This window comes from Eptatretus burgeri, chromosome 2 (genome assembly GCF_056783735.1).
Source record: "Eptatretus burgeri isolate ZD-2024b chromosome 2, Ebu_testis_v1, whole genome shotgun sequence".
NCBI lineage: Eukaryota > Metazoa > Chordata > Myxini > Myxiniformes > Myxinidae > Eptatretus > Eptatretus burgeri.
This window is the reverse complement of record NC_140962.1, coordinates 42,216,420-42,288,508: the sequence shown is the minus strand read 5'-3', so window position 1 is coordinate 42,288,508 and position 72,089 is coordinate 42,216,420. Positions and strand designations below refer to the sequence as shown.

Genomic DNA, 72,089 nt, shown 5'->3' with positions numbered 1-72,089 from the left:
AGGTTGTGGTGAGGCAGTTGCCCTGAAACAAATTGCCTTTGCCTCATGGAAATCAAACCCAACTGAGGGTAATCTCAGTTCCTTCCATAAAGCCCGGAACAAGTGTGCATATACCCTCAGGAGAGCCAGAAAACAACATCTTTCTAAGCTCGTCTGAACTTTCAAACCTCTCTACCTCCTCCAAGTCCTGGTGGTGTCTCATCAAATCTGTTTCTGGTGTATGTTCCCCTCCATCCCCTCCCTCACCTCAAATGGCCGCACTGCTGATACCACACGTGAAAAGGCTGAATGCCAAAACTCGGTGTTTGCATCTCAATCTTGTGTCCAAAACCCATCGCTTTCTGTACCCACCTTACCCTGTCACACCCAACTGTCCCTGGACTCTGTGTCCTTTGCTCCTGACAAGGTGGAGAACTTGCTGTCAAACCTCGACTCAGATTCTGCAACCGGTCCAGACGGCATCAGCTCACGTGTCCTAAAAACCTGCTCCTTTGCTCTTGCTCACCTTCTCTCTGTTCTATTCACCCTCTCATTTGCTCAAGGTCATCTGCCATCTGGTTGGAAATCAGAAAACATTACTGCCCTGCATAAAAAGGTGCAAAAACAGATCCCTGCAACTACAGACCAATCAGCCTTCTCTCAATCATCAGCAAGGTTATAGAATCCATCATCGCTTCAGACATTAAATCCTTCCTCTTCTCCAATGGCCTGATTTCCGATCATCAATTTGGTTTCAGACGAGGTCACTCGAACCTGGATATGCTGCCTCTGCTCTCCCAACAATGGATGGAGGTCCTCAATGCTGGACATGAAATCAGAGCCATATCCCGAGACATATCACGTGCTTTTGACATGGTTTGGCACCCTGTCCTGCTCACCAACCTCTCTTCCTATGGTATCCAAGGCCATCATCACTCATGGCGAGCAGACTTCCTCTCCTGTCGCAGTCAACGTGTGGCCCTAAATGGAGTTATTTCATCCCCTCTTTCTGTCCAGGCTGGAGTTCCTCAAGGCAACGTTCTGGGCCCTGTTCTTTTTCTGCTTTTCATCAATGATCTCTTTGACTCTCTGAAAAATCCACTTTATCTCTTTGCTGACGATGCCACCCTCTGCCGTACCATCTGTCATTCCTCAGACTGGCATGCAGCAGCTTCTTCGCTCACTGCAGATCTGGGAAAAAAAAATCACAAACTGGTCCAATACGTGGAACATGTCTTTCAATCCGGACAAATCTCATACTCTCACTATATCACGCTGAAAGGACCATTTAGAAAACTCCCCCATCCACTTTCTCAACAATCCTCTGGAAGAAGTCCCTTCTTTCAAGCTTCTGAGTCTCACAATCTGCCATGATCTTTTCTGGGAAAGCCACATTTCCAACCTGGCCTCCAAAGCCAGTCGCTGACTGGGAATCCTCCATCGTGCAAAGTCCTTCCTCGGACCACATTAGCTCCTGACCACATACAGCCTGATGGAGTGCTGCTCTCCCCTCTGGGCTGGTGCTCCTGCCTCCCACATTTCTCGGCTTCACATTGTGGAAACCAAGGCATTTCGGATCATCGGCATCTCCCGGGATAAGGCTGAGTCTTTGGGCCTCTCACTCTCTCACTGTAGGCAGGTCCAGTGGTCTTTGTCTTCTCATGTCTCATCTCAGGTCTCGCCCCCCCCGGTCTGTCTGCGATTTGTCCCCACCATATATATTTCCGCAGGCTGCTCAAGGTCCGCCAACAACCCCATTCTCATAAATCTACCAAAATCATAAATCACCTTCGCTCAACTTTACTGTTTCATTCCTCTTTTTTCCACCTTGAGAATAAACTCTCTCACTGTTCAATCCCATTCTTCCCTCCAGGCCTTAAAAAACAGCTGTTCACCACCACCTCTTATCGTCCCCCATCCAAATCCTCGATCTTTTCTACCCCCATTATTCCACCCCAAACCTGCCTCCTTCAAATTCCCTGCTTTCCTTCCTGAAAGTCCCTGTAATGTCCATCTTGTATACCCCGTTTTCCCCGCCCCATCCCTCTCCCTTCCACAGATCCCCTAATGTCTCTGTTCCTCACTGTTTTGTTCTTCCCACTAACACCCCTCTTGTCTCATGCCCCCCTTGCTGTGCGTTGTGTGTTGGCTCTCATACGAGCCTCGACAAGGTATACAAAATAAACACAAAAAAGATGGTCAGAAACTGCAAGGAGCTGTCAGCAATGGTCAGGAACTGCAAGGAGCTGTCAGCAATGGTCAGGAACTGTCACCAACTGTCAGGACGACGGTCCTCCCGTCCTTTGTATAGGCGACTGGTGTGAGCAGAGGCAAAATCAGACTTAAGCCAAATCCAGCTTGCCTGTTGGCGCATCGTTGCATGTGACCTCCCACTGTCAATCTCGCGATCATCCCTTCCTTCCCAGAGTGAGACGTAACCCCCAATCAACACAGGCCCAGTCCACGACACCATGTATGGGGCGCTGGGCGGGGCCAAAGGGCGGCCATTTGCTGGAAGTGCCAAGTAAAAATGTGGGACACTCGCATGATGTCAATGGCAGCCATCGCTTCCCCGTTCAGCCTGACATGAGCAAGATCCAACTTGCGTCCTTGGAGCTGCCAAACTGTATGTCGGACGAAAAACCCATGATGTGTTCAATCAAATATTCTGCGAGTCCAAAGTGTCCTGATGGAAAGGTGTAGAATGAGTCTCCATTGGGCTAACGGCTGTCTCTTGAGTGCATGAACGTGTCGTAAAGAGAAAAAGGCCATCCCTTGAGAAAGGGAATCTGTTCTATCCCCTTCTCCAACACATCAAATAGTTAGAATCCCACCAGACAAGGGGATGAGTCTATTCTGGACATACATTTATGGAAATAACTGTCTGAGGACCAGAATGTTGTGTGCAGTAGTCGGATCCGATTCTGAAATCCAAAACAATATTCATGTCAAGAATAATGCCTTCAATGTTGTGGAGGAGATTTAAACGAGAAACCAAAGAGGAAGAAGGAAAGGATTATGTTGTTGATGATGTTGGTGTTTTTGACTTTGGTTGAAGCTTTGCTAATTTTTTTCCAAAATAAATGGAGACAGTGAGGGAATTTCGAAGGATAGTTAATTTAAAAAAAAATTAAGATGCAAATGCATATGTTGGAAGCAAAAAAGGTTTTCACACTCTCGGAAGTTTTCTCAGAAATAAATACAATGACGGTAATTTATGGTCTCAAGTGTTAAAACAAAACTGAGACTAAAAATATCTCACATGTGAAAAGTAAAAATGAAAGGGTGATACAAAAGAGGATATGTTTGATGTGTGGCATTAAAGGGAAAATTCATTCGTAAACGTGGAGGAGATACACAAAAGTTTTTGTCGGCGAGCAAATTTACAAAAATTGAATTTCAGGGAAAGTAAACCTTCCAGGATATTCTTTCTGTGGTCTGGGAACAAAGTTAAAAGAAGGAAGGTTAATTCCAAATGGATTGATTACACATGGTCTGCTCACTTAATTGAACTCGATCATGATGAAGGATACAAATATGCTTTTACTGTATAAGATTTGAGGAGTAGATACGCATGAGTTGTTCCTTTGAAAAACAAGAGGTAAGACTCTGATGTTCGCCTTCAGTGGAATATTTCCGAAAATTAGAAGAAAACCAAAGAAGTTATAGACTGATGAGGGAACACAGTTATACAACAAAACATTGATGAATTTTCTTTAAGATGATGGCATGGCATTATACAGCACCTTTAATGAAGGAAAGGCAGTTGTGAATGAGCATTTTAATCACACTTTAAAAGAGAGACTGCAGAAAAAAGTCATTGAACTCGGTCAATCTCAATTGGAATCTTTAATTCAGGATATTGGAGATAATTCCAAGTATGCAATTCACTCCTCCACAAAAGAAAAACCAAGAGAAACATTCAAGTGATGTAATTAACTTTTTTTAAATTGTTGATGTTTCAGACACAGTTCCTTGGATGGGTTGAACTCTTGGATGAGTTGAAGCAGCATGTGCAAGATAGATTGACCTGGTCTGACTTCAAATTGATGATCTGAGATGAGGCTGTTGGAGAAAAGGAATGATTTTATGTCAACTGTGATGATTGATTCCATGACCTTGCTGTTTTTAAGCCAGTGTGACCATTTGGCTTGGAGTTGTCGTAGTGGTCAAGGGCATGGGAAATAGTTGAATTTCATTTTAGGAAGGAATATTCGTGTTGGTATGGAGAAATATGATAATTCAGGAAGCCTGATGTTGGCTTAATGGTGAGGGTGGCGGCTTGGGATGTTATGGTCCAAAGATCAAATCCCGCTTTACCATTGAATTAATACCAGGTGGGGTTGACTCAGCCTGTCATCCTTCTGAGATCGGCAAAATGAGTAACAGCTTGCTGGGATGATTGATCCATTTGAGTATCCTGTGTTGGAGTGGTGACCTATCCAGGATTGTGCCAAATAGCCCAGGAGACTGCTTCAGCAACACTGACACTCTGTGCAGAGTCTGGTCCCAATGGATAGTTTGGCACATGGGAAGCATGCATGAAGGTATGTGCAACTGTCTCACCAAATTTCAGGTTCTTTGATTAAATAATAAGGCCACAATGGCGACCGGTATAAAATGAAGAGGCCACAGACCTCTAAAAGAAAAATAACAGTGGAGTGAAAGTCGAGTGGAAAATGCTGTAATTCAGAAAACAATGTTGTGGAAATGACTCTTTGGGATTCACACAAGGAAATCAGACAGGTGGAGGCCATTCGGCCCATCATGCTTGCGTGAACACCATACTAATTTATCAACACAAGATCCAAAGAAGAAAATGAAAATTTTTATTTTTTTATTTATTCTTTATTTATTTCTTGTTATTATTTTAATCTATTTTTAAGTTTTTGTAGTTTTTGTATTTTTTTCTTATTCCCCTCAAGGAAGGGGCATGGGCTTGGGGAAAGCACACAACATCAACCACACAACAACACTTGACGAGACCCCCACCAACAGCACTCCGCACACGTGCACACAATCACCATCAATGCTCAAACGACCGAAAAGTCCTGTCAGTATCCCAAAACCCCTCGATCTTCATGACTTCCAGGTACCTATCTAATTCTAATTTAAACTTATCTAATGTTTCCACTGCCACGACCTTTCCAGAGAGGACATTCCATGCATTAACTACTCTGAGTAAAAGACCCCTGCCTTACTACCATCTTAACTCTCCTCTTCTTCACTCTTAGGTGATGGCTCATGGTCCCTTCACTGTCGACTCTGTTGAATAATTGATCTGCACTTATTTTATCTACAGCTTTCATTATCTTAAACATCTCCGTCATATCTCCTCAAAACCACCTCTTTTCTGATAGATGAAGCCCTGTCTCCTTGAGCCGCTCCTCGTCGCTGAGTCCAGCCCGGCCCGGGATCAATTGAGTAGCCCTGTCTGTGGCATCTACGTCCTGCCTGAATTGTGGTGACCAAAACTACACACAATATTCTCGATGTGGCCTCATGAAATCCCCGTACAATGATAACAACACCTCTTTTGATTTACAAATGATCCCCTCCGAATAGAATCGAAAACCATATTTGCTTAACCTCTCGCTGCCTGGCATTGTGCTGTCTGCTTCCCTCCTTTATCTTTTACCACCCCCAGATCCTTCTCCTGTGTGACATGCTCCAAAATTACACCTTGCATCCTCCAATTTCTATTTTTATTGTTCTTTCCCATCCCCAACACTGTACACTTGCTCAGGTGAAATTGCATTTGCCAATCCTTTGACCAATCCATGCAAGTATCAATACTTTCATGAATCTGATCACCAACCCCAATGCTATCCTCCTTACCTTTGCATCCTCTGCAAATTTGGAAAGCTGACTCTTCACCCCATTACCCAAATAGTTGATGTGAATAATGAAGAGTTATGGTCCGAATAATGATCCCTGAGGGATCGCACAACTTCCCAGCAAGACATCCTCCCACTCACAGCCACTCTTTGCTTCCTATCACTAAGCCAGTTTACAGTCCAATTAGCTACCTGACCAGCCACTCAAGTCCTAACTTTGACAAAGAACCTCCGATATGGTACCTTTTCAAATGCCTTCTCAATGTCGAGAGAGACCATTTCCACTCCCTTTCCCTGTTTGTCAGAAGGAACTACCTTTGATAAACCCATGATGACGACCTTTAATTAGTTTGTCGAGATTTAAATGGTTCCTCATCTGGTCCTTAATTCATGTCTCCAACACCTTCCCTGGTCCTAACCTGTTATTTTCTTTTGATATACTTAAAGAATGCCTTGGTATTATGTTTAATATTCTTAACCATGTCCTTCTCATCCTCTCTTTTGGCTTGCCGAGTTATTTTCTTAACTTGACTCTGTTTACTCCGACAGTGATATAAATCTAACTCCAGTCTTGTTATTTTAAACCTAACAAATGCCTTCTGCTTCTCCTTCATAGCATGCCTTATCTCACTGCTCAACCACCCTGTTCTCTTTCTGTTTCTGGTTTTACACCTCATTGGAATGTACTTACTCTGCACTTTACACATTTGGTCCTGAAAGGTTTCCCATTTCTCTGATGCCGATTGTCCTGTTGTTCAAGTCTCCCAATCTACATCACCCAATTCTCTACTTATACCCTCAAAGTTTTACTTCCTGAAATCTAATAGCCTCACTCTACGATCGTGAACTCTCACCCTTTAGAGAATCTTTGCACACACAAAGTTATGGTAAAATGAAGTGAAAGTGGTTGACAGAGAAGGGGAAATGGATATGGTGGCTCATTACTTGTCATAATTCACAGCAAGGAATGTAAATAGTTTTATTCTGCTGTTGTATGTGAGAGGCTGGTTCTGCAGGACATCTATTTATGCAGGAATGACTAACACGCATGCTTTTATACACTGTAGCACGTAGAAGCCATTCAATAATATTGTTACGAATCTGGAACCCATCGCATACAACACCCAGAGTCCCCGTAGCTCAGTTATTTTGTTCGGTATATGTGTATAGTTAGAATCCATCACCTGTGTCTAATGGGAATGAAGTGTATGTGCGCTACAAAGTTATTTTATAGATAGGATTTTTACATCATCAACAACCTCGATAAGAACACCGACGCCATTGCCCATGTGCGTTCGACCACGTACATGGGTGAAGATTTTCATCGCCTCAGCTCCGACTCCACCCCTTGTCCGATCACGCACAGAGGGCGACTTTCCCACGACACCTCAGCCAAATGGGTAAAGCGCGAGCGACGTACGCCGCGTTCCCGCCAATCCGGAGGCACGTCGCCCGAGGAAGGAGGAATGCCCCTCAGGGGAATGGGACGCGAGGATGCTCGACACGCAACCCGGACGAATCACGAACGGCGATCGGATCGCCTGAGATGGCCCGGCCAATCGGGAAGTCGCCTGAGAACCAATCGTCCAATCGGGAGGCGAGCGGGCCAGAGAAAAGAAATCGCTCGGACCTGAAGGAAAAAGAAAGAGGAGAGGACGGAGACCGGGTGATCGTGGCGACGGCGGAGTGGTGGTCGACAAGGGTTCTGTAGGATCACGGCGATTGCGGTCTAAGGTCCTTTGTGGTGGCTCACCGTGGTGGTGGTGACCGAACGATGCGACGGCCGAGCAGCCAGGGACGAGGGCCATGGACTCTGGGTCGTGGGTTCGAGTCCCACCAGTGGGTTCGAAGTCGGTGTAACCGCAGGAAGTGGGAAGGTCCAAGACAGGCTCTTACCTCCAGCTCACCTTCCCTCCGAGTTGGGGGCATCAATAAAGGCCACGGCCTTTATTGATCATTTCTTTGGGTGTGTGTGTGTGTCTGTGTGTGGGCCCGTCTTCAAGTAGAATTGTGTCATTGCTTTCTTTTGCTCATTGTACATCACATTTCTCATTCGGATAACTCTGCTCTTTGTGTGTTCACTCCCCCCCCCATTGCAAATAAATCCCCTCTTGTTGAATGTCCCAGCTCGTCCTTGTCCGTTCTGTCATTGGTTTGCCGCGCTGCAAATGGGAATTAGGAGGCCTCATTGTTGCCGTAATTGTGCAATTGGCCCAGCAGGATTCTGGTACTCTCCGCTTGGGGTACAACTCAGATCCGGCTCGGTAACGGCCCGGATTGCGCAGATCCTGCCGAGGGTGAATTTCCCCAGGAGGTTGGATGACATGGGTATTTCGGTACATTGAAATTGGCAATTGCCCCAATCCCACGTGGTCGACCTATTGGCGATCTTCAATCCGATAAGGGACCCGTGATCTTTCGGATTTATCGGAAAGGTACAAGCTAAATTCCGGGTGTTCGGTGGAACAGACTCTACTGCTCCCTCTCGGGGTCGTGCTCACCACTGAGACCCGACCCCACAACAACATCATGTCATGTGTCGCAGTTCAGTGAATCTGTGTTGTTAGAAGCATAAAAGTTGTGCCAGATGGATGTGAGACTTGGACTCTGACCAGGGATCTAAGGCGGAGACTTAATTCCGTTGGTACCAGGACTCTTCGTGGAATGCTTGGATATCGCTGGTCGGACTTTGTGTCCAACAAGCGGTTGCTGAGAGACTCAAATGAGATTTGTGACCTGCATAGTCTGTGAGCGTCAGCTGCGGCTGTATGGACATGTGGCTCATTTTCCTGACGCTGATCCTGCTCACCAGATTCTGTCAGCAAGGGAGCCTTGTGAGTGGAGGAGGCTAATGGGCAGACCCCATGTCTCGTGGTTTCAGCAGGTCGATCAGCATCTCAAGGAGAGAGGGATGGGCCAGGCATCTGCCTGGTGGATGGCCAGACGGAGGCAATTGGAGTTCCGGCGGAAAGTGGACGCAGCAACGTGCTGCTCCAGCGCATGCTCCCATACCTGACCTGACCTGACCTGGCATCCTATGACAGTGCCACATTGAAAGTCACTGATCTCTTCAGTACGGTCCATTCCACTGCCAATGTTTGTCTATGGAGTGTGCATGGCTGTGTGCTTGATGATTATATACACCTGTCAGCAATGGGTGTGGCTAAAATAGCCGAATCCACTCATGAGAAGGGGTGTCCACACACTTTTAGCCATGTAGTGTAGATACTGTATTTGCATCTTTGTGCCCCTTTTTCAGTTTAAGTGTTCACTTCTTGGGAGAGAAGGACATGTTTAATTTCCAAGCATTCTTTCTGGATTTTGTGGCCTTTTTAGATCAACTTGGAGTTTTCAGTGTTCGTGATAGTCCTTGTGATTAATATTTTGTAGTTGGTTATTTTCCATCTATAATGCAAAGATGATTCAAAATAAACAATTATTTGATATTTAAGGCTGGATAGAACTCAATTCCACACATAATGTGGAAAATCAATGTTGTGTTTTGTGATGAATATGGATCATTTGATAAACCTCCAGAAAAGTTCAAAACAAGGTCCTTATCACACTTCCCTCCTTATTCAATCATCCCACCTTGATGTCTGAAACATCGAAACTTGAGCTTCTTCAATAACTTGTCCAAGCTCTCAGAAAGTCCTTTCAACTTCACGGGAATCTTCTACTGGAATTGAGGGTCCGGGCTGCGGTGAGAAAAATTCACACAAATTGTCTTTACATCACTATTGCTGTTCCTATCAGGAAACAATGCACTCAAACACACCTGGCACAGTGTCATCTATTACGGAAATGCAAAATTAAAAACCTGAAACAAGCGTGACGTGTCAACAAAAAGAGAAGCAAATGTTGGGCTGTGACTGATAAAATCAGTTTTAAAACAGAGAACTTCAAGAAAGAATAATTTGAAACTCCCCTCCCTGTTACAGGGAAAAAAAGAAAAAAGTTTAAACATTTCCACAGTAAAAACAACAACTTCTTTTTTTGCCATATAAATCCATTCATTCATTGACGGAAGGAGTGAGGGGGGAGAGGGAGGGGGGGAAGATAGGGGGGAGAGGGAATGGGGAGAGGGAAGGGGAGGAAGGGGGAGAGGGAGGGGGAGGGAATGGAAGTGAGGTAAGGGGGAGAGGGAAGGGGAGAGGGAGGGGAGAGGGAAGGGGAGAGGGAGGGGGAGAGGGAGGGGAGAGGGAGGGGGAGAGAGGGGGGAGAGGGAGGGGGAGAGGGAGATGGAAGGGGGAGAAGGAAGGGGGGAGAGGGAAGGGGGAGAGGGAGGGAGGAGAGGGAAGGGGGAAGGAATCTGTAATCTGGATTAAAAGAGAAACTCGACTGGGTTTTGGAATTCAGGAAAGGAAACTTGTTAACAACAATTAATATTAAAAACACTGAACGAACCATTTCGATGTCATGTGAAAAGTTTCGGAAGAGTCGAGGCTGCTATTCATCTGGCTCGCCTGTGTGGAGACAATAAGTAAATAAGTGTGATGACATATTGTGGAAAATCATGGTTTTATTTTGTGATGAAGAAGAACCTTTTCATACTCCTCCAGAGAAACTCGAGTCCAAATAACGTACTCATCAAATTCCCCTGATTATTCAATCCTCCCACCTTGACGTCTTAAACATCGAGGCTTGAGTCTCTTAAAGAATCTGCGCAGGCGTTGCCAAGTTCCTCTGCGCGTCACCTGAATCTCCTGTGAGGGTTTGGGTGTCTCCTGTAGTGGAAACAAAAATCACATGAATTATCTTGAAAAAACGAACACTGTACTCAGCAAGAACGATACAATCACACAGCTCCGGCATTCACATATTACCCTCGAGAGGGTATTGTATTTGGGTCCATTTGTTAGTTTGTTTGTCTGTCTGCACAGAATGTGCTCTTGTAGGCCACAAACACCACCTGGTGATCGCCATTGTTACATACATGTTATCTTTTTTTCTCTATAAAGTATGATAATTACAATGTGAGCACGTCGTTGAAGTTCGTACTTTGGGAATGCAAGTGTGTCTTTAAAGGATGTCCTATTAACATTGTGTGTACGTCTCCAAAGTCCACGTGATTGGAACGTGAATCCACACAATTAACCAGAAAAGGTCTGTTTCGCCGCTGTGTTAACATAATCATACGTCGGTCGTGAATACACCGTCTATAAACCACACAAACACACCAACACACCAACACACAAACACACAAACACCACACAAAACGAGTCTTGGTGAGAGCCTGCAATCTCTGATTGCTCTTTTAACTTCCATTGTAGAAATGCACAACAACAAAAAAACATCAAAACGATCATGAAGAAGAAATGAAAATGTTCTGTTGTTTTTGATCAATTCACTTTGAAATCTTCAGCAGAAAAATCGAAAATGCTTCACAACTTCACATCACAACACAACAAACATTAATTCACCATCATGAGGTACAAGGTGTTTACCTCTTCCAGGACAGGTAATGACACTGATTCTGATTCTGGATTGCCATGTACACAATCACTCCTGAAAATATGTATTGATTCAATGTTCTCATAATTTATTTCCATTCCAGCAACTCCTTCATGGACTCTTTTCTCTTCAACAACAACCTTGGGAGGGAGGGATTCTGAGAGGAGGTCGAATGAGAACAAAAACAAAATTACACGAGTGAGAATTCCTTCACATGTGATATTTTCGAAATCTTAAGGCCCTGTCACACCTTGACGTTTTAGCCAGCATATGGCAAGGTCTCAAAATGTAAGTGAAACGCTGGCGTACGCTTACCTATTGATGTTTTTTCAGTTTTGGGCGTATAATAACGTGTTGGATGTATGCATAACGTATTCGTAACGTACACAGAACGTTTTAATCACATATAGATAACTTAAACCAACGAATGCTGAGCGTGTTGTCGGCGTTCACAACCTATGCCCAACAACAGTCTAACTTATGCAAAGCGCGGCAGCGCATCGCCGACGATCACGTGGCGTAGGCTATTCATAGGCTGCGGCTCGACGTTTCAAATCATAACCACACTAGACATCGAAATGTGAAGCCGCTGTCACACCTTGACGTTTTAACCAGCGTATGCCGACGTATGAAAAATTTGTCGAACCAAGCTGGCACACGTCGAATTCCTTGTGGCTAAGTTGTGTATACGTTTAGAGCATGCTGAAGCACGCTGGCATACGTCGTGGGTTTCTGGCATACGTCGTGATACGACGAGTACGTCGAGAAATTTTCAGCATGTTGAAAATTTCTCGATGTACTAGACGAATGACACACGTTCCGCATACGCTGGCATAAGTTGTTGGCACGCTACGCGATCGTTGACACACGTTACTTGATTGTTAACACACGTCCACACACGTTACTTGTACGTTACTCATAAGTCGAAACACGTCGAGGTAATGGTTAGCGTCAGTGTTCCAGACTCCCTGGTTTTTATTATTATTATTATTATTATTTTCTTCGGTATGACGGTGATGTTGACACTTTGATTTCTAGTGCGGTAATGATTTAAATCGTTGAGCGGAAGCCTATTAATTATATTATATTATAACCGCACGAGAAATCGAAGTGTCAACATCACCATCATACCGAAGAAAAATAAAAAATAAAAAAACCAGGGAGTCTGGCACACTGACGCAAACCATTACCTTGATGTGTTTCGACTTATGAGTAACTTACAAGTAACGTGTGTGGACGTGTGTCAACGATCACGTAACGTGCCTTCAACTTATGGTCAGCGTTATGCAGAACGTGTGAGTCATACGCTGGCATACGTCGAAAAATTTCAAGCATGGAAACTTTGTCTATCACCTCAGCATATTAAGACGTATGCCAGCATACAAAGATGTATGCCAGCATACTACGACGTATGGCAGCGTACTATGACGTATGCCAGTGTGCTCTTAACGTATACAAACTTACCCATAACGTATTCGATGTGTCAGCGTTTTAGAAAAATTTTTGCATGCGTCAGGCATATGCTGGCTAAATCGTCAAGGTGTGACAGGGCCTTAAAATGGTAAAACTCTACAAAAAAAATTGATGAAACGCTGTGAAACTCGAACTTGTTCTGCAAGTTATCATAATAAAGCCGTGCACAAAGTTTCAGGTCAATATGTTAAAGGGTATGGGGAGAAAAGGCTGAAAAACCACAGGTGGGATGGACAGACGGAGCTCAAACGTGTTGTCCCCTCCGGTGAACGAGCATGGGGTTTTTATTTATTGTCATAAATTCTCATCGTGATGATTGCACACACTCAGGTGATGTGATCACATCATGATCATCGCTGAATTTCAAAAGAAGATTTCACTTCAAACACTCAATGTCTCCATAAAGTGGACATTTACAGCGATACCACCATGACACAGATGAAGAAACAGCATCATGACAATATCTCTGATGCGAGGACAAGGTTCACCAAAGAACTTGTTCCTCATGAATCGATCGACGAGCCACGCGGTGATCATAACTCCAACATCTTATGACCTGATCAGATGTATTATAAGATATCGATACCATCCCGGCTTTTAACACATATTTCTACAAGTTGATCAATTCTTATATTGAGAGCCTTGTTAAGTGTAACCGTTGTCGGTACACTCAACAAAAGCAAGTCGGTAGTTCAAGTCCTTTCAAAAGAAAAGATTTTCCTTAAATTTTGCTGAATACGTGAATGATGGAAGAAGAAAAAATTAATCAGGGGTAAAATTGGGATCCTCAATGGCAAATTAAACAAATGATGAGTGATGATGTTCACTCCTTCATGAAGAGAAGGCAAGCTATCGCCGGCACCATGGCGAAGTTACAAATTCCGACCAAAACGACTGCTCAGAAGGTGACGGAAAACCACCAAATATAACCCTTGCTCAAGAAGCTGCTTCGATGACACCGACGCTCTGTGATGAGTGTGGACCATCAGTGAAAGAGGGAGATAGAGAGACAGAGAGATCAGACGATGAAGTTCACAATTGGCATCCCATAACATTCAAGGCAACAGAGAGGGTGTGTCGTGAGAAAATAAATCAGGCATTTGCTGACAGAAAGCAAAAATCAGGCAGGAAGTGGGAAGGAGGTAGCATGGAGAAGATGTCAAATGTCAACAATGTGTTCGTGATCGGGTTGAGCAGTGAAGTGTAAAGGACGAGTCATTGAGAGTGAACAATGAAAAATAGCGGGTCTGTGGGTTGCAGATGATGACCTCTCCTCTGCCCTTGGGCTGTGTCATTGGGCTGGATGCTCATTACAAACTGGTGGGAATGGCTCTTTCCTTGGTCTTTTTCCTTGTCGGCCTTACACCTGCAGCTTTCAAACGACTGTCTCATCTCCGAGCCACACTTTGATCCTGTTTTTACCTAATTGACCATCTGGCTTATGCAATTATGAAAGTCTGTGAGGGTCAGACCAATGAAAGATCTTGGTTGGTCAGAATCCCAGGTGCCTTTAAGGTCTTGCGATGACTCGGGGACATTGTCGTCCATCCTGTTTATCAACACCTCTGAGGACACCAAAATTGAAATATATTGACTAGGGTTGGCATGTAACAGATTGAGATATTACTGACAACCTCTAACTATTTACAAAGACACCATCGAATCAGAAAACAACAGACCTGTTCAATTAACTCCATAAAGATGTTGGAGATGTTAATTTGGGATCAGATGGCGAAACATTTTGGTAAATTTCAACGATATGCATGCAGTCATTCATCATGGATTAAAGGGAGGTCATGTTCATTTTTTATTCGGGTTCCATGAAGCAGTTGCTGATTGGATAAAAGAGGGGTAATGGATGTGGTCTATCTCGATTTTCAGAAGGAACTTGATAAGGCACCACAAAGAAAGTTGTCAGACATAGTAAGGTGAGAGCCTGCGGAGTGGTTCGTCAGGTGACTGACTGGATTGAAAACCGCCATGGTGATCGGAACCATCAAATAATTATGACTGACAGGAGGTAAGTCCTGGGGTATCCCAGGGATCGGTATTTGGACCATTATTATTCAACATTTACATCGATGATTTGTACCATGGTGTTAGGTGTTGGATTATTAATTTGCAGATGACATAAAGCTTTGATGTCAGGTTGAGAGCAGAGAGGGAGCTGATGAGATTTTGAAAAGTCAAATTGTTTTCACACATTGAGCAAAAAATTTGGCAGATTCAGTTTCACCCTTTGAAGCCTGAGCTCCTTGGAATTTTGGCTTGCCCACCCTGGGCTCCCTGGAGAAAAATATGGCTGTTCAGGAATCTGGAGGTTTGAATCGCAGCAGGAAAAACGGCCGCTCGGGTTCAAAGGGTAAACGTAACAAATGTGAAGGGCTGGGGATGGGTAAGAATTATAAAAGTGTGGATTACATGTGATAAGGGGCAATCTTGGAACGTGTCGAAGAGGAGAGGGATCTGGGGGTGGTAATAGATATGGGGGCGGGGGTAAGCAGACTGCGCAGTGCCAAGTCGGGAGAGCAAATACGGTTTTTGTTTGTATTTACAAGGGGTTAAATTATTAATCAAAAGAGGTGGTTTGAACATTGTATCAGAGTTTAGTGAGGTCTCATGTACAATATTACGTGCACTTTTGGTCACCACATCTGAAGAAGGACTTGACTGCCTCAGAGAGGGGTCAGTGTACAATGACAATATTGATTCTGTGACTTGATAGACAAAGCTATGAACAGTGAATGAAGGAGACAGGACTTGAGACATTATAAAGGAGATTACAAAGGGATCTCATGGAGATTTTACTTTTTTTCTACACAGGAGTGGGTCAGATAAGAGCAAGGTCGGTTGAAGAGTAGGACAAAAATCAAGGCAGAAAATAAAGAGAACAAGAGGAACAGGAGGATGGGAGGACACACTGAAACGAGCAAGAAAAGATGGTTGGGGATCAGATAGGTCATTTATGCAGGAACAAAACTGTGCCCAAAACACTGCCATGGGGAACTCCAGCCTCCATTGGAAGAGGGCAGGAGAGGGTTCCATTGATTTCAACCTACTGACTACATGAAAGTCAAGAGTCCAGGAAGGAAGGCGGCCTCCGATACCAAAGCCAGAGAGCTGTGCAAACAATGCAGAATGACAGACTGCATCAAATGCCCGAGAAATGTCCAGAAAAACGGTCTGAATAACAGATTTAGCACCTCCACGTACTGCTCAGATGGGAGAAGAAGCATATCCGGAGTTGAGGGACCAGGACGGAATCCAAACTGATGGTTGGAGATCAAGTTGTTTGAAAGCAGGACGGACTGGACCACAGCAATAATGATGGATTCCATGACTTTGCTTGCAATTGTAAACAAGCTCACTGGCCTATCTTTGGTCGGGTCTGTTTTTATCCCTTTCTTGTGGATGGGAGTGATATTTGCTGACCTTGAAGCAGAGGGGAGGGTGCCAAAGGAGGACAGACTGAACAGTGCAGATAGAAAGGAAGCAACACCAGATTTGTAGGATTTGAGAACATGGCCACCGATGCCGAAGCAGGGTCAAGGCCAGAGAGCAATTTCTCTGCCTTCTCGGGTGAGTAGCGTACAAAGTCAAAGTGAGGGTTGGTATGTCGGGGTGCCACAGGGACAGAACAGGATGGGTTTGCGACCCAATATTTGGAGGCAGAGACAGAGTTTGGACATTCTGCCCTTCCTTCTGCAGTTACACCAGTTGAGTTGATTGGGGGGAGTGGAGGGGGAGGGGTGATAAAAGAGGAGCAAACACCAGAGAATACTTGACAAAGCACCACCATGACTTTGAGGAAAGAGATGAGCTTGAGAGTTCAGCCTTGAGATTTGTAACTTCATGATTTCAAGCTTGGCCCAGGATGGATACATATGTGTTGCAAGCCTTACGGAATAAATGAAAGTTACCCTTCATCAGATGAACTTTACAAACTGGGAAAGCAAGCTGTGAAGAGAGGGCAGATTGAAGTCCCATCGTTTGGCTCGTCTGAACAACCATATCCTGCATTGGTTGAGGTTGCTCCCTTATAATAGCCAGAAAATTATGAGCCTTGAAAAGAAAGTGAAGTTAAGTTGATAAACTGTTTGATTGAATAAATTGATGTGGTGCAGATGTTGTGCAGGCTGAATGGACTGAATTTCCTCCTTCTGCATCAAAGTTCCTTGTGTTTCTTTGTTGTATGTATCCCAGTGAACAAGATTCATTGCAAAGAGATTCCTCTTCCAGCAAGTCAATTCTCCCAAATATTTAGAAAATGTGATAAAACGATATCTTTATGACAATTGGAATGGAAAAGAAAATCCACCTTTGAAAGTACATGCTTTAAGAGAGTCACAGAAAGGATCAAATTATGATCAAATCATGCGTGCAACATCTTCTGAAAATTACTTCTCGATTGTGACTGAGTTTCCCTCTTCCTGCTTTCATGGAGAAAACACGGCTGTCACCGAAATTCACTCCAAAATGGATAGTGGGGGAAATAGCACCACCTCTGGTGGAAGCCGGTGTTACACATCCTGTTCATTTATCTGATGATTTTTTGTGCTCAATAAAAATTTCTTTCAAGAATGACAAAGTGCTTTTTCCAAGATTGTGACACAGTACATTACCCACCCAAGGTGGGCGAAGAAGGGTACTCTGGCTCAGAGGGCAGGAGTGCCCACCAGTATTTCCAATTATGCATCCATCGAAAAACCAAATGAGAGCACGACTTACCATTGTTTCTCCAAGGTGTTCCTGGAAAATTCTCAAACCATTTGTGGTCCATTATTTCCTGAAGACAAAACATTGTGCAATAAAGTTTCGGAATCACAGAAAAAACACCGCATAACATTTCAAAATATACCACAGCAATATATACTATAAAATATATACCACAGCAATAACACAACACAAGATCGGCGGCCCAGACCATACTGCAGAACTCGGTTGTGGATTCAAAATAAAATCTCCAAAACTGCCTCTCATTGTGGTCACCGACCTGCATGGAGATCCTCATTGCTGCATTCTCACAAATCATGGACGATAAGAGGGAAACACATGATTTGCTCAGCATTGCTGGAGGGTGGTATGGCGTTAACTCTTCGTAGGGTGACTCGATTTTCTGTGATGAGATGGAACAGGTACCAAATTATTGATCGTCATCCATTGGCAATGGTCACACTCACCTTGAGCAACAAAAAACACGACACAAGAAGCCACATTCCAATTATATCCAAGATTATTTTCAAAGGAAAAAATTTAATGTTCTATTTCTTAAAAATCTTGGCTCAAGAAAAAACTTCACTCAGATGGGAACAAATTGGGGAAATTAAAAAAATATATAATTGAGGAAATTAATCAAAAGGAAGGTGATAAGGGTTAAGGTTCATCCCACAGATCGGCAAGCAGCAGCCTCTTCACCCTCTGCAGATGTGGATAAAATCACAAGCTGGTCCAACACGTGGAACATGTCTTTCAAGCCTGAAAAATCTCACACTCTCACAATGTCTCTCTGAAAGGACCATCTGGAAGACCGCCCTCCCTCCCCATCCATTTTCTCAACAATGCTCTTGAACAAGTCCTTTCATTCAAGCTTCTGGGTCTCACGATCTGCCATGATCTTTCCTGGGAAAGCCACATTTCCAAACTGGCCTTCAAAGCCAGTCGCCGAATGGGCATCCTCCGTCGTGCAAGCTCCTTCCTTGACATACCTGAGCTCTTGACTCCAAACAAACCTTTTGTCTGCAACCTGAGAGAGGACTGCTCTCCTCTCTTGGCTGGTGCTCCTGCTTCTCACTTTTCTCGGCTTCACGCTGTGGAAACCAAGGCGTTTCGGATCATTGGTATCTCCGACGATGAGGCAGTCATTGGGTCTCTCACTCTCTCACCACAGGCAGGTCGGTGGTCTTTCTATCTTCTTCCGTCTCATCTCCAAACTCGCCTCCCGCCCCTGCTCTGTCAGAGATATGTCCTGCCCCCCAACCCTCATTTCTGCAGGGTGCTCAAGGTCTGCCAGCAACGCACTTCTGGTAAGACTACCAAAATCAAGAATCACTGCTCATATTCACTCTTTTATTCCTTTTTTCCTGCATTTGGAACAAACTCCCACACTCTCTTCAACCCGTCTCTTCCCTCCAGGTCTTCAAAATAGCTGTTCACCACCATCTCATATCTTCTCCCATCCAAAACCACGATTTTTTTCTCCCCCCGCTCATCCATCCCAAACCCACCTCCTTCAACTTCCCTGCTTTCCTTCCTGAAAGTCCCTGTCATGTGGGGACCTGAAAGTTCCTGTTGTGTCCATCTTGTTTGCCCTGTGTGCCCTGCCCCATCCCTCTCCCTTCCACAGATCTCCTCACATCTGTTCCCCACTGTGTTTTTCCTTCCCTCACCTGCCCCTCTTGTCTCCTGCTCCCCTTGTTGTATGTTCAGAGCATTTAGGGAAGGAAAGGGAATGTGGTGAAAATTTTGCCTAATTTTTGGAACAATTAAAACATTGGACAAGGATGTCTTGCAACACAATTTAATTCAGAACATTTAAACTTTAAATAAACAAAGCAGCAACAATACTGCTGTTTGCGAATGAAGATGTTTTTCATGTTAAATATTGTGACGGTTGGAAGCATGGGGGGAGGAGAGTTGGGAGGATTTGTTTACACTTCAGGACTTGTCTCCTTAATCCACCACCACTGATATGATTTCAGCCTGGGAATTCTTCAACAGAAAACTGCTCTCTCTCGTATGCACAGATTAATCCCATCTTGTCTTCAATTATCTTGCCATCCTCCCGCTTGTGCTTCTCTGAATCCTCTGGTGAGGCTGTTGCTTGATTTAAAACAACTTGCATTCTCCTTCTGGAAGGCAAATCCGACTGAATGCAACCTCAGATCAATCCACAAAGCCCCACAACAAGTGTGTGTATACCCTCAGGAGAGCTAGAAAACAACATGTGTCCAATCTCAAAAATGAACTTTCAACCTTGTTTTCCTCGAAAACCTGGTGGCACCTTGTCAAGTCTATCTCTGGTGTTTGCTCCCGTTCCATCCTTTTCCTCTCTTCAAATGGCACCACAGCCGATTCCACTCGTGAGAAGGCTGAATGCCTCAAAACCTTTCGTCCGGAACCTCTTCCTCTCTGAACCCAATGAAGATATAGCGTGTTAATGGGGATAGGTGTGCATAGCGAATGCGAGTCAGACCAAGTTCGTGTTCTTTCTTTCTTTGACACACTCATCTCGAACCATTTCCCACAAAAGGTGAACAAAGACACATCACGATATGCCAACATCCTTCCTTTCGTGGAGAATCCCGCACAATCGGCTCGAGTAAGGAAGGGAATATTAAGACTACGTGCCAGTTCCCCCCAAATGGAAGCGATCCATCCAATCTGACAGGTGAGCACATATCTCCTCACCCCTCCCATTTCCTGGAAAAAAAGCCTGTAATGTTCGCTTCACAAATCAGGCACTCTAAATGGGTCGAAAGACAGGAATCGCCCAATGACCATCTCGGAGGATCTTGACCACCCCCGCAAATCATGCACCAATGAAGAGTTGTGAAGCCGAGGAGTAAGGGAGGGGTGCGAAATGGAATAAAAAGGAAGGAATGCACAAAGCACAGAGAGAGAATTTTGGGTACAGCGTTGTACAGCTTTTCTCTCACCGACCCTCTTCCACACTCCAAAGAAAACTTTTGCTGACACTTCTTCATGTTTCGACTTTTCCAACTTTCATTTCTCGACATTCTTCCGACCTTTTTAACTTTCCATTCCCATCTTCCATACTTTGCATGGCTTTCACCCAGCCACTGACACACACTTCAAACCCGGCGCAGATTCACATCGTCCTGTTGTTGCCACGGGACCACCATATGAGATCGAAACACCGCACGAGTTTCCTGCCAACCATGCCGTCCATCGTGTTTGATTGAGGGAACATCCAGCCACCCCCACCTGACCGGGACCCTGATAGATTGGAGGAAATAGTCCAGGAGGGATTGTGCGGAAGGTGAGCCTGAACCCCTGAGCAGAGGTTCACCACAGCTTCAAAGAGGATTGCAGAAGGTGTGTAGAGGTGCGTAAAAGACCTCACACTCCTTCTTTCTCACCATCATTTCTCACCCGTTTCCTTGCATTATTTCCTTTCCTTGGGTGTCTGGATCCATTTCACGTAAAGGTGCAAAGTAATTATTTAAGGCATCGAAGGGTGGGTATATCGCACATTGGATAAGAGGTCATGTACAAGTTCCTCTAAATTTCTGAATTTTGCTTGCATTGCCTTTCCTGAAGTCTCCCACCATTTCCCCATTTGAATTCCCAAAACACCATTTCTCCCACCAATTTTCTGCTTGTGTAACAAGTTTATGAAAGACATGATATCGTGTCCTGACTTTTTGACTGCTGGGGTTTGATCTGAAATAGCGCTCCTGGGATCGGACCAAGTGAATAATTGGTCTGATACATGCGAGGGTGTGGCACATAACAATCATTCGCTTGGTCAATTAGTAGTCATTACACAGTCGCAGTCGCGGTTCCCCATCTGCTTCATTCATCTCACAAGTACGGTAAACCAGCCCTGAGCACAAAGATATAGCCGGAGGTGAGTGTTGGAGACGGTGTTCGTGGTCTTTTTATGGACACGTTGGGCTTTCAAAGTTTTCCGACCCATGGCCGTAACAACATAAAGGAGGAAGAAAATGGATCGGTGACCCATTTTGGCCGCTGTATCAACATAATCATACGTCGGTCGTGAATACACCGTCTATAAACCACACAAAGGGGGAGGAAGGGGGGGCAAGGGAATGCAGAGATGTCCAATTGAAGAAAATAAAAATTAATGAACGGAAGAAAGGGGTTTGGATGGATAAGTGAAAAATAAATCAAGGGAGGTGAGGGAGGGGAGATGTTTCAGAGGAGTTTTGAGGAAGAGAGAAGGAGAGAGGTCCGAAGCAACAAAAAAAATAATTTTCGTTATAACATTCATGATGGTAATGATAAAAATGATGATGAGAGGAAATGTATAAATACTCACTCGTAATTCGCTCTCTGAAAAGGGATATTTTTGGTGAACATGTAATGGAGCACGACTCCAGTTGCCCAGACGTCAATGGGAGGACCTTCATAATTTCTTCCTCTTAGGATTTCTGGAGCCATCAAAGTCAGTGTCCCTATTTTGCCTTGAAGCGGCTGACCTGGGACAAAACATCTGGCAAGACCGAAGTCAGCCACTTTTAATACTCCCACTGGGCTATAAAGGAGGTTTTGGGGCTGGAGAGAGAGGATAAAAACAGAGATGGCTTTGTTAAAGTGGAATGATAACAATTCGTAAAAATCATACCATAAAGATGAAGACATAACCAACCACAAACAGACATAACTCAGAGATTATCTTTCACTGAATGTTGCTGAAGCCGGCCAAAACCATGTCAGAAAATTGGAATTTATCCAACACTTTTCAAAAGGTTGTGTGGCATCTTTCACATCTATAAGTAAGAGTTGGCAGATGGTGCAGCTCGGTTGAGTTCTCCTCTGAAATCACAGCACCTCGGTGATGTAACACTCCTGGCAGAGAATTGGGTTGATAGTGTGAACGTGGATCCACTTCAGTCTGTGATCAAAGCTGCCTGGATGTCAGATCAATTGGATATATTGTTACCTCTGAGCTATGTTGTCAGTTCTTTAATTTAATAAATTTGTGCAGATTATTGTCCAAATTGCTGTAAACATGACACTTTGAAAAAAAATTTCACCATTCTGAAACTTGTTTGAGCTCGAGATCTATCCGATGAAGGATAAAAGGAGATATTACCCAGTTGGATTTACAAGCCGACAGGATGGTCTTGAGGTACGCACACTCGCCTCTACATTGCCGAGCCTGGGAAAGAAATCCTGACCCAGCTTTCAAATGTCATCCCAGTGTTTGACTGGCAGAGTGATTCACCAATGGATGTGCCATCCTTCGGATGGTCATTAAACATCAATTTCATCTGTCGGTCTTCGTTGGTGGACATTAAAGACCCACGGTGTCCTTCACAAAGAGTAGTTGAGCTATCGCTGCACCCTGAACAAATTTCAAATTCCTGCCCCAACCTACAGAGGGGAGGGATTCAATCAGTGGTACAGCCATGTCCTCAGACATGATGCTACCCTGCAGCCTTGTGCTGTATATGAAAGAAGAAGGTGGATTTACAGGGTATCTCACCGACGGCTGCATGCTTTAAAATGATTCTCACAAACTTTCATGTACATACCATGCTACTTCACTGTGGTGTCAGATTTTCATTCAATAATCAGCACACTTAATGTTCAAAACGTTCCTCGAGTTTTTCTAATCGACCCAGAAAATATGCTCAATTTCCCGAACTCGTCATACCAGGGAGTGAAATGTATGGTGTCATTGAATCATTTGCAGGACTGTGCCATGTCTACAGGTTAAAATTGCAAGTTCCAAAGTCGTGGAGAGGAAAGCAGACGTCTACGCATGTTTTTATCAACAAATATAAAAATACATTCAGAGAGTTGGTGAATTTTCATGTGAAATATGATAATTTTCACTTCCAAATAACATTACTGCAGGAAGTTTCATTCCTGATCGCCTGAATACTTCAAGTCATGAAATCCATCGAATCAAAACTCGAATTTTGAAATGATCGATCAACATGTGACAAACACTCAGAATTGGCCAGACTTGCAGAAGTGGATCTGGGTGGATGAACAATGCACCATATTCCTCAAGGAATTGCCCACTCTCCCTGAAGGACACCATAGGATCTTTAACGTCCACAAACTAATGGCAGCAGACGGGACCCCCAGTTTTACATGCATCTGAGGGATGGCCTGTACAATCATGAATCACCATGCTTGTGAAACACCACGATGAGAGTTTATACCTGGGTCAGGATTCAAACCCAGGCGAGATGACTCAGAGGCTAAGTGTCGGTCGGTCAATGGCACCCTGCCAGCCCCAAAGAATATTGGAGTTTATTTAATGAATTCCTGTTGAAACGCAGCACCACCAAATACAATGTTATATTACAAACTACAAAGATTTATATTACGAGTGAAAATGTTCCACTCAATCAGCAAAGAATAATGAAAATGAAATTTCAATGTTCAGGTGATATTGATGAATGGTGAACTTCCAGACGTTGCGGTTGTTTAAAGTAATGTTTGTATGTTCAACATATGAACGAAAGTTTTGTGAATTTCTGTGTGTTTCCTGCCAACCTTCCCTCATTTTTTATAGGTTTTATAGAATGAGAGATTTGAGAAAAAATCTGTGAATTATGTGATGAAAATACAATCATGAAATGAACCGAGAAAAAAAACATTTCGTTGTCTGGATTCTTACCTTTATGTCAGAATGAACAATGTTCTGATCATGGATGTGTGCAAGTGCAGAAACAGTCTGGAAAAGATCAAAAGCACATGATGAGATTCATTTTGAAATTAAACATCAAACTCGTTCACAATTATGTTGTTTCCTGTTCAATACAACATTTCAAACCGGACATGTGCATCACACTTGTGAACACGATTCACTCACCTGGTACATGATCGGCCACGCAAATTGTTCAGACAGAGGGTCATTTCGAGAGACGAAATCATGGAGCGTTTCTGCACACAAAACTCATCGTGAGACTCTTCACAGAAACAAATAAATACAAGGCATGTACAAGTGAAGTGATAAAATATTAAGTGATTCTTCACCATTGAGTGATACAATAAGGACAGAAATAACATATCCATAGAACGATGTCTCAACAAGTTTCGGACAAATTCGGACAAGACTTCGTGGATGAGTTGGGGAGGTGACAAGAACAAGCCGATTCAATTTTGGTTTAGTTCCGGATGTGGATCCGGCCGATCATTGGGATTCAAATTGTAAACGGTGCAGCCTGGCGTCGGCATGTCCTCTACAGAGTGCCGTTCTAGTTTCTTTGTGTCATCCAAAAAGTTATATCGTGAACTTTAGATACAATTGTGCAGAAATAACTAACCAAAACGAGTGAGTTCACAGAACATGATATCCCCTGTTGTGTTCAAGTCTTTTCTTAAATTTTAATAATATAATGATTTGAAAGATCGTTTAAAAATCCACAAGTTTATCACTCCGAAAGCAGTCTTACACATCACTCTTAAACACTGAAATAAGGTGACATTGAGTCAGTTTAGAAGATGGAGGCTTCATTCATCACCATAGATTGGAGCATCAATCGGCTTCGGACACAGCCATGTGACGGCCTCATCTTCACCTCCGATACTGCACCTCTCACATGCCGTGCCCTCATGCTGTGTATCATGTTTATAGAGCATGTTTCTTGGATGTATTATGAAGACAATTTGCATTCTACGGTGCTCAAACATACAATTCAATTCCAATAAAAGTTCAGAGATGTTTAAAGGTTTATAAAATGATTCATTCTGGATTATCCCACCATTTTACCGAGTATCGATTATATCATCCTGTCTGACATGTTATATCAGTGAGTTGACCTTTTGTTTGTGTCCTTCATCATGTCCTGAAAAACACTAAGTTTCCTGTTTGGAATGATTTTCAATTTTGTTTGAGTGCCAGGCAGGACGGCAGAGTAAAAAGATCATCTCACTCCTCTCTCCACATTTGTGATCGGAACAAATTCAGAGCCAACGTTCGGCAAAACGACAGACTTGTCTTCACATTGAGGTTCAGATTAGTGTTCAAAATAAAACGTTCAATTTAAATGAGTTGTTCCTCCTTCATAAATGATGATCATAAACTGATGAGGCAGACAGATGGACGGACATGAACCAAATGCTTCACCCTGCTTTTCACATTTTGTGTGCACGGGGTAATTATTACAGATTTTAAATTGATTACGATGTTAAAGTGTGAGAAAATGAACACAAACATCACCACAAAACAGAAGGAGAATTGAAAAAGCCTTACCCCCATCAACAAACTCCATTGTTAAGGCTGCGCAGTCACTCAAAACTTGAAAACGAAACACTTTCACTGCACGGGGACGGCGGGATGGAACAAATGAAAACAATGTTGAAACAGGTCATCAGAACACGAGACGAACTTGATCCATGTTACCCTCGGTGTGGTTTATTTAATTCCAGCAAATACAACCCGTCACGTTGCTGAGCGGGAGATCAAGTGGGAGGGAGTAAGGGGAGATGGAAGAGAGGAGATGGTGGAGAGGGAGTGGAAAAAAGAGGAGGGAGAGAAAAAGAGAGGAGAGACGGGGAAAGGGGAGGGAGGAGGGAGAGAGAAAGGAGGGAGGGAGAGGAGAGAGAGAGAGAGAGAGAGAGAGAGAGAGAGAGAGAGAGAGAGAGAGAGAGAGAGAGAGAGAGAGAGAGAGAGAGAGAGAGAGAGAGAGAGAGAGAGGGTGGGAGAGAAAGGGAAGGGAGGAAGCTGTGTTGAGGGAGGGTAAAGTAAGGAAAGGAAGGGGAGGGAGGGCGAGAAAGTGGGCTAGGGGAGGGATGCCTCAGCAAACGTCACAATACACTCCGAGTCAGGGGAGGCGAGCAGGATGGGAAAGAGAGGAGGGGGAGGAAGTGGGGAGGGGTTTGGGAGGAGATATGCGTGAGGGGAGTTCTCGAAATGCATTTGATAGTGAGATTTGTGGAGAAGGGGGGGGGTCGTCCAGAATTGATCAACATGGGATACGCCAAAACAACATGTGAACACAGCAAGCGGAAACTGCTGGGAGATGAAAGGGTAAAGGTGGGGGGTGGAGAGGAGAGGAGGTTTGGGACCAGGTAAGCATGAGGGTAGGGGAAGAGAAAGAAGCGTGAAGAGAGGGGAAGAAAGGCAGGGTGAGGGGAAGGGAAGGTGTCATGGGGGCAGAGAAGAGAACAAAACATGAGGGGAGGGGTAGGGAAGGGTGATAAAATGTGCCCAAACAGCAACATCTTCTTTTTAACCACCAGGTTTCATATAAAACCAGGTGGGAGCATTGAAATCCATACTATCTACCTGTGAAAGGTCTGCCTGAATGCATGAATACTGACACATGCAGCGACCTTTGCACCCCTCCGGTCGGCTCAGTCCTATTCTGATTTGTGCACGATACATGGTGTGTGTGCCATTTTAAATTTAAAACCAAACCGACAGTCCTTAACAGTCTCCTTAACAATGAAGGGGGTGGGGGAGCAGGGAGAGGGGTGAAAGTAGAGAAGGTTGAGAGTCGGGGAAGGGTAAGAGAGACAGAAAGAGGGGTAAGAGAGGGAGAGGGGGAAGAGAGGAAGAGGGGGAGTGAGAGGGAGAGAAAGGTGGGGAGGGGGAGAGGAGGGGATTATGGCAGATGTGTCGTCCAGTTTAACTTCCATCCGAGAGACGGTACACACATTGATGAATTACCTGACCTGTGATTTGAACCCAGGCGAGACAGCTTCGAGCGAGAGCATGGGTATCTCTCAGCTCTCCTGCCGTGATGTGGCAATTCACTGCTTTGTATAAAAACTAAAAACATTTTTCACTCATTGTAATCATCTCATTTATTTTGGCTTCCTCACTCCGGAAATGTCCCCAAACAGAACCGAGCCGACAGATCACCAACAAAGCTTGAAGAGCGCTCACCAAATGCCTAAACCACTCAAGCAACAAAACAGTTGAAGAAACTTTTAAAAACAAAACAGTGTTTTATAATTATTTATCTCTGCTGAAGTGAAGGGTCGTATAATGAAAGAAGATGGTACAATTCGGGGAAATGTGGTGTAAAATAAAATTTCACATTTTCAGCGAATGAATCACCACCCGACTCACCGCCGGAGCCAATGTACGGCCAAAACGCAGACGAATGAGCCCTTAACTGTGTTCAAGTTGATCGATATATTCAGTGACACTGCGAGTATTGCAGAGTGCTCCCCAAGTGGCTTAAGCACTCAATCAAGCACTCCAGCGAAACGGTTGATGAGTCATGGCTGACGAAGCAAGCGATTGCCGATCAGTTGTGTCATCACCATGCATCCGGAGACGACTGGAATGTCAAGCGATGTCCGAATTGGACAAGTGAACACTTTTTTTCGAAATCAAAACTGCTGTTGAAATCAATAGAAAAGTTTATATTTTGAAATTCGGCTGAGATTAAGAGATTTTGGAGCTTTTGGCATGTACATAAATTAAATAAACCCACGAACGTTTGCATCTCTGGGTGTTGACAAGCATTGCCATGTATCCATTGATTTGTAGGTTTGATGATCAGGCATTCAATATAATGTGAGTGAGGAAAGTGAAAAAAAAAAAAACTTTCCATTAACAAATTGTTGCAGCCTATTCCAAGTCGAGGCATTGTTGAGTAGGACAAAAAATATAGCGGCTTCAGACTCTTGTGAGCTGACAGAGGGCTGACAAAGATGGCACGCCACTATTTTTGTAAGGCTTATTTTGTTTTTTGTTGTTGTGATATTTAGTATTTACCCCATAAATTATCTTCAAAAGGGGTGTTTAAATTAACCCAAACACCCAATTTTCATTCATGTATTCCCTCCGAGATCCCTTCGTGTGCATGAAAAGTTTGGGGCCGCTGGGTTTCATGGTTTTGGAATTATGGAGGAGACGGGTCGACGAACTTACGGACACACACTGACATTTATTCTAATAGATTATGGGTCAATGGTTCCTCAAACTCTGTGAACATTTGCTCTGTCATTCATTGGGTTTCCAGTCTCGACGACTCAGCAAGACCTGTGCTGTGTTAAGAAACAATGAGAACAAACTGCACAAGTCAGAGCCATCACCAAAATCGATGTAAAAGCTCAAGGAAAGGATGCAATGCACACACTCACCAATGTTTGGATGATCAACCTGCAGTAACATTCTCCCTTCATCAGAGAGCTGAAAAACAAAAACAAATAGATTAAACTTGTCAATAATAGGCAATCATTTTTTCAATAATTTAATTTATCTCATATAAAGGAAGTGAACCAGTTAAAAATTTGCAGAAGGAAGTGCTGAGGAGCCTCGGGGAACAGGAATCCCGAATATCGAAACAGATGATCTTTCGTGGCAGAGACTCGGAAACATCCACCATTGTGCTGCCGTTTCCGTTACCTCTGTACATTCTCACATGATTACGTGTGGGTTTAAACGTCACAAACAGCCTGTATAGTCCCAATGGCCGGTGGGGTTCCATGGAAATGGTCCTACATTCACCACATTCCCATAAACTCACCATTTTCCAATTTTTTCTCTCCATGCACTTCACTGCAACCTGGGGAAGGAACAGAAAACATATGGAACAATTGCTTCACGAAAAAATATTTTCACGAAAAAAATAAGTGACTACTATATTCGTTATTGTTGTGTGTCTGTCTGTCCCGAGCATAGCTACGTGGGTTTTGATCCAATCGTGACAAAATTTTGGTGGGAGGTTTATATCATGATCGAGTTGTATTTTCCTGAAAATGGGCGTGGTGTGCCCATTATGGGTGGAGCCACGCCCAAAAAACATGTGCTTTAAGGGGGTAGCCGATTTCAATTTGCATCTTCTCCGAGGGGGTTTGTCGAATCCGGCAGGGGTTTCGGTATTTGGTTAGCCCCATGGCACCTGCATAGCCCCACGGAGCTCGATTTTTCATTTTCCTCCCAAAGTCAAAGTCACAAGGTCACGAACTTAGAAAATCGCGATTTTGACAGAAAAATCCATCTTCTCCGAATGGTTTGTCGAATCTGGCAGTGGTTTCGGTATTTGGTTCGCCCAGGGGCACCTGCATAGCCCCACGGAGCTCGATTTTTCATTTTCGTCCCAAGGTCAAGGTCACAAGGTCAAGGTCACAAGGTCACGAACTTAGAAAATTTCGAATTTTGACATAAAAATCATACGACTGCCCAAACTTTGAGAGCTTGGATGACAATATTTTTAATGCATAATCTTGACGTCATTCCCCACCTAAAGTCTTGAAACTATTTTGCTTTATCTCGAACACCTTGCCCGTGGCGCCCCCTTCAAGTTTCTTTTTATGCTGATTTCATCAAAGTATGGATAATCCGAGGAGTGTGAAATGCCATGTAGCCTATATGACGTTATATTGTTCCTGGAATGTTCCAGAGGAAGTTTTGCACCAAAGGTCATAATCCTTGACCTTTGACCTTTGAAGGTCACAAAGGTCAAATTTTCAAAGTTGTGGGAATCGAACCGGGTTTTCGACCTTCTTCGACAAACTAACTCCAGTAAGCTATAGCACATATCCTCTTTCCTTATTTTAATGTCCACAACATTGTTTTGTGACCTTTAAAGGTTATGCAAAGGTCAAATTTTGAAAGTTGTTGAACGAAACCGGGTTTTCGACATTTTGGAGCAAATAACCCGTCACTCATGATCGACATCATGTTGATCATTTTTTTCTAACTTGGTCAAAAATTGTCACATCGTCTCATCCTTGACTTCTGAAACAATCTACATCGTCAAATACCACTCGTGAACCATCGTCGTCGTCAGACTTGTCTCATGATATAACCTTTCAACAGAGCATGAAAAAGCAGGAAACGAGCACAATGTTGGTCTCTATTGATATACAATGATTGTAAATGTCCACCGTATGTTACGATGAATTGGATCAGATGATGTTATCCTTACGTTGTTTCATTGGTGTTGTTCAGTTTCAATCAGTGTGTGTTCCAGAAATAAGAAGTTTAACATTGCACACTCAAACATGCTCGAGTTGATGTAATCTTTCTTGCAACCATCGATTCGGACTCTGCTTTCGTGGAATGTCGAGTCGAGTGTCGTGGAATTTTGATGAAACACTTCTCTGTTATGATTGTGGAAACCAGTGTGATGTCACGAAGTTTGGATGAAAAATGCACATTAATGCTCCGCCCATGTCTTGACTCATGCATATTCATGTTTTGCTTCATGCACATTTACGCTCTGCTCATGTGTTGCTCATCGCTGCTGGGAGGAGCGTAGTGGTTGGCTCCTCCCAGTTTGGTGGAACGGTGGTTGTGTGTGTAGAAAGCACGATTTTTACCGTCACACTTGGAGGGTTTTAAAATAAAGTTAAAAGTTTTTTTAAACCTCTGAGTGTTGGAAAGCTGCCTGGAGCATTGTTTCTTCATATAATGTCGATACGGAGGCCGTTCCAGGATAACCAGAACGGCACCCGGTGGAGCGCATACCTCCGCCTGGCTGAACAGTTTAGGTGTTGTATCCCACTGATAGGACGGATCTGGATCTGGGCATGAATCAAAATCGAATCGGCTTCTTCTCGTCACCCAACCAACTCATTCACCAAGTTTTGTCACAATCCATTCACAACGTTTTGAGATATCGTGCTATATATCATTTTTGGTCGCATCTGTCAATGGTGAAGAATCGCTGGAAAAAAAAAAAATTCAAAAAAGAATTCTCGTGTCAGGATGTACAGTGCATCTCCGTAACACTCGGACAAACACCCCGAACACCCTACCACTCCGTAACACTTGGACACACACCCCCAACACCCTCCCTCTCGGTAACACTTGGACATACACCCCCAACACCCTCCCACTCCGTAACACTTGGACATACACCCCCAACACCCTCCCACTTGGACATACACCCCCAACACCCTCCCACTTGGACAAACACCCCCAACACCCTCCCACTCCGTAACACTTGGACATACACCCCCCTCTACCCGATGCACTATGTAATTTTTGAATGGCCCCTTTCCCCCGCTGTTCTGTCCATTTCGTTATTTTCCATCGGATGAGGATTATCTCTAATCTTCGTGGGGATCGTGTTGGCTTTCAATGTCTTCAATTTACTCTTCCCAAACTGTGAATACAGGAAGGAGTGGAACGAATCATCTTCAAACTGGGTGCTGCAAATTCCACTTCAACCAGTCTGGCCGTGCCACGTTCCTCTGCTCAGTTTCACCTCGGTGTCCAAATTCTCCTTTCAGTTGAATGTTTTGGTCAAACACGGATCCTCACAACATCTTTGATAGTTTTGCTACAACCAACAACAATACATCGTGCTGCCAATCTCAGGACTTTTTCACAGTTCAGAGCAGATGAACACCGCACATAAATGTCGGTCCCGCAGCAAAAGTATAACCGAGATGACGTGGCGGGTCACGTATGACGTCATCACATCATCGTTTTTTGGGGAGCAGGGCCAATCAGAATACAAACACATTAAAAAAAACGTTAAAATATCCGTTTCAAGATATTTATTCAAGAAAAAAAACGATTAAGTGTTAAGTGGAGACGTATTTATTTATTAAACCAAACTTGATTTTCTCATTCTGTGGACGGAACTTGAAGCACTCAAGTCAGCACTCCACTCAAAACCGTCCATATGGAACGGCAGGCTTGGCAAGCGCTCGCTGGGAACTGAACACACCGTGGTTGTCCAGCTTTGTTCATTCCATTGTGACGTAGATTGACTGATTGAAAGATATCTTGGACAATCAAAACTCAACAAAATTACAACACGTGATCATTTGTAAACCTGTTTCATTCATAAATATCCGAATATTTACAATTCAATGTTTGTTCTGTTCATTTGACCTTTACATGTGAATTTACACCAATAAACGTCGAGACTCTGAGAGACATTGGTTGGTTGACGACTCCTTGTATCTCGACCTCATGTCCTGTCAGTCATTGGAATGAATTACACCGAGGAACGAATGAATTTCACCGAGGAACGAATTATTTACACCGAGCAACGAATGAATTAAATCGAGGAACGAATGACTTACACCGAGGAACGAATGAATTACACCGAGCAACGAATGAATTACACCGAGCAACGAATGAATTAAACCGAGGAACGAATGAATTACACCGAGCAACGAATGAATTACACCGAGCAACGAATGAATTACACCGAGCAACGAATGAATTACACCGAGGAACAAATGAATGAGTGAAACCGAACAAACCGCTCACATTCTTACCTGTTTCCCGGATTCCAGGTGTGTCCCTTGGAACACCGTCCCAAAGGCTCCAGCTCCAAGTTTGTGGATAATTTCCAGGTTCGGAACCTGTAAGGAAACATAGAAACCTCATTCCACTCCGAGAGGACTTTCTTTCACAGGGAAGGAAACAATAAAATATAAAAATAATATTTCACATTCTGTCCGTGTGGAGGATGAACCTGGGGGTTGTACACAAGGTGAACATGAACACCTGGGGAAGAGAATCAAGAGGAAATGGAACATCTGGTTCACCTTGGGCATCTCGTGGGGATAACCCTCTTCACGTCTCCAAATATTCACCTCCTGCTTGTCAGGAGATTTCTCCTCGTTTTCAAACGGAGAATGAAAACTAATTCTCTGAGGTAAAACCTCAATTAGTCTCATTGTCAAAATGCACTCGAGGATATTGGAAAAGAGAGAGAACGTTGGAAACGTGTTATCACTACCAACGTCTTCACTCGAGTGAAACAAACACATACAGTGACGTCATTCCCTGGGAGCGAATGGGAACGCCCCTTCATTGTACGTCATCATGGGCCGTTAAAAATTGAATAACGGTTCTGGGGCGGGGCGGGGCGAGAGGGGGTGTGGGGCCGGGGCGAGACGGGGTGTGGGGGCGGGGCGAGACGTGGAGGGGGCGGGGCTAATGGCGGATATTTTAACTGGAAGTCGAGAAATCAAGGGAATGAAATCACCTTCATTCTGTGGGAGCGAAATTCTCGACTCCTCATGGTAATAATTACATTACCATGGAGAGTATTATGTTATTTCCCTCCTCTGCCATGAAATAAACTGCTGTGCGAACAATTTACATGATGTTAATCGCGGTAATGACGTCATGACGTAAATCAAAAGTCCATGTGGGTGAAATGAGGGAAGAATCGAATCCGCATATCGGAATAAGTGAATAACACCCCAATGTCCCACGGTTTGTGCTTCTGACGAAAATACGAAAACCTCCATATTTGTTGTTATTTAAAATAAAAAGGGTATTTCCGTGTTCATGTGGAAGAGTTTCACCCATGAGTGTGGTGAATCGAAGGTCGTGACGTGTGATCACATGTCGCGCGGCTCGAGCACGGAATAGATAAAGCCGAGCTCCGCACGAACGGGGTGATTGTCCCAGGGGCATTGTCATTTACGGCGGCGGTTCACTTGGTGCTCGTTGAATGGTGAGAATTGAGAGTATATCGGACTCCGTGCTTATACTGATTTATTTTGCGGTGATCGGTTGCGCGTGTATACCTTACTGCTTATGTACTCCTTGCTGCACCTGTATTCCCTGATGTGCCCGTAGAAGCGGCTTCAATCAAATGGAATAAAGCCTACACTCTGAAGGTTCTTCTCTCGCTTACATTTCAATTTATTCCATTTGGTTTTCTCGGCTCTCTCAACCAACGATGGACAAGATCTACAAACCAGAGAGGTTCGACGCTGACCCAAACGCGACTGACTCGGAAATGAAATGGTCGCATTGGTTCCGTTCCTTCTCACACTATCTGACCATCATCGAAGAGGGAGCCGACAAATTGGCCGCCCTTGTGAATCATGTCTCGCCCAGTGTATACAGGCTCTTCTCGGAGTGTGACACCTACGGAGCAGCGATCGACGTGCTGCAGGCTCTCTACGTGAAGCGCAAGAACGAGGTGTACATACGACATCTTCTCAACACACGCAAGCAAGCAGCCGGGGAGACAATCGATCAGTTCCTGCAAGCTCTGAGACAGTTGGGAAAAGACGGCAGCTTCCGGGCCGTAACCGCCGAGGAACACCGAGATGAAGCGACCCGAGAGGCATTCATCCAAGGGCTCAGGTCAGCCCACATACGGCAACGCTTACTGGAGAAAGTGCAACCCACTCTTGAAAAGGTAGTCGACCAGGCTCGAGCGATGGATACGGCTCAGCAGCAATCTGAGTCATTTGGGACACCGATGCTGCTAATGAACGCCGCTACGGTGGAAACTCAAGGAACCCCACAGGGCACCCCTGACACAGAGGATGGAGAAAAACCAGAGGAGTCGGATACCCAGACCTCGACAAACTCCTCAGCAACTACTTCGGTTGGTAAATGCTTCTTTTGTGGGTACAAAAGACACCCCGCCACAAATGCCCCGCCAATCTACTCTAAGGAAATCTACTCGAAGGAGAAATAAACCCACTTCTGCGGCTCTCTACTCACAAAATAAACTAACTGCAGCCTCACCCGGGAATCTATCCAAGGCTATCATCAACGTACGAATTAACGGGCATATGGCTGAGGCTCTGATTGATACCGGTCGCTCTGAAAGTTTCGTCAACAGCTCGCTAGTGAAGGGCAGGAAATGGAAGATCCACCCGACAGACAATACGGTATGCATGGCCGCCACATCACTACAGTCCCGCGTACGAGGGTACTGCAATGTTGAATTGGACGTAAAAGGGTACACGCATCGGGATGTAAGGGTACTGGTGCTTCGTGATTTATGCGCAGACGTAATTCTGGGTCATAATGTCCTCAAGCAGCACACGAGCGTCGAAATACCCTTTGGAGGAAGCAAACCTCGTCTAATTCTAAATGCTTTGACCACCGCAGAGGTAACGTCCCCCCAGCTGTTTGCTAACTTGTCGCCGGTCTGTAAACCGATAGCGATCAAATCGCGGCGATATACCACTGCCGATATGAACTTCATCGCTTCAGAGACCAAGCGATTACTGGAAGAAGGAATTATAGAACCGAGCGATTCGCCATGGCGCGCACAGGTGTTGGTCACCGCCAATCAGAAACATAAGAAACGAATGGTTGTCGATTATTCCCAAACGGTCAATCGTTTCACCCAACTCGATGCCTCCCCTTTGCCGCGCATAGACGAGATGATCGAACGCGTGGCCAATTATAAGATATTCAGCACCATCGATTTGCGAAGCGCCTATCATCAAATTCCCATCCGAGAGGAAGACAAACCTTACACCGCATTCCAGGCAGGTAGACGCCTCCACCAATTCAGGAGGATTCCGTTCGGTGTCACGAATGGAGTAGCTTGCTTCCAACGAGTTATGGACGACATCATCTCAGATGAAAACCTCAAAGACACTTTTGTTTACGTGGACAATGTCACGGTGTGCGGTAAGGATCAGGGGGAACATGATATGAATCTGGACAGATTCTTGAGCATTGCTAGAAAATATAATCTGACCCTCAACTACGTGAAATGCGTATTCTCGGCAAGGTCAATTGACCTTCTCGGCTACACGATAGCCGACGGCACGATTAAGCCTGATCCTGGACGATTGCGCCCACTTCGTGAGCTATCCCCACCTCAGGACCTGCAGACAATGCGCCGGGTGATAGGCATGTTCGCTTACTACGCAAGATGGATTTCCCAATACTCCGAGAAAATACATCCCCTAGTGCATTGCTAAAACTTCCCACCAGATGCCGCTGTTGTAAAAGCTTTCCACAGCCTCAAAGATGATATCAGTAATTCCGTGGTATTATCGATCGATAGCTCGGTGCCCTTCGTGGTGGAAACAGATGCTTCTGATCACGCGATAGCTGCGACGCTTAATCAGTCCGGGCGACCCGTCGCGTTCTTCTCGAGAACTCTCTCTGGAAGCGAGCAGAGACACTCAGCAATAGAGAAGGAAGCGTACGCTATTGTCGAAGCCCTACGTAAATGGAGACACTATTTACTGGGAAACCATTTCACGCTCGTCACGGACCAGCGATCCGTTGCATTCATGTTTGATGGGAAAAATAACGGGAAAATTAAGAATGAAAACATTATGAGATGGCGGATAGACCTTGCCTGCTATAGTTACGACATTGTTTACCGGCCCGGGAGGGAAAACCCTGCTGCAGACACCTTCTCTCGGGTCTACTGTTCGGCGACAATCAGTCAGGCTTTGCAAGACCTAGATGTGTCTCTTTGCCACCCAGGGGTAACCAGAATGGCACATTTCGTGCGCAGACAAAACCTTCCCTATTCTATAGAAGATATTAAACAAATGAATGCTTCATGCCCTGTTTGTGCTGAACTAAAACCCAGATTCTATGGCGCCGCTCCTGGCAGGTTGATCAAGGCCACTTCACCCTTCGAGAAACTAAATATCGACTTCAAAGGGCCCCTGCCGACCGAGACAGACAACAGATACATATTCACTGTTGTTGATGAATATTCAAGGTTCCCTTTCGCATTTCCGTGCTCGGATATGACCTCGGGCACTGTCGTGAAATGTCTCTCTGACCTCTTCGCTATGTTTGGGAAACCTTCGTACATACATTCAGACAGAGGGCCGCGTTTCATGTCGGCCGGGCTAAAACAGTTCCTATAAGAGCACGGCATAGCAACTAGTCGAACGACTGGTTACAACCCACAGGGTAATGGGCAGGTGGAACGGTATAACGGAATCATTTGGAAAGCCGTAACTCTGGCGTTGAAATCAAGAGGACTGGGCCCCGAGCGGTGGGAGGTTACCCTTCCCGACGCTCTGAATTCCATATGCTCTTTGCTCTGCACGTCCACCAATGCAACTCCTCACGAACGAATGTTTACTCACCAGCGACGTTATGTTGACGGCCAATCGGTGCCCAACTGGCTAACCCATCCCGGAACAGTGTTCATGAAACGCCCGGTACGACAAAGCAAGTATGAACCCATGGTGGAGGGTGTCAAACTCATCGATACTAATCCAGAGTATGCTCATGTTAGACTCCCGGATGGCAGGGAGACCATTGTGTCGGTTCCCCATTTAGCTTCCTCAGATACTCCTCCCGCAGGTACACCACCATCTGGCACTCCTCCCTCTGACATCCCCTCCCCAGGTGTTCCCCCCCCAGGAACTCCACCCGGGAACGGTGGCGACGGAGCTGCCGCGTTCCACCCGAGAGCGATCGTGGAGTCATCTCCGGCACGAGTCGAGGCTCACCAAGAGGATCGGAAGCCTCCCTCAAGTGAAACCGCCATTTACTCCCAGAGAGGTCGACGGATAATACCCCCTCGCCGACTCAATCTGTAAAGGGGATTACTGGCATCCTCGATGCTCATGCTCCTATATGCTCATTACATCATATATCGATGCTCATTACCATGCTCCTACAACTCAAAATAATCCTCACTGCTTGGCATGTATGCTTCTGTCGTTTAAATAGTTTACGTTGCTTGAAATGTATACTCCTATAGCGCTGAAGCAATCATGGTGCGTTAGTTGGGCCTCTAGTTACATTTTAAAGACGGGGAGAATGTGGTGAATCGAAGGACGTGACGTGTGATCACATGTCGCGCGGCTCGAGCACGGAATAGATAAAGCCAAGATTCCGCGCGAACGGGGTGATTGTCCCAGGGGCATTGTCATTTACGGCGGCGGTTCACTTGGTGCTCGTTGAATGGTGAGAATTGAGAGTATATCGGACTCCGTGCTTATACTGATTTATTTTGCGGTGATTAGTTGCACGTGTATACATTACTGCTTATGTACTCCTAGCTGCACCTGTATTCCCTGATGTGCCCGTAGAAGCGGCTTCAATCAAATGGAATAAAGCCTCCACTCTGAAGGTTCTTCTCTCACTTTCATTTCAATGAGCAAAGATTTCTGGTGATCTGCAGACGACGGCACTTCAGAGTTCTAACCAATGACAGGGGAAAATAATGTGACGTCAGATGAATTGATTCACCAATCCAAATACAGTACCGACTGTACACTGCACTGTACAGTGTGTACTGATGGTAACTTGTCACAAGTAAGCCATGTCTGCTTTTTACCAACACATGTCCGGTGCTCAGTAAAGCCATGAGAAGGAGCGGCGGGAAAAAGAAACACAGAAAGGCTCTCGTACTATGTTCCATGTCGGTGTTATTAAGAGCAGTATCTCTCGTTCAGTGACAGGAGACCTCGTGTTCCACAAGTGAGGGAAACAATTTGTGAGGAATCTCAAGGTGGTCCCGCGATTGATGATATAAAAGAACAATTACTTCGTGGAATTGAAAGTGAAGTTCAGAGAGATGGTGGATCACAATCACAAGGCCATCAACTCTCACAGAACATTGAGAGCCCCTCAAATTCCAATGTGTAAACTATGACGTCACCAAGTCTGAAATTCCAATGTGTAAACTATGACGTCTCCAAGTCTGAAATTCCAATGTGTAATCTATGACGTCACCAAGTCTGAAATTCCAATGTGTAAACTATGACGTCACCAAGTCTCTAAAATTCCAATGTGCAAACTATGACGTCACTCGGTCTCTGAAATTCCAACCCAGACAGAAGAAGAAACCTGTGAGAGAGAGAGAGAGAGAGAGAGAGAGAGAGAGAGAGAGAGAGAGAGAGAGAGAGAGAGAGAGAGAGAGAGAGAGACAGAGAGAGACAGAGAGAGGCCATCAGGAATATCCGAAAGAACTTCCTTCTGATGGACAGGGTCACAAATTTCACACAAATATCTTCAGTTCCAAAATGTCGAACGGTGAAACTGGCCCAGTCCTTGATGAATATTATATTAATAACCCATCACTCCGTCTGTCTGTCTCGTTGGGACGTTGTGTGGACGTTACTGTCATGGCTGATTGTTGCCTCGTCCTCCCTTGCGCTGGTTTGTGTTTCCACACTCCCCATTTCGTTCCTGTGTGTTCGGGTTTTTGTTTGTGAGGTTTTCCTGTGTTTCACCTCTGTCTTCGTGTGTTTTTGTTTGTGAGGTTTCCCCGTGTTTCCCCTCTGTGTTCGTGTGTTTTTGTTTGTGAGGTTTCCCCGTGTTTCCCCTCTGTGTTCGTGTGTTTTTGTTTGTGAGGTTTCCCCGTGTTTCGCCTCTGTGTTCGTGTGTTTTTGTTTGTGAGGTTTCCCCTCTGTGTTCGTGTGTTTTGTTTGAGTTTTCCCCTCTGTTCGTGTGTTTTTGTTTGAGGTTTCCCCTCTGTGTTCGTGTGTTTTTGTTTGAGGTTTCCCCTCTGTGTTCGTGTGTTTTTGTTTGAGGTTTCCCCTCTGTGTTCGTGTGTTTTTGTTTGAGGTTTCCCGTGTTTCCTCTGTGTTTGTGTGTTTTTGTTTGTGAGGTTTCCCGTGTTTCCCCTCTGTGTTGGTGTGTTTTTGTTTTGTGAGGTTTCCCGTGTTTCCCCTCTGTGTTTGTGTGTTTTTGTTTGTGAGGTTTCCCCGTGTTTCGCCTCTGTGTTCGTGTGTTTTTGTTTGTGAGGTTTCCCGTGTTTCGCCTCTGTGTTCGTGTGTTTTTGTTTGTGAGGTTTCCCGTGTTTCGCCTCTGTGTTCGTGTGTTTTTGTTTGTGAGGTTTTCCCCGTGTTTCGCCTCTGTGTTCGTGTGTTTTTGTTTGTGAGGTTTTCCCGTGTTTCCCTGTGTGTTCGTGTGTTTTTGTTTGTGAGGTTTTCCCGTGTTTACCCTCTGTGTTCGTGTGTTTTTGTTTGTGAGGTTTCCCGTGTTTCCTCTGTGTTCGTGTTTTTTTGTTTGTGAGGTTGCCCCGTATCCCCACCTGTGTGTTTGTGTTTTTGTTTGTGAGGTTGCCCCGTGTTTTCCCCTCTGTGTTTGTGTTTTTGTTTGTGAGGTTTTCCCGTGTTTCCTCTGTGTTCGTGTGTTTTTGTTTGTGAGGTTTTCCCGTGTTTCCCCTCTGTGTTCGTGTGTTTTTGTTAGTGAGGTTTTCCCGTGTTCCCCCTCTGTGTTCGTGTGTTTTTGTTTGTGAGGTTGCCCCGTGTTTCCCCTCTGTGTTCGTGTGTTTTTGTTTGTGAGGTTTTCCCCATGTTTCCCCCTCTGTGTTCGTGTGTTTTGTTTGTGAGGTTTCCCGTGTTCCCCCTCTGTGTTCGTGTGTTTTTGTTTGTGAGGTTTCCCCGTGTTGTTTTTGCCTCTGTGTTCGTGTGTGTTTTGTTTGAGGTTTCCCCTCTGTTCGTGTGTTTTTGTTTGAGGTTTCCCCTCTGTGTTCGTGTGTTTTTGTTTGAGGTTTCCCCTCGTGTTCGTGTGTTTTTGTTTGAGGTTTCCCCTCTGTGTTTGTGTGTTTTTGTTTTGAGTGTTTCCCCTCTGTGTTCGTGTGTTTTGTTTGAGGTTTCCCGTGTTTCCTCTGTGTTCGTGTGTTTTTGTTTGTTGTTTCCCCGTGTTTCCCCTCTGTGTTTGTGTGTTTTTGTTTGTGAGGTTTCCCGTGTTTCCCCTCTGTGTTCGTGTGTTTTTGTTTGTGAGGTTTCCCGTGTTTCCCCTCTGTGTTTGTGTGTTTTTGTTTGTGAGGTTTCCCGTGTTTCGCCTCTGTGTTCGTGTGTTTTTGTTTGTGAGGTTTTCCCGTGTTTCCCCCCTGTGGTCGTGTGTTTTTGTTTGTGAGGTTTCCCCGTGTTTCGCCTCTGTGTTCGTGTGTTTTTGTTTGTGAGGTTTCCCCGTGTTTCCTCTGTGTTCGTGTGTTTTTGTTTGTGAGGTTTTCCCGTGTTTCCCCTGTGTGTTCGTGTGTTTTTGTTTGCGAGGTTTTCCCGTGTTTACCCTCTGTGTTCGTGTGTTTTTGTTTGTGAGGTTTCCCGTGTTTCCCCTGTGTTCGTGTGTTTTTGTTTGTGAGGTTTTCCCGTGTTTCCCCTCTGTGTTCGTGTGTTTTTGTTAGTGAGGTTTTCCCGTGTTCCCCCTCTGTGTTTGTGTTTTTGTTTGTGAGGTTGCCCCGTGTTTTCCCCTCTGTGTTCGTGTGTTTTTGTTTGTGAGGTTGCCCCGTGTTTCCCCTCTGTGTTCGTGTTTTTGTTTGTGAGGTTTTCCCGTGTTCCCCCTCTGTGTTCGTGTGTTTTTGTTTGTGAGGTTGCCCCGTGTTTTCCCCTCTGTGTTCGTGTTTTTGTTTGTGAGGTTGCCCCGTGTTTCCCCTCTGTGTTCGTGTGTTTTTGTTTGTGAGGTTGCCCCGTGTTTCCCCTGTGTTCGTGTGTTTTTGTTTGTGAGGGTTTGTCATCTCGTGTCGCCTGCCTGCGAGCCGGAGGAGCGTGCCAACACCCGATGCTACCCTCCGTACCTGATGCTTGGACGGGCCTCGTGTTGCGGGTTCGAGTCCCGTCACCCCAAGATCGTCGAGAACCACACAAGGTGGACAGGTCCAAGCTTGCTTCTCTTCCCTCAGCCCGTATTCCCTCCGAGCTGACGGGGCAATAAAGACCTCGACTTCCATCTCTTTCTGGGCATTTGTGTGTGCGAGTGTGTGTCCTTGGGCCCCGTCAAAAGTAAATAAATAAGAACAGAGTTCAATTTGTTCGACCACTTTATTGGCGTGGAACGACAATAATCAAACAAGTATTGAACAGGTTGAAACGCCCACAACATCTCAGGCTCCGGCTCAGGCTGCGCATGCGCACTGGCACAGGGGACCGTCTTTATGTCGAAGTACCGTAAAGTACAATGTTCTCGAGTAACAACTGTGTCAGTGCTTTCTTTTCTCATTGTACTTAGCATTTCTTACAGTCATGATAACTCTGCTCTTTGTGTGCTTCCCCTCCCGATTATTGTAAAATAAATTCCCCTTTTGTTGAATGTCCCAGCGCGTCCTTGTCCTTTCTGCCATTGGTTTGCCACGGTGCGTATTGAGGATGAGGAAGGCCGTTGCTGCCGTAATTGTGCATTTGGACTGACGGACCTCGGTAACCATACACTCGGGTTTCGCACGGTCACGACTCGTTCCGCTCGAGGCCTGCCGAGGGTGTGGTTACCCTGGAGTTGGACTGCGTGGGTATTTCGGTATATTGAAGTTGCCAATGAACCATGCGACCCCATGCGGTCGACGTATTGGCAACCACGGGTCCTTTAATTGACCCGTCGGCTCCGGAGTAATCCGGGGTGACGACCTATAAATTCTGGGTGCTCGGAAGAGCCGACTCTACTGCTCCATCTTGCGGTCGTGCTCGCCACCGAGACCCGGCTCCACAACAATAATGCTCCTTTTGGGCTGTAAAGATGCACGTGCCAGTCACGTGATGGGTTTCCGGAGACAAGTATTAATGGTACTCAACAACAATTATCCCTCTCTGAACGTCATTTCAAAGTTCACTGTAAATAGTCATGACGACCAAGTAGATGTTAACACTGACTCCCGAAAGTGCTTTGGTTGTGGTTCAGTGGGACACGTGAAATAGTTTTGCCCTCTTCGACAAACGCAGCTTTCCAGCAACAACGACTCACATATAAATGTTTACGTTTCTCTTTCAACGAACGTACAGGATCAACCGGCTGAACAAGTGGACACGCCCCCTCCCAATGACGTACAGGATAAATTAACTGAACAAGTGGACACGCCCCCTCCCAATGACGGACAAGATAAATTAACTGAACAAGTGGACACGCCCCCTCCCAATGACGTACAGGATAAATTAACTGAACAAGTGGACACGCCCCCTCCCAATGACGTACGAGATATATTAACTGAACAAGTGGACACGCCCCCTCCCAATGAGCCAATGGACAGTGTCGGTGATTGGTTCATTCCCTTCTCAAAAGTTGATAAACGTCAACTCCTTGCACCACGTGTGTCACCTTCTGGTAAAAGAGAAATCAGTGAAAATGTAATTAATGGAATTCCATGTAATAACAGATTTCCCTTTCTGGAAGAATAAAGTTATCCAGAAACATCCGTTTGTACGAACATTAATTATCAATGAAACAATCGTATCGAACTTTCCAATCCCAATGAGTGTTTCCAACCCCACAGAAAGAGTCCTCTCGTACAAGGACGTTCCTTATGGAGACTGATCCAATATCCAACAGTCACAGGAGCAGGATAAACTTTTACAGACTCTCTCCAAAAAAAACAATTAATGAGACAAATAAGGACACCGAGGAAACAATGGAGGAGAGTTTAAATCCTCCAAAGGAGAGTGACACTCATGACCCGAGCCCCGTGGCCGTGTCACGGACAAGCTTGGGGAATCTCTTACATTCCCAAGAATCCCCAGACGTAACTCTGATATGTAAGGGGCCGAAGAAGATTCCTTCATTGAAACCGAACAATCACGTGATGCTCACATTGAAACTGAAACACCTCTGGATTCCCCATGTGAGGAATCTCATGGTGAAGGTCAAGATGAGTCCTCTCAGATCCTAAAGGCTGAAATCAGACCTTCGGATGACGAGCTTCGGGACTTCTTGAGGGATTCCTATCGTAAGAGAAATATTGATCTGAAAGATCATTTCCCTGATCTTCCGGTGTTAATTACGAAATTGAAAGAAATTGTGCGTAACCTTGTCACCCGAAACTTCACGGAGGCTCAGAAACACAGGTTAAAAAACATGATCCAGAAAACTCGACAGGACCTTCTCAAGTCAGGTCCTCATGGTGAATTTCTCTTATTTATTTGTTTTCCTTCTTTCCCTTTCTAAACACATGAATGTTTATTTCGAAGTCCAAACATTAATGGTGGTGCTTGAAAAGAACGCAAAGTTCAGGTAAAAGATCTGACACGGCGTTTACACCTGGACGTCTTGTTATTGCAAGAGACGCATGGAGATCTGACTGCGCAACCCAATGGAGAAGGATCATGAAGGGTCAGTGGTTCTTCAGTGATATCAATTCCTTCACTGCCAGGATTCCTTTCTTTGTCTCTCCTTCATTAACGCTCCAACAAGTTCATTATAATGAAATAATTCCTGGACGTCTGGCTTGTCTTCAGCTCATTGCCAACAATCAAATCTTTATTTTTTATAAACATCTATGCCCCCAATGAGAATGCTGAAAAGTATCTTCTTCCTTCTCCTTCTTCCTCCTTAAACTAGAGGCCTTTCTAAGCACAATTGACTTGAACTGTTCCTTTATAATGAGTGGTGACTTCAGCTGTTCCCTTGATCCTGCTTCAGACAGAAACAGTGTGGAGCCACATCCAAAATCTGCCAAAACTTTGGGAAAAATTATAAAAACTGTGGGACTCGTGGATGTTTGGCGTATCCAACACCCCAGACAACGTCAGTTCACTTGGTTAAGATGTGTGTCCCAGAGACACACTCCAGCTCGGTCAGACAGAATGTATGTCAATGCCACAATGTTTGATTAGATATTAAAATCTGATATCGTGCCTTCTCTTTTCTCTGATCATCTGGTTACAACATTCTCCTTTAAGCTTGCTCTGCAGTAACATGGCAATCCATATTGGAAGTTTAACGTCATGTTACTGGAGAGTGTTACTTTTTGTGAAGCCTTTGGACTCGCAGGAGTTCCCAAACTCGGGGTAATTACCACAACTACTGTAAAAACTGCATTTGGCTGGGGTAATATCAGTGGCACAGAGAGGGGGCCCACCGTGTCATGCCCCCCGCCCCTTGACGTCAGGTGAATCATCACGCTTCACGAAAGGGAGCGGGTCCCAAGTACAAAAAACAGCTAAGGCCCACACCAGTTATTCATCTACGTCATTTTCGCGCTTCATTCCACACTGTACCAGAAATACAAGGAACCAATAGGAAAGCGCGAAGCCATAAGCACCAGTCGAGGTGTGTAGCTGATGCTAATCCATTTTTAAAATCGAATTTGTGCTCAAAACGAGTGCTTTGGCATTCTACGAGAGGTCAGCTCAGCTCAGGTTCGGTTATGTTAGTTTAGTTTAGTTTAGATTGGATGAGTTCTTTGCCGTGCTGATTCAGGCCCCATTTCTCCCGTGCGACTGCAGACAAGTGCACATCTCCATCTCAGTGTCGGCATTCATTCCTGCGCGGTAAGTCGACATGTCGGGTTTGGTTTTTCACGCTTAGTATCCAGTCCCTCACGAAGATCATTGCGCCTTGGCAGTGGTTTTGCGCATGATGGTGCGGTGGTGTGGCCTCTATTAAAGTTAGGTTGTACATGACTTCGAGGCGTCAAGTTTGCCAAGTTTGGCAACACGTGAAGTATTCGCCACAAGTCACCACCAGTGAGAGATTTATTTAAATTGAGTCAGTTTACTGTCCGTATCACTCCAGAAGCCACAGTGAATGGGTGCGTGTTGTGCAGTGACTCTGTGATTGGAGGTAACGAAAGCTTGATCACATTGTAATTTTCATAACACCCAGAACTATATTGGTGAAAACAATGAGTTATGAGCTAATTTAATCTTCATTGAATTGATAAGTAATGTTTGTCAACAATGTTTGTTTATTTTTCAGCTGACAAGGAGATAATTTGTGTTTGCGTGTTTATTTTTCAGATAAGTAGGCCGAGTTGGTATTACCAAACACTTCAGCCCCAAGAATAAGACGGCATCGAATAAAATAAAGTACACACCACGTGACCGAAAGTATGTGGAAACATATCTGCAGTCTGGCTTCACTGACTTCAATGACAAGGAAGGGTGTGTGTGGCCACGGTGTGTGTTGTCTGGAAAGATCTTGTCAAATGAGAACATGAAGCCAGGGAAACGACGTGAACATCTTCGTAACGTTCACCATGCGCATGAGGGTACAGTCCACGCATCTTACGAAGTTGTATATCTCATAGCGATGCAGAAGAAGCCTCACACTGCACCGGAGGAGTTGATCATGCCTGGTGCTGAGATTCGTGTGTGAAACATGTGGCAAAAGCGAAGCAAAGAAGCTTTCAAGAGTTTCTGTTTCCAACAACACCTTTCGGTGCCGGATAGATGACATGGTGGAGGATGTTGAGATGCAAGTTGTTGTCGAAATCAAAGCATCGATGCACAAGTTTGCCATTCAGCTGGATGAGTCAACTGATGTGTCTAATTGTGCTCAGCTGATCTGCTTTGCTCGCTATATTGTTGATGATCAGCTGAAGGCTGAATACTTGTTCTGCCTTCCGCTTGAAACAACAACCACGGCACAAGATATTATTGATATGGTGTCAACCAACTTGGGAAAGCATGAAATACAGTGGGAAAAGCTGGGAGCTATTTGCACGGATGGGGCACCGGCAATGCTCAGAGTAAAATCCGGGTTTGTTGCATTGGCAAAGAAGAAAGCACCTTCGCTCACTAACGTGCATTGTGCCATTCACCGCCAAGCTCTCATGACCAAAACTCTTCCTGACTCGTTCAAAGACGTGATGACCTGTGTTATACGAGTGGTCAATTTTATAAAAGGTCGAGCACTTTACACTCGTTTGTTCAGAGTGCTGTGTGAAGAATTTGGTTCTGAAAACGTGCAACTGTTTTTGCACACTGCGGTGAGATGTCTGTCTCGCGCCAAGGTTTTGGATCGAGTTTTTGAACTGCGATCAGAAATAGCAGACTTTCTTGCTGCAAAAGCACACCCTGACAACACTGCCTTTCGTGACGACAAGTTCATCGCATGCCCAGCTTCACGATCAGACATCTTTGGAGAGATGAATGTGTTGAATTGCTCTCTACAAGGAAAAAATTCCTCCATCATCGATGTCCGAGAAAAGAAGAATGCCTTCTGTCAACAAATAGAACTATGGTGCAGGTGAGTCAATGTCAGCAACGTTGCTATGTTTACCAGACTCGACCAATTTCTTCAAAGTAGCGAGGTTCCGTGCCCGGCGACCGACATTGGTGAGCATCTGCCCAAACTGAAGACGTCAATGACAAAATATTTTCCCAAAAGCGAGGTTCTACAGAGGAACACTGCATGGAAAAGCAGCCATTTCTTGTCGCCGAAGATGTCATTTCTGACACCGACCCTGCAAAAGACGAATTCCTGAAGTTGAGAAATGATTCCGGGACCCGAAGCACATATGACACTGTCGAGGATATTGCATCTTTCTGGCTTCAGCAAGGAGCAATGGGATATCCAACTCTAATGACTCGGGCTATCAATGTACTTCTTCCATTTCCCACGACCGATATGTGTGAACTTGGGTTCTTGACAATGTACCACGTCAAATCCAAGACTAGAGACTGGCTTGTTCCAAGCTAAGATATGAGGCTGGTTCTGGAAAAGATGAAACCACGCATCCAAAATCTGTCTTCAACAAAACAACTTCATCCATCTTACAAAGTCTCAGTCTCGAACAGCACTGTGCAGTTAATGCTGAATTGTCCTAGAATTGTGCATTTGTTTTTTGTATTATACACAATTTTACATTGGGGTAATTCGAACCTATCAGACTTAAATAGGGGTAAAAAAAAGTTTGGGAACCACTGCATGTAGAGTGTTTTGGAATAGCCTCATAGAACGAAAAAACAGTTTAAGTAACCCAAGATTAATGTGGGACTACGCAAAGGCACAGATTGCCGTCTTTTGCCAACAGTTCAATCACTTCTCATCTTTTAGTGTAAAAAAGGAGAGGATTGTACTCGAAAAAGAAATAGTGAAATTACAATCTGATGTTGCAAACAACCCCAGAACAACAAATAACCATCTGCGAATGGAAAAAAAGGCCCTTCTAAATGATCTTGTTGACTACCAAGTGAAAGGTGCAATGATACGATTAGGATGGATCAGATTTATAATTTGGACTCGCCAACTAAATTTTTCTTTCATTTTGATAAAAGACCACCAGTCAAAGGCAAGTTGAAACCCGAAAGCTCTCAACTGGGGACATTGTGACATCACAAGATAGCATTAAGAGGGAGATCTATCACTTCTTCTCAGACGTGTTTATGGCAAATGATGTTGGCAATGATGCGATCTGATATTTCACGTCTGATCTACCCATGTTAAGTGCTGCTCAAAGGGATCAGCTTGATTCCTTACCTTCCTTGGAAGAACTTACACTCTCGCTTGCTTCTCTGCCGACTGGAAAATCTCCTGGACGAGACGGCCTCCCAGTCGAGTTTTACAAATCCTTTTGGTCTTTATTAGGTCCAGAGCTTTTGGAGGTCTTTACTAGTTCTTTCCAATGTGGAGAATTGCCAATGATCTGTCGTAGAGCAGTAATTACTTTATTACCTACAAAAGAGGACCCTCAGCTTATTGGCAACTGGAGCGCAATGTCTCTTTTAACTTCAAATGTAAAATATTTTCCAAAGCTTAAGCTCGATGCATCTCCCCCTTCTAGAATTTTTGTATCCCCTTCTAGAACAACACCTCCCACTTGGTTGTCTCAAACCTGGAAACATTACCTCTTCCACAACAACAAACTCAGCATCAGAAGATTCCCACTCAGATATGTCCTCCTGATGAACGGCAGGATGTTTCTTCCCTAGATTCTCCTGATGAACAGTACACCTTCTTGGTCCTGGGATAGGTCCTGCACAGGCCCTCAAGTTCACACGATGCACTCTTCGAACTGGCCCTCCACCCACAGATTCAACGGCATTGGTTGTACCCTGCATTTCATCCACCGAGTACACTGCAGGTCCCCAAGCATATTGAATTTTGTTCATCCTCAACAGTCTATCTATTTGATAGACAAACTGATGTCGATAAATTTTTATCATGATGGGTTTGGGGGTGATAAAATATATAAATTGATGATAATTAAAACTTGATATTAAAATAAAATATTAAATCTGAAATTGAAATGTAATCAAATATGATACGATTCTTTTAAGTATGTATCCATTTTGGAATTAATATAATTATATTTCTCCTTTGAACGGAAAGATCATCGGTATATTAAAAGTGTAAACAGGTTGAACTTTGCCAGCAAGATGAATATAAAGAAGAATTGCCTGTCATTTTAAAGCTATCTTGAGGGATTTTCTACAAAAGACAGTAGTTGGAATGTGGATTTAAGAACATGTCCAGATATTTTCGTGAAGCTTTACTCCTTCAATATTAAAAATCTTCCTGGTTTCGAAGAAGTAGACTGACCTTTTAACCTACATCGGATGGAAACTTGTTTTAATGGCCATTAGAGTTGGCATTTGACATCATTCGAGCATTCTGTGCGATGAATATGTCCAGATTTGAATTTGTGTTCCAACCATTTAAGCAGGAGCTGTCTACGACGACTGAAGATAAGGTTCACCTGGAAAACGTCAAGATCAGACGAACTGGCGCCAGTGCCAGAAAATGATAAAAACTGTGTCTTTCTGAAAACTATATAAAGACTGAGATTCTCCACTTGTATTTGAGTGATCTGGAGTGAGTTTGTTTGTCCAGAACCTCCTGTGCACGCACATTAAATCTGTCTGTTTGTTTGTTCAATAAATGTTCTAAATTGTACTGAAGTTCTGTATTTGTATCTCCACTGACCCACCTGTAAAGATGAGCAGTGCATCTTTTCCTTCTGAGCAGCAACCCTTTTAGCTGATTTCTTTTCAAAATACTCCCTTGCCTTGGTATGTGCTTCCCTCAAACGCTCCTGATGCCAAACTAGCCAGTCATGCCTCTCATTCACCGCTTCTTCCTGCCCAAACAAAGCATCAATAGGAAGATGGAGATTTACACCAAACAACAGAAGGTATGGTGAGCAACCAGTTGCGGCCTGGGGTGTCACGTTGTACGCATGTAGCCACTCAGGCAGATGTTCGGGCCAGTGTTTCCACCACCCCCACTCCCTTCCCCCAGTCGGGGGAAATGTGCAGAGAAGGTCGTGGAGCATTCGGTTGAAATGCTTGCACTGAGCGTTTCCCTCAGGATGATGGGGAGTGGTGCACGTTTTATTGACACCAGACAGCTTACACAGCTCAGCAACAACATCACTGTCAACATTCCTTCCCTGATCAGAGTGCAATATTTCAGGTACATCATACTTCATGAACCACTCCCTGAACAGGATCTGAGCTGTGGTGTCAGCCTTCTGATCTCTTGTAGGAAAAGCCTGAGTGAATTTCGAGAACACATCAGTTCCCACCAACGCATTCTCTCGGCCATCAGTACTTGGTTCCAAAACAGTGAAATGTATTGCTACCACCTCCAATGGTCGTGACGCAGACAGTGTGCCCATGGGTGCGCATATCTTCTTCGGCTGTGGCATGTTGGTCAAAATGCACCTTTGGCAGTTCTTAACTGGTGTTCTGCATTATTGCACATTCCCACCCAAAAACAACGGTGTATCAACAGATTCAATGTGCACTCTATGCCTTGGTGCCCCATGCGATCATGCATACTTTCAAGCACTTGATCCTTCAAACACTCAGGTTGCAACAGCTGTCAACATTCACAAACGTGAACATCATTAATAACCCGGTACAACTCATTCTTCTCTTGTACATGTTCCCATTCTTTCAGCAATTACACAGTAGATTTTGAAACACCCTGTCTTTCCTCTTCTGCAGGTTTTCCCTTCACATCCCAAAACTTCCAAAACACAATGAGTGTGAGATCAGCATCTTGTAACCTACGCAGTTCCTCTCTGATGTAACCCGGAAAAGTTGGCGTGTTTCCCATTGGGACAGAACCACCATCCTCTCTGATCTCTCTAGTTCATCCTCCCCTGCCAACGGCTGCCTCGAGAGGGCATCTGAGGCAGCATTACGAAACCCAGGGCGATATCTCATGTCAAAGTAAAAATTGCTTCATGTGCAACCCATCTTTGCTCTATTGCTCCCAACTTTTCAGTTTGAAGATGACAAAGCGGGTTACTGTCCAGAACCACTGTAAACTTAGAGCCGAAGAGGTACTCTCAAAACTTCTCTGATACAGCCCAATTCAGAGCGAGAAATTCAAGTTTCACAATGCTGTAATTTTTGCCATTCATCTCAACATTTCTCAACCTCCTACTGGCAGATGCTTGGACCCTCTTCTTGTCCCCTTATTTCTGATAAAGAACTGCCCCGAGACCCCGGTTGTTGGCATCAGTCTCAATGATGAATGAACGACCGAAGTCCGCAAAGCCCAACACCGGCGCAGTGATCAACTTCTCTTGTAATTCCTTAAATGAAGCATGACAATCTTCATTCCACCGGTCATCAAACACTTTTTTAAACTTTGCCGGATTTCCTTCTCTGAGACCCTGATTCACAAGATCATGAAGAGGACCAGCAATCGTGGAAAACCCCTGAAACAAATGCCTGAAGCAAGTACAGAATCCAAGAAAAGACCTCAGCTCCTTCAATGTACTGGGCACTTTCCACTTGCTAACAGGAGCAACATTTTGTGGATTATTCACAATACCCTTGCCAGAAATCTGATGTCCGAAGAACCGAACTTCCTTCTGTAGAAAATGAAGTTTTTCCAGCTTTCACTTCAGTCCTGCTTCCTTCAGTCACCTCAAGACAGTCTTCAGTCTTTCTAGGTAATCTTGAAACATATTTGAGCAAACGAATGTCATCCAGGTACACCAGCAAAAGTTGAAATGTCGTCATTCATTGTCACTTGCATGAGGCGCCGAAATGTGGCTGGTCTACTGCATAAGCCAAATGGCATGTGATGCGAGTATACTCAAAAAAACCAAATGGTGTGGGAAACGCCATCTTATGCTGGTCTCTCTCGTGTATAGCGACCTGATGGTACCCACTTGGTAAGTCAATTGTCGAGAAGAACTGTGCCCCGTGCAGTGCGTCAAAGGACTCGTTAATCTGTGGTAATGGAAAAGCATCCCGTCTCATTTTTGCATGCAGTCGACAGAAGTGCACACATAGACGCAAGCTCCCATCAGCCTTACGTACTAACACTTTAGGAGAAACAGAAGCGCTTGTGCTCTCCTTGATAACTCCTTTACTGAGCAGATTGAAAATGTGTTCTTTAACCTCCCTGTACTGAGTCGGGGGAATCCTACGATATGGCTGAGTCACCAGGATCTCGTCCACTGAAGGAATCTCATGACGCACCTTGTCAGTGTAACCTGGAACCTCGTCCTTCAGAGAGAAAAACCTCAGAATGTCTTACCAATAAATTTTTAAATTCGCTGTCTTGTTCAGGAGTGCCCCGACATTGGCTCCATCGAGAATCAACCTGTGCTCCCCATCACTCATTTGTCTTCTCAGGCTGTCGATGGTCACCTGCTCACACTGGCTGAGATGCGTTGAAACCGAACCTCACACAGGTGATCACACTCACACAGGTGTCGTGTAGCCCGAGACAGCACACCAAACTGTCTTCCTGGATGAAGCCAAACATCCTTCTGCAAAAACGTTTGGCAACCTGCACTGGGAACAAATATTGGTGAGTCCCTATGAGCATCAGAATCACTAACAGCCCTTCTGCCAGTGGTGTGCTCCCTGGCTCCATTAAACTCCTGTTATTGTCCCCTATCATATTTCCCAGTCCTCTTGCCATAACAAACACTATATTCTCTGTCGGTACATGCACAGTCTCCTTGCCTGCAACTCCAGCCACAGCACTCTTTTCAGCAAGCCCACACTTTTGTACCTACAGGAACACTTCTCTCAAATCAGGCCAGAGTTCCTCCACATTTGAAAACTAGGAAGGGTTTGAAACAGCAAAGGGCTTACCTTGGGTATCCTTTAATGGTTGCTTTATGCAACTTCTTCAGCAAGAAGAGCATGGGAGGAGTCGATTTATTTATATAATCCTAGCCACCTGGGTTTAATTGCTTCGTTGAGAGCAAATTGGTAATTCCTTCCATTTGCAGGTGAAAGATGTAGATCGGTCTTCGTTTTTCATATATATATATATATATATATATATATATATATATATATATATATATATATATATATATATATATATATATATATATATATATATATATATATATATACATACACATGTTTATGTTTTCATAAACATATATGTTTTCATATATGTTTCGGCGATACAAATCACATCAGCGGTCATCAAATTATTGTCACATTTCATATCAGCTATATGTTAAGCGTGAAGTAACCCATTGATATTTCAGCACATGATCTTAATGTCTTCACGTTCTTCGGAGTCATCATCATACGCGAAAACTTGGTCGGGAAGAAATTTCTTACATAATTTGTGCAAGTTGATGGGTTTCGATAAGCGGAGCAGCTCCTTCTCAACAGGTTTGGACAGCGTGATCAGGGATGTATCGAATGCTTTCAGATAAAGGTTAGTCAGTCTCTTGACACGCGTTACAGCGACGTAGAACCAACCTGGTTGTACATTGCTAGGTTTACCCTTCGCATCGGTGAAATCAATGATCACTTCATTTTGGGTCATCACTTGGCTTTTGTGACGAGTGATAGCGGATGCAAGTATAAGAGGAAACTGTCGACGCGTCACATTCCCGTTATTACTCTTATCGACCGTGAACATACCATTCCTTCTCACAATCGCATAGCACCTTTTACGCCTTTGCAACCATGTTTTTACATCCCCGAGCTGTTACGTAAGCTCCGACATTGTCCGCAAAGTTGACCCATATTATTTCTACCTTCTCCTGCTAAGGCGAGTATATTGAACAATAGGAACCCCACTCGACTACATATCCTCGTGCACCGTTGGTGAGCCCATCTGGTCTATTCAAATTCACAGGAAGCATTGCAGGACAATCAACCTTCACTTCAAGTTGATAGGGCAAATTGCCAGTCTTCGTATAATTACCGTGTAATTTCTTAGAAGGAATCTTACAGACATCTTTTTCAGGGTGCGTCAAATGAATACTTCAGATGGACCTTTGATCAATTTTAGTTTCTCATAATTTATTTTTTCACGTTTTTCATTGCTGTAAACAATTATTGCTAAATCGCCGGTGTTGTTGGCTTCGTTGTTATATTCGTTTGGACATGGTATAAGCCGTTCTTTCAAATGGTCAATATCCAAGTCTGACATCGTATTTGTACCAATTTTATCACACACAGTTGAGAAATCAGGATCTTCTAAAGAACGCATCTTCTCTGTCAACTCGTACTGTTTGAAATATATCTTCCAATTGTGTGGGGTGGTGAAACTCGCCTTTCCCTTCTGGACATATCTCTCATAGATGGCAGAATCTACGACTGGAGGAAGTTGAAGAAAATCTCCACAACATATCACCGGTAAGCCAACAAATGGTTTGTCTTTTTCGAATAGTCGTTGGCATTTTGTATGGATATCATGGAACTTCTTAGCACCGACCATCGATATTTCATCAATGAATAGACACTTTACTTGATCATATTTATACGACAATGTTGCGAACGAGGAATATTGTCGAATATTCTCAGTATTTTGGCCAGGTATTTATTCCAAACAGGCCTCTATAGTCTGACCATCAATGATATGAGCAGTTGTGGCCGTGGAAGCCAAAACGAGAACTGAAGGTTTGTCAAGATTATCACCAGATTTCATAAGAAGAAATTTCGCGACTTCGATCAGTGTATTCAATAGAAAGCTTTTTCCTGTACCAGCTCTCCCAGCTCTGTAAAGATGAAATTGTTCACCTGATTCGAAGCGTTCGATTACATCGTCTGTAATAAGTCTCCGATCTGGATTTAATTTACGAATCATCGCACACACACGTTATCTCTCTGGGACATTTATTTCTTCGTTGCCAGAGATTTTCTTTTGGATAGTTGTAAGAAATGATGTAGATCATCTTTTGATGTTGTCTCATCTTTTGAAGATGGCAAATCTAAATCTGATTTGTCGTCATTTTCACCATCGCAATTATCATTGTTTTCAAAATCATCCATATGTTTCTGAATACGTTCAAGGACATCTCTATTTTTCTCGAACTTGCTGCGAATATTGTCAATATGGACTTCTTTGTCCTTGAAAAGTTCTTCGATGGATTTGTTTGGGTGAGCGTGAATTTCCAGGGTCTCGTTGCGAAATGGGGTAAACAATAATCGTAAACCTCTCATCCTTTCAGTCTCTCTAAATCGATCAATACGATATCGAACGACACAATGCCTACGTCGTTTTCGTATCCGTCCTCGTTTTTGTCCTTCAACCACATGGTTGGGCTGATATGACCGGATTGCCTGTCATCTGGTATAGTTTCCAATTCTTCGACGACTTTATCTGATTTTGATCCGTGGACGTGGTCATAATCCCGAGCGAATTCTGCGAATGTCAGTTTGTTCAAACAGTCCGGACGGTTTACATAGTAATCGTAAATACTATTGAAGAACGGGATATCTTCATCTTCCATGTCAGCAATGTTCGGTCTTAGGAGACCATTCCAGTTTTTAGGTTCATTCACATTGATGAATTTGTTTGTGCGTGTACTAAAACACATCGGATGACCGAACATTCTATATAAACCTTCTGGTCTCGAGAATTCTCCACCGTTGTCTCGAGCTCTTCCTTGTGCCTTCAATTTTTCATGAGGGGCCATGCCATACTTTTTCGCCTCTTCGTCAATTTGTTTCAAGAATCTGCTGAGACCACTTTCACCCTTTGTAAGATAGCCAAGTATATAAGCCACACATGCATACTCATCTAGGATAAAAGACATGTCCATATTAGCGTGATGGATACCAAGAATGTGTGAGTTATAATTGTTGGTAAATATATCTTTACACTCTCGTTTGAAAAATACTTCAGATCCACCGCCTTTAGTCCCAACAGACGTACCAATAGCACGGTAATAGTCTTCTTCACTGAGACCAACTGCTTCTAGGAATTGGTCAAATGTAAGTTCGAACGAAGTGTTTCGTTCAGCGGTTTCTTGACCTCGCTTTTCAACGTGGCATTGTCGTATTAGATATTTTCTTATTTTCTGACAATCGGATTTCATTTTGTTCAACTGATTTCCACTTGCTTCTGGCGTTCGCACAATCATAGTTTTCCTCATGGGGAATTTGGGAAATTTGAATCGACAAGCTTCGACAACTAGTTTAGGACCAGATCGTTCATGGTCATATTTACCATGTCCTTCGTTGGGCTTTTCATAATGGATGTTTTCTTGTTGCCTTTTTTGCATGTGAATGTATGGTCATGTGTCTGATAGAATTTTACCTTTTCGTGGAGAGTTTCGGATGAATCTGGTAATTGACCGCTCATAAGCACATCAATGAATTAACAACCTTTTTTATTTGACTCCTCAGAACCATCGAATCGTGGATCTTTGTTACCGTTTTCATCTTCCAACGACAACAACGAATGAACGTGAAGTGCTCCTCTGTTGAAATTCAATTTGGTAGAAGTTTATCAATCAAATTCAATTCAACTCTAAATCTGGTAACTTGATAACTGGTATATTGAGTGACTTAGTAGTGTTACTGATCTGAGGCAGTCACCAGCCCTCGACTGATTTATTTGTTAATGTGTTGTGTAAAATAACTGAGGTTTCACAACCAGGAACCACCACCGATGATTGAATATTCGTTCAGTCGTCTTCCCAAATCAGGACCGTTGTATGTCGATATGATCTGAAGTGATGTTTGTCGCAGTAAAAGTACCTGCATCCATTTTCTGACAGAACGAACTTTATGTGTTTACACGTTAAGTGGACAGTTTTAATAATATCCTTGCTAAATTCACTTTGAAGCACAAGCAAATTTGTATAAATCACAAGTAATGAAAGTTCATCTGCGTTATTGTGACGACTTACGAATTGAAGAAGGTAATAATAATGAAAGTTCGTCTGACGATGACTTATTGATTATAGAGTTTGATTGTTGGGTAATCAACACAGTTCATCATCAGATAAGATAGGCACATTTCATCCTGAGAAAAATAGTGAAATACGATGTGGATATAAATACGATCATAGTAACAATACGATCGAAGTTACAACAAACAATAGATGGTGGTTATGTAGTTCTAAATGATGAGTAGAGTTTATTTATACACGTTTGTATGTTGTATCTTCAGCTCGTTTTTGTATATCTGAAAGTAGAAGAAATGAGGAAGTGTTATTAATAATTTCACGATTAAATAGCAAGTGGTGGTAGGTTTTGGCGAGTCACGGATAAGGGGAGTCGGGGAGCAAGTAATAAGTTATATTGACATAACTGCAAGATAAGACACAATCAGCACTCATTTATGTTCAACAATGTCTGGTACTTTTGCAAGTGTCGCCACCGCAACTGTTAACCAGTAATGTGTTGTTTGGCAGAAAGTCAGTTGAAAGTTGTCTTAGTATCCAGATCATTTCGGGCAGAAATCGACAGGTTTCAGTTTGAATCGCAGTGATTATCAACCTGGAGAATTTTACACTTTCTTTACAGTTGCAATTTCTAACGCTAAGCACAAATAATTAACAACAACAGAATATGTTCAGTAGTTAACCAAGACGTCATTCAACTCAAAATAACTCATGCATTAGAATTAGAATAGAATTAGAATGTTATACATTATTAGTATAATTCCATTTTCTTTCAAATCTTCTTCTTATTCTTTCGGCTGCTCCCGTTAGGGGTTGCCACAGCGGATCATCCGTATGATCCGCATCGTGATTTGGCACATGTTTTACACCGGATGCCCTTCCTGACGCAACTCTGGTCGCCTCTTACAACACAGGGATATGGTACACCTATTTTAACAGGGGTATACACCGGCCCAGTATACTGGTACTCATTTCGCCGACCTCGGAAGGATAACAGGCTGAGTCAACCCCCTGGTGTATTAATTCAGTGGCCCAACGGGGCTTGAACTCAGGACCTTTTGGATCCCAAGCCACTGCCCTAACCAATGCGCCAACACCAGACTCAATTCCATTTTCTTTCAAATATGAATCATAATTGTCTTTCTCTGACATCACATTGTATTCCTCATACCATCAATCCATAGTCGAGGACACGGTCATGTCAATAGAGGACAGCGCGACCTGAAAAATGATTTATCAATTCATGAAATGATCAGAATGATATCAGTTTGATGCTTAAGCCATTGAAGTGGAGGCGTCAACATAACATGTTACCCGAGTGTGTAGACCAGTCAAAGACTTCTACGATATACACGTTCCATGTTGAGCGATAAAATCTGGTAAATCTGCAACGATAAAGAGAACAAATAAATCTGCAACGATAAAGAGAACAAATAACTCCGAGGGACACAGGTACAATCTAGATTTCAAATTCAAAGGTCGAAAGACGCCAACATTGAAATAAGATACAAATGAGTGCATAATATATTATGTCAGTAGTCAGTTAGCTGCACAATACCAAAAATACAGTTCGATTCAGACAACTTTTAAATTTTTACCTATAGCACTTTTTTCGGCCATTGCTCGACAATGGTTGTCATGGTGTGTGGTAGAGGTCATGGTGCGAACCTACCACTCGAGTTTCATCATAATCAAACAAGAATTGCGAAATCCTAAATGCAGTCTGCCTTTTTTCAAGACTAGTTTTTCGGCCATTGCTTGGCAATGGTGGTATCCATAACAACGGCTGTTATTGTAGGTGGTATAGATTATGACATGAACCTACCACTCGAGTTTCATCAAAATCGACCAAGAATTGCAAAATCCGAAACGTAGTTCACCTTTTTTATTTTTTTTTTTATCTTCAAGGGGACGCCACCGGCAAACTGGCGGGAATTGGGAAAAAAGTAAATGATGAAAGTTGTAGTACTCGAAGAGCACGACTTGCACACCAACTTTCATTCGAAACAGTTGAAACCCCGAGGAGTTCGATGCCCAATTTATTGATTTTTTGCCATTTTCTAAGTTTGTGACCTTGTGACCTTGACCTTGGGACGAAAATGAAAAATCAAGCTCCGTGGGGCTATGCAGGTGCCATTGGGCTAACTAAATACCGAAATCCCTGCCAGATTCGACAAACCCCCTCAGAGAAGATGTAAATTGAAATCGGCTACCCCCTAAAAACACGTTTTTTTGGGCGTAGCTACGCCGAAAGTGGGCGCACCACGCCCATTCTCAGGAAAACACAACTACATCATGATATAAACCTCCCACCAAAATTTTATCAGGATTGGATCAAAACCCATGGAGCAATGCTCGGGACAGACAGACAGACAGAAAGACAGACACAGACAGACACACACCAATAACGAATATAGTGTTCACTTACTGACTCGTGAACCAATATTGTTGCGGGCCGGGGTCCAGTGGCGAGAACGACCACGAGGTGGGGGAAGTTTAGTCATCTCCCACCAGACTCCTGGAATTGTAGGCCGTCGCTCATGGATAATTCCGTGATGCGGCGGGTCGCGTAACCGACCGTGGACACTAATACCTCAACCGCGTCGCGTAGGGTCTTCCTGCCAGGTGTAATCAGTTTACCTAATTTACCACACAGTTTCGACGACCGGGGAACCACAGAACTGCCAAGGACATACCGGCTGGAATCAAAAGATTATCAGGGATAAAGACCCGGCTAAACTCAGATCCGAACCATGCTGGACCAATGAAGGAAATGACAAAAACCAACTGGGAACATTTCTGCAATAATTTATTTAAAATTAGGCGAGGAAAATCATGTGGTTCAGGAACAGGTTCATTGGTGTGTTATGCAGGTGACAGAAGAGAGATGCAGTGTGACAATTTTACAGCAACTTACAAAAGAGGTCACAAAGCAGACTTGTCGCGAGAATAATCGAGGGAAGATTTACAATGATCAAATAACTTTTACAGTTTTTATCCCCCGCTGCGTGGCGGAAGAAGGATATTTATCCCCCGCTGCGTGGCGGAAGGGGGATATTGTTGTCACCCGGGTCGTCCGTCCGTCCGTCCGTCCGGCTGGCTGGGCGTCAACATTTATAGCTGTGAGTGCCATAACTCATAAACTGTTTGCCATATCCATTTTAAATTTGGTTCACACATGTACCACTTGAAAAGGAAGAACGCGATTGATTTTGGGCGCGGCCGGATCCAAGATGGCCGACCGGGGCGGCCATCTTGAAAAAAGTTTTTTGTAATAAATGGAAAACTACTTATCTGATTTCAATTCCTTTTGGTTACTGCGTTCCTCACCCCTGGGGAACTTTTTCCAACATGGTTTCGGCCCGCTCGGACATCCAATATGGCCGCCAGGCAGCCATGTTGTAAAAAAATGACAGTATTGTGATTTTGGCTCTAATTTTTTTTAAAACTTTTAGCTGAATAACTCGAAAGACATGATGACCAAATGTTGTCTTGTTTCCAATTCACCTCCCTCATAATCTGAAATATGTATGAGCTTTTTCAATGGCAGGGGATTCCCCATCTCTGATGGGTATGTTTACTTAATGGACAGGCGCCACACATTCAGGCACACACTCGGACAAAATAAACCCAGTTGAAAGGCAAAGGACTTTTGCAGTCAGGGAGGGAGGGAGCTGAGGTCGCAGTTCTTTTGGAACCTGAACGTTCTGAGGGAAGGGGTGCTCCGTGGTGCGGCACCCGACAAAGGTCGTGCAATTTGGCCCAAAGCCGCACGTGTGCAGACCGTGTCTGCGAAGGAGCCCGGGTGGAGAGCGCGGAGTCCAAGGTAGAACGGGGCAGCAGACAGGACCCGAGTGACCCCGGTCAAGGTCGGGTGTACTCGGACCAGCACAACAGATGGGCCGCCGAGGCGAGACGTGGGCAGGCACTCCGTGATCACGACCTTTCTTCTTCAACCAAGGGACCAACTCAACCTCTGAACTCAAGATTCCACCACAGAACTCCAGAACTCCAAAGAACTCAACCACTCAACTTACGACCTTCCATTCTTTGCAACCAGCCAACGAACCCAAGGACTTTCTCACTCTACTACAAGGATGGTGTCGTAACTTATAGATCCCCCTGGGCGAGGAAGGGCCTTGGCGAAGCTGACGTCACCATCTTCCCTGATTGGACAGTGCCTTCATGGGGTCCGCCCTTTCTGGGCGGGATTTCGGCTAGGCTGGGAAAGCCTGCCCATCCACACGTATTTGAGGAAGGTGGACGGTGGTACAGCTAAGATTGAATTGGAACGTTTGGGAAAGCCGAAAAGGAAATGCGGACGTGTAGATTCTGCCTCGGTAAAAACGAGCCTCCAGAGACAGATGGACAATGGTGCGCTGTGGCCAGCGAACCGAGGGCTGCAAGCACTATGGTACCGTGGATTGTAATGGAGGGGATATAATGATTTTTTTAATCTAACGAAAAAAAACATTGCAACGACCCCCTTTTTCTTTCCCACTACACACAAGGAGGGGTTCTCTCTGCACATATACTTTATGGCATAACTAACTTCGGGACAACTGTATGTTTGTATGCATAAGGTTCCGAGAGCTGCAACAATATTCTACAACATAAGAGGGGAGGGTTTTCAAAAAAATATTGGCTTGAAACTGATGTTGATAAACTAAGGATGCCTGGTGTTGGCTTAATGGCTCGAGTGGTGGGCTTGGGATCTGAGCGTCCTGAGTTTAAATCCCACTCAGCTGTTGAATTAATACCAGGTGGGGTTGACTGCCTGTCATCCTTCTGAGGTTGGCAAAATGAGTGCCAGCTTGTTGGTATCCTGTGTCGGAGTAGCGACCTGTCCAGGATTGTGTCCAATAGCCAAGGACACCACTTCAGCACCACCAACGCTTTGCACAGAGTATGGATGGATTATCCCGAATCCATTCCAATGCGTGGATTATTGATTTTCAGCGATGAAAAAAAACAAATGGTTAAAGGAATATCAAGAATATATACTTCATATTCCATGGGGAAATGGTTCAAGGGTAGTATTTGATGCTGAGGATGAGGAAAGAGTTGAAGAAGAGAAGGAGAAGGGAAGAAAAGAGAAAAGGAGAAAGAGAGAGAGGAAGAAAAGAGAAATGGAGATAGCGAGAAAGAGAAAGAGAAAGAGAAAGAGAAAGAGAAAGAGAAAGAGAAAGAGAAAGAGAAAGAGAAAGAGAAAGAGAAAGAGAAAGAGAAAGAGAAAGAGAAAGAGAAAGAGAAAGAGAAAGAGAGATACGAGGAATTTAAGGAAGTTTGATGTGTGACATGAAAGGGTAAATTCATTCATAAACGTAGAGGAGATACACAAAAGTTTTTGCCAGGGAGAAAATTTACAAAAACTGGAATTTTGGGGGAACTAATCCTTCCAGGATATTCTTTCTGTGGTCCGGGAACAAAGTTAGAAGAAGGAAAGTTTATTCCAAAGGGATTGATTACACATGGTCTGCTCACTGAATTTAACTCAATAATGATAAAGGATACAAATATGATTTAACTGTATCAGATTTAAGGAGTAGATATATGCAGGGGTTGTTCCTTTGAAAAACAAAAGAGGTAAGACTCTGATGTTCGCCTTCAGTGGTATATTTCGGAAAAGTCAAAGAAAACCAAAGAAGTTATGGACTGATGAGGGAAAACAGTGACACAACAAAACATTGATGAATTTTCTTTAAGATGATGGCATTACATTATACAGCACCTTTAATGAAGGAAAGGCAGTTGTGAATGAGCATTTTAATCCCACTTTGAAAGGGAGACCAGAGAAAAAAATTCACTCAACTCGGTCAATCCCAATTGGAATCTTTAATTCAGGATATTGGAGATAATTCCAAGAATGAAGTTCATTCTTCCACAAAAAGAAAAACCAAGAGAAACATTCAAACAATGGAATGAACTTTTGAAAATTGTTGATGTTTTGGACTCAGTTCCTTGGATGGGTTGAACTCTTGGATGAGTTGAAGCAGCATGTGCAAGGGAGATTGACCTGGTCTGACTTCAAATTGATGATCTGAGATGAGGCTGTTGGAGAAAACGAATGATTTTATGTCAACTGCGATGATTGATTCCATAACCTTGCTGATGACTGGAAGCAAGCTTATTGGTCTACAGTCAAGGGGATCCGTTTTTGATGCAATGATATGATGTTGGCTGATTTGCAAGGAGAAACAAGTTGACCGAGGGTAAGTGACAGGGTGAAAAGGGCTGAGAAAGGCAGTGCAAGAGCAGCAGAGGAGGTTTTTAGGAAACGTGAGCTGATGCTGTCAGGTCCATCAGGTGGGAGCGGAGGGGAAGCTGGAGCAAGAGGTATTGCCGAGGGTGTGGGGGAGTTAGGGCAGTGAGGAATAGAGTCAATTTCCAGACCAAAACGAAAGTCAACTCGAACAGCATTCTGATGTCACGACGTCGACAGATATGCCTCAGACCACATCATTACATTATTATATATGCTTGTACAACGTTTGATTTTGAATCCCTTCAGATGTTCGTCACGATCACATTTTTACCTGACATGACCTTTGACCTCTTGACGCAACAATCTTTTCAGTTTTTATGAATCCATCATCATACATACTTGGAGCAAGTTTGACTTGTATCCCATCAGCTGTTCTAAACTTATCACAGTAATGAAAACCTACCACCTTTGACCTTCGACCTCTTGATGTCCCCATCCAATCAGTTCAACTTTGCATCAAACTGAAAACTTACACCAAGTTTGGTCAAAATCCAATCAATGGTTCACAAATTAGCATGGCAGCATAATTTTTACCTCACATGACCTCTGACATTTGACCTTTTGACCCCAAACAGATGGATGGAAGGACGGACAGACAGCCAGATGAACAACCTGAAAACATAATGCCTCCGGCTGCTGAGTCAGTGGAGGCATTGAAATTCTGGTTCCTGAACCACTTACATTGTCATAAGAGCTTTAAATACATGCTATTTTATGTCCAGTGAGACCCTTCCGTTTTCGAGCCGACGTGCCCCCTGTGCATTGCATAGGACGTGTCACCAAACATCAAGAGAAAGAGGAGCCACACTCAATCTGATGGAGCACAAGTCAATTAGATTCCGTTCCTTGAACATCGATTGAATTTCACCAATTTTATCAAATTGTCATTTACAGTGCCGACAGAATGTATTTCCAGTGCCGACAGAATGTATTTCCAGTGCCGACAGAATGTATTTCCAGTGCCGACAGCATGTGCAAGGTAGATTGACCTGTATTCACACCCCTTGACTTTTGGTACATTTCGTTGTTTGCAGTCTGAAGTTAAATTGAATAAAATCTAATTTTTTTGTCCGCAATCAACACAAAAATATCACATCATGACAAATGAATACTTGTTTTCAGAATTTTTTCGAAATTAATGAAAAATGAAAATCTGAAATGTCTTGCGTCAATAAGTATTCAACACCTGAGTCAATACTTTGTCGAAGCACATTTGGCAGTGAATACAGCTTCAAGTCTTCTTGGGTATGTCTGTGTCAGCTTTGCACATCTGGATTTGGGGATTTTCTCCCATTGTTCCATGCAGATTTGCTCAAGCTACTGTCAAGTTGGATGGGGAGCGTCAGTGTTGGATGGCGGGAGGGGTGGTTCCAGACAGTCCCATTGGCGAGACATCGGGAGTGTGAGATTTGTCAGGATCAAAAGACATGTTTCAAGTGTTAGACCAGTTTGTGATGTTATCCAGATCTACAGAGAGTGAAGAAGCTGCTGCTTGCTGATCTGAGGGATGTCATATGGTACGGCAGAGGGTGGAGTCATCAGCAAAGACATTTGACTATATTTGCCTCCATTATTTGTTTCCTCCTTCACGGTGGGGATGGTGGTAAATGATGAATGAGCTGTGTCCGGTTTTCATCAGATGTAGCACTTTGCATTCAGGCCAAAAAGTTCAACAATCGTTTCAGCAGACCACAGAATATTTTGCCTTATTCTTTCAGAGCCTTTCACGTGCCTTTTGCAAACTCCAGGAATGCTGTCATGTGCCCTCTTCTCAAGAGTGGCTTCAGTCTGGCCACACTCACATGAAGCCTAGATTCATGAAGTGCTGCAGAGACAGTTGTCCTTCTGGCAGGTTCTCCCATCTTAGCCAAGGAACTCCGTTGCTATGTCAGAATCGTCATTCGGTACTTCATCACCGTCGCCCAATTGCTTAGTTTTGTCAGATGGCGAGCTTGAGGAAGAGTCTGGGTAGTTCCATATTCTTTCCATTTCCTCATGATGGAGCTCACTGTACTCTTGGGAACTTTCAACACTCGAGAAATTGTTTGGATAAATTGGATAAATTGCATCTGCCAATCTTCTGCCCAATCGAAACAAGTATCAATACTTTCCTGAATCTGATCACCACCCCTATGCTATCCTCCTTACCTTTATGTCATCTGCAAATTTGGAAAGCTTACTCTTCACACCATTATCCAAATTGTTGATGTGAATAATGAAGAGTAATGGTCCGAATACTGATCCTTGAAGTACCGCACAACTTTCTCGCAAGACATCCTCCCACTCACAGCCACTCTTTGCTTCCTATGACTAAGCCAGTTTACAATCCAATTAGCTACCTGACCAGTCACTCCACAAGACCTCACTTTGGCGAAGAACCTCCGATGTGGTACCTTTTCAAATGTCTTCTTCATGTCCAGAGACACCATATCCACTCCCTTTCCCTTATCCACCCAATCAGACACTGCTTCAAAGAACTCTAACAGATTTGTTAGACAGGAACTACCTTTAATTAGTTTGTATTTATTTAAATGGTTCCTCATCTGGTCCTTAATTAATGTCTCCAACACCTTCCCTGGTCCTATGCTGTTCTTTTCCTCTGACATACTTTAAGAAAGCCTTGCTATTATGTTTAATATTCTCAGCCATCTCCTTCTCATTTTGTCTTTTGGCTTGCTGAGTTATTTTCTGAACTTGCTTCTGTTTCCTCTGACAGTGATATAAATCTAACTCCAGTCCTGTTATTTAAAACCTAATAAATGCCTTCGGCTTCTCATTAATAGCATTCCTCATCTCACTGCTCAACCACCCTGGCCTCTTTCTGTTTCTAGTTTCACACCTCATTGGAATGTACTTACTCTGCACTCAACACATTTGGTCCTGAAAGGTTTCCCATTTCTCTGATGCTGATTGTCCTGTTGTTCGAGTCTGCAAATCTACATCACCCAATTCTCTACTCATGCCCTCAAAGTTTGCCTTCCTGAAATCAAACAACCTCACTCAACGACCCTGAACTCTATGGATGTGAGATGTGAGACTTGAACTGACCAGGGATTTGAGGTGGAGACTTAATTCCTTTGGTACGAGGACTCTTCGGGAAATTCTTGGCTATTGCTGGTCAGACTTTGTGTCCAACAAGTGCTTGCTGAGAGACTAAAATGAGATTTGTTACCCGCATAGTCCATGAGCGTCAGCTGCGGCTGTGTGGACATGTGGCTCATTTTCCTTACGCTGATCCTGCTCACCAGATTCTGCCAGCAAGGGAGCCTCATGAGTGGAGGAGGCCAATGGGCCGACCTCGTGTCTCATTGTTGCAGCAGGTTGATCCGCATCTCAAGGAGATGGGGATGGGCCAGGCATCTGCCTGGTGGATGGCCAGACGGAGGCCCCTGGAGTTCCGGCGGAAAGTGGACGCAGCGACGCGCTGGTCCGGTGCATGCTCCCATACCTGACTTGACCTGACCTGACATCCTGTGACAGTGCCACATTGAAAGTCACTGAGCTCTTCAGTCCAGCCCATTCTACTGCCAATGTTTGCCGATGGAGATTGCATGGCTGTGTGCTTGATTTTATACACCTGTCAGCAATGGGTATGGCTAAAATAGCCAAATCCACTAATTTGAAGGGGTGTCCACACACTTTTAGCCTTGTTGTGTATATACTGTATTTGCATCTTTGAGCCCCTTTTTCAGTTTAAGCATTCACTTCTTGGGAGAGAAGGACATGTTTAATTTCCAAGCATTCTTTCTGCATTTTGTGGCCTTTTAGAACAACTTGGAGTTTTAATTGTTTGTGATGGTCCTTGTTTTTAATATTTTGTGCAGTTTGTTATTTTCCATCTATAATGCAAAGATGATTCAAAATAAACAATTGTTTGATATTTAAGGCTGGATAGAACCTCAATTCCATACATAATGTGGTAAATCAAGGTTGTGTTTTGTGATGAATATGGAACATTTGATAAACGTCCAGAAAAGTTCAAAACAAGGTCCTTGTCACACTCCCCTCCTTATTCAATCATCCCACCTTGATGTCTGAAACAGAGACTCGAGCTTCTTCAATAACTTGTCGAAGCTCTCAGAAAGTCCTTTCCACTTCACGGGAATCTTCTACTGGAATTGAGGGTCCGGGCTGCGGTGAGAAAAATTCACACAAATTGTCTTCACATCACTATTGCTGTTCCTATCAGGAAACAATGCACTCAAACACACCTGGCACAGTGTCATCTATTACGGAAATGCAAAATTAAAAACGTGAAACAAGCGTGACGTGTCAACAAAAAGAGAAGCAAATGTTCGGCGGTGACTGATAAAATCAGTTTTAAAACAGAGAACTTCAAGAAAGAATAATTTGAAACTCGCCTCCCTGTTACAGTGTTGCTTGGGAGGAAAAGAAAAAGTTAAAAGATTTCCACTGTAAAAACAACAACTTCTTTTTTGGCCAGAGAAATCCATTTATTTATTGAAGGAAGGAGGGAGGGGAGAGGGAGTGGGGAGAGGGAAGGGGAGAGAGGGAGTGGGGAGAGGGAAGAGGGAGGGGGAGAGGAAGGGGGAGGAAGGGTGGGAGAGAGGGAGGGGGAGAGGGAAGGGGGAGAGGGAAGGGGGAGAGGGAGTGGGGAGAGGGAAGGGTAGAGGAAGTGGGAGAGAAAGGGGGAGAGGGAGGGAGAGGGAGGGGAGAGGGAGGGGAGAGGGAGGGGAGAGGGAGGGGGAGAGGGAGGGGAGAGGGAGGGGGAGAGGGAAGGGGAAAAGGGAGGGAAAAAGGGAAGGGGGAGAGGGAAGGGTAGAGGAAGTGGGAGAGAAAGGGGAGAGGGAGGGGAGAGGGAGGGGAGAGGGAGGGGAGAGGGAGGGAGAGGGAGGGGGAGAGGGAGGGGGAGAGGGAGGGGAGAGGGAAGGGGAAAAGGGAGGGGAAAAAGGGAAGGGGGAGAGGGAAGGAATCTGTAATCTGTATTAACACAGAAACTCGACTTGGTTTTGTAATTCAGGAAAGGAAACTTGTCAACAACAATAAATATTAAAAACACTGAACGAACCATTTCGATGTCATGTGAAAAGTTTCGGAAGAGTCGAGGCTGCTATTCATCTGGCTCGCCTGTGTGGAGACAATAAGTGAATAAGTGTGATGACATATTGTGGAAAATCATGGTTTTATTTTGTGATGAAGAAGAACCTTTTCATACTCCTCCAAAGAAACTCGAGTCCAAATAAGGTACTCATCAAATTCCCCTGATTATTCAATCCTCCCACCTTGACGTCTTAAACATCGAGGCTTGAGTCTCTTAAAGAATCTGCGCAGGCGTTGCCAAGTTCCTCTGCGCGTCACCTGAATCTCCTGTGAGGGTTTGGGTGTCTCCTGTTATGGAAACAACAATCACATGAATTATCTTGAAAAAACGAACACTGTACTCAGCAAAAACGATACAATCACACAGCTCCGGCATTCACATATTACCCTCGAGAGGGTATTGTATTTGGGTCCATTTGTTAGTTTGTCTGTCTGTCTGCACAAAATGTGCTCTTCTGGGCCACAAACACCACCTGGTGATCGCCATTGTTACATACATGTTATCTTTTTTCTCTATAAAGTATGATAATTACAATGTGAGCACGTCCTTGAAGTACGTACGATGGGAATGCAAGTCTGTCTTTAAAGGATGTCCGATTAACATTGTGTGTACGTCTCCAAAATACACGTGATTGGAACGTGAATCCACACAATGAAGCAGAAAAGGTCTGTTTTGCCGCTGAATTAACATAATCATACGTCGGGCATGAATACACCGTCTATAAACCACACAAACACACCAACACACCAACACACCAACACACAAACACCACACAAAACAAATCTTGGTGAGAGCCTGCAATCTCTGATTGTTCTTTTAACTTCCATTGTAGAAATGCACAACAACAAAAAAACATCAAAACGATCACGAAGAAGAAATGAAAATGTTCTCTTGTTTTTGATCAATTCACTTTGAAATCTTCAGCAGAAAAATCGAAAATGCTTCACAACTTCACATCACAACACAACAAACATTAATTCACCATCATGAGGTACAAGGTGTTTACCTCTTCCTGGACAGGTAATGACACTGATTCTGATTCTGGATTGCCATGTACACAATCACTCCTGAAAATATGTATTGATTTAATGTTCTCATCATTCATTTCCATTCCAGCAACTCCTTCATGGACTCTTTTCTCTTCAACAACAACCTTGGGAGGGAGGGATTCTGAGAGGAGGTCGAATGAGAACAAAAACAAAATTACACGAGTGAGAATTCCTTCACATGTGATATTTTCGAAATCTTAAGGGGCTGTCACACCTTGACGTTTTAGCCAGCATATGGCAAGGTCTCAAAATGTATGGAAAACGCTGGCGTACGGTGAACTATTGATGTTTTTTTTTAAAGTTTTGGGCATATAATAATGTGGTGGACGGATGCATAATGTATTCGTAACGTAAACAGAACGTTTTAATCACATATACATAACTTATACCAACGAATGCTGAGCGTGTTGTCGGCGTTCACAACCTATGCCTGACGATAGTCTAACTTATGCATAGCGCGCGGCAGCGTATCACCGACGATCACGTGGCGTAGGCTATTCATAGGCTGCGGCTCGACGATTCAAACCATAACCGCACTAGACTCCGAAGTGTGAAGCCGCTGTCACACCTTGACGTTTAAGCCAGTGTATGCCGATGAATGAAAAATTTGCCGAACCAAGCTGGCACACGTGGAATACCTTATGGGTAAGATGTGTATACGTTAAGAGCACACTGAAGCACGCTGGCATATGTCGTAGTTTTCTGGCATACGTCATCAAACGCTGAGTACGTCGAGAAATTTTCAGCATGTTGAAAATTTCGACGTATGACACACATTCTGCATATGCTGGCATAAGTTGTTGGCACGCTACGCGATCGTTGACACACGTCGACACACGTTACTTGTACGTTACTCATAAGTCGAAACGCGTCGAGGTAATGGTTAGCGTCAGTGTTCCAGACTCCCTGGTTTTAATTATTATTTTTTTTTCTTCGGTATGACGGTGATGTTGACACTTCGATTTCCAGTGCGGTTATGATTTAAATCGTTGAGTGGCAGCCTATTATTTATATTATATTATAACCGCACCAGAAATCGCAGTGTCAACATCACCATCATCCGAAGAAAATAAAAAATTAAAATAAAAACCAGGGAGTCTGGAACACTGACGCAAACCATTTCCTTGACGTGTTTCGACTTATGAGTAATTTACAAGTAACGTGTGCGGATGTGTGTCAACGATCGCGGAACGTGCCTCCAACACGTTACTCAAAGGTTAGAAATAAGTTTCGGGTATGCGAAACATTACCTCGACGTGTTTCGACTTATCAGCGATCGCGTAACGTGCCTGCAACTTATGGCCAGCGTTATGCGGAATGTGCGAGTCATACGCTGGCATACGTCGAAAAATTTCAAGCTTGGAAGATTTGTCTAACACCTAGGTGTACTCCGACGTATGCCAGCGTACAAAGACGTCTGCCAGCAGACTACGACGCATGCCAGCGTCCGACGTATGCCAGCGTGCTCTTAACGTATACAAACTTACCCATAACGTATTCGACGTGTGCCAGCGTTTTAGCCAAATTTTGCATACTTCAGGCATGCACTGGCTGAATCGTCAAGGTGTGACAGGGCCTTAAAAATGGTAAAACTCTGCAAAATAAAAATTGAAGTAACGCTGTAAAACTCGAACTTGTTCTGCAACTTATCATAATAAAGCCATGCACAAAGTTTCAGGTCAATATGTTAAAGGGTATGGGGAGTAAAGGCTGAAAAACCACAGGTGGGATGAACAGACGGAGCGCAAACGTGTTGTCCCCTCCGGTGAACGAGCATGGGGGTTTTATTTATTGTCATAAATTCTCATCGTGATGATTGCACACACTCAAGAGATGTGATCACATCATGATCATTGCTGAATTTCTAAATAAGATTTCACTTCAAACACTCAATGTCTCCATAAAGTGGACATTTACAGCGATACCTCCATGACACAGATGAAGAAACAGCATCATGACAATATCTCTGATGTGAGGACAAGGTTCACCAAAGAACTTGTTCCTCATGAATCGATCGACGAGCCACCCGGTGATCATAACTCCAACATCTTATGACCTGATCAGATGTATTAGAAGATATCGATACCATCCCGGCTTTTAACACATATTTCTACAAGTTGATCAATTCTTGTATTGAGAGCCCTGTTAAGTGTAACCGTTGTCGGTACACTCAACAAAAGCAAGTCGGTAGTTCAAGTCCTTTCAAAAAAAAAAAAGATTTTCCTTAAAATTTGCTGAATACGTGAATGATGGAAGAAGAAAAAACATAATCAGGGGTAAAATTGGGATCCTCAATGGCAAATTAAACAAATGAGTGATGATGTTCACTCCTTCATGAAGAGAAGGCAAACTATCGCCGGCACCATGGTGAAGTTCCAAATTCCGACCAAAACGACTGCTCAAAAGGTGACGGAAAACCACCAAATATAACCCTTGCTCAAGAAGCTGCTTCGATGACACCGACGCTCTGTGATGAGTGTGGACCATCAGTGAAAGAGGGAGATAGAGAGACAGAGAGATCACACGATGAAGTTCACAATTGACATCCCATAACATTCAAGGCAACAGAGAGGGTGTGTAGTGAGAAAATAAATCAGGTATTTGCTGAGAGAAAACAAAAATCAGGCAGGAAGTGCGAAGGAGGTAGCATGGAGAAGATGTCAAATGTCAACAATGTGTTCGTGATCGGGTTGAGCAGTGAAGTGAAAAGGAGGAGTCATTGAGAGTGAACAATGAAAAAATAGGGGGTCTGTAGATTCCAAATCATGACCTCTCCTCTGCCCTTGGGCTGTGTCATTGTGCTGGATGCTCAATATAAACTGGTGGGAATGGCTCTTTCCTTGGTCTTTTTCCTTGTCGGCCTTACACCTGCAGCTTTCAAATGACTTTCTCCTCTCCGAGCCACACTTTGATCCTGTTTTTTTACCCCCATTACTATCTGGCTTG

At 44.0% G+C, this 72,089-nt stretch overlaps 1 protein-coding gene and 1 long non-coding RNA gene across 2 annotated transcripts; one reads left to right on the top strand and one right to left on the bottom strand.

Annotated features, from left to right (window-relative positions):
• The first annotated feature begins 33,249 nt into the window (after nt 1-33,249).
• Nucleotides 33,250-39,324, top strand: LOC147031904 (uncharacterized). Its single transcript, XM_085868999.1, has 2 exons — nt 33,250-33,802; nt 33,928-39,324. The coding sequence occupies exon 2, from the start codon at nt 34,031-34,033 to the stop codon at nt 34,781-34,783; it is 753 nt and encodes a 250-aa protein (XP_085725125.1). The 5' UTR covers nt 33,250-33,802; nt 33,928-34,030; the 3' UTR covers nt 34,784-39,324.
• A 17,645-nt stretch (nt 39,325-56,969) lies between these two features.
• LOC147031903 (uncharacterized) lies at nt 56,970-69,302 on the bottom strand. Its single transcript, XR_015054934.1, has 6 exons — nt 69,101-69,302; nt 68,276-68,381; nt 68,062-68,120; nt 67,059-67,163; nt 58,082-58,152; nt 56,970-57,048 (listed from the first exon to the last, which is right to left on the bottom strand). It is a non-coding gene; the product is annotated as an uncharacterized LOC147031903 (long non-coding RNA).
• Nucleotides 69,303-72,089: the final 2,787 nt, after the last annotated feature.

Coding starts and splice junctions, on each gene's coding strand:
- LOC147031904 (XM_085868999.1), top strand. CDS start 34,031: ATGGACAAGATCTACAAACCAGAGAGGTTCGACGCTGACCCAAACGCG.